General features: G+C 46.5%; 1 protein-coding gene and 2 non-coding genes across 3 annotated transcripts; 2 read left to right on the top strand and 1 right to left on the bottom strand.

Annotated features, from left to right (window-relative positions):
* The first annotated feature begins 33,975 nt into the window (after window positions 1-33,975).
* On the top strand, window positions 33,976-34,082 carry LOC120653030. Its single transcript, XR_005666726.1, has one exon. It is a non-coding gene; the product is annotated as a small nucleolar RNA R71 (small nucleolar RNA).
* Window positions 34,083-47,561: 13,479 nt separating this feature from the next.
* Window positions 47,562-47,668, top strand: LOC120653028. The gene has a single exon (XR_005666725.1). It is a non-coding gene; the product is annotated as a small nucleolar RNA R71 (small nucleolar RNA).
* A 9,904-nt stretch (window positions 47,669-57,572) lies between these two features.
* Window positions 57,573-60,712, bottom strand: LOC120651311. The gene is made up of 5 exons (XM_039928779.1): window positions 60,158-60,712; window positions 58,821-59,120; window positions 58,457-58,675; window positions 58,228-58,356; window positions 57,573-58,061 (listed from the first exon to the last, which is right to left on the bottom strand). Exons 1-5 carry the CDS (start codon window positions 60,413-60,415, stop codon window positions 57,810-57,812), a joined length of 1,158 nt encoding a protein of 385 aa, XP_039784713.1. The 5' UTR covers window positions 60,416-60,712; the 3' UTR covers window positions 57,573-57,809.
* Between the last annotated feature and the right edge of the window lie 11,377 nt (window positions 60,713-72,089).

Here is a 72,089-nt window from a genome sequence, read left to right as displayed (position 1 = left end):
TAAGTCAGATACAGAGATAAGATAAATGGCTAGTCTATGACAGAGTGACACACGGATACTCAACTCCTTAGAGAGGTAGCAGCTGGGAGGACAACGAGCGAGATAAGACACCTGATACACTTCTGAACTATCGAGCTAGCCTTTCTAGATCAGACTAGCTATCTAACTAATCTTCGGGAAGGTAGAGCTTACTTCGGCAGCCTCAGGGAAGGACTCAGACTGGGATGAGAAGGGAGTCCAACGGTAGTCGGCACTACTGCTATGAAAGCACCCGAACGTGGTGGACTATGGGGGACTGACAGGGCTGTCACCACCTGCCGCCTACAGCAATGGTACCGTGGGGTGGAACACACTTTTTAGCTAACACTAAGCTCAGACACCACGTCTGCACTCGGTGTTATGATTTCTCTCGAGGCCTTCGAGAGAAATCCCCCTCAACCTACAGCACTAACTTGAGATACTCTAGTCCGGGCGAGAAAACCCATAAGATAGATTCCCGAATATCAGAAAGATAACTTAGCCTAAGCTAAAGGATACAATTTCCACGCTCAAGCTGAACACTCAGACTCGAGAAGATAAAAGAAAGCAAAAAGTAAAGCTGACTCAGAAAGTAAAGAAGATAACTTATATTAATAAATTCGAAAGAAGGATACAAGAGCTATACCAGACTTCCGAGGACTCTGGAATCCCGAGCAAGCTCGACTCAACTCTAACTCCTAAACTACTAATCCTACTCTAGAAAGTTAAGAGAGAATGAGCTCCAAGAGTGTGTGTTACAAGTGATGGATGGGGGTTCTATTTATAGCCTTCCAAGGTCGGTTCTGAGCAGGTGAAGCACGTGATGTCGGTTGAAGGCGGTTGTGGCAGTTGTGCTTAGCTTCCACGCGAAGCCGGGGCTTGAGAGGCTGCAGAGTGGGGCCAGCCGGCCTACCCTTTGTGTGGAGGTCCCTGATCTTCCCCTGGAGTTGGTGTAGCTTGCGTAGCTGAAACGCAGACAAGACCAGGCCGGCCGGCCTAGGGGAGGCCGGCCAGCCTCCGTCTGGCTCTCCTCGGCCCTCCATTGCACCGACGTTGCGAGTGTACGCTTGTGATCTTCCAGGGAAGTGGATTGCTGACTTTGATATGTCTTTACACTGAATTGTGAGTCCATTGATCCTTATGCAATCCTTTCGGTCCATTCGATCAAACCAACATCCAATCCTCGGCTCAGATGTACTTGAACATGTCACATTGCCTCTGGATCGAAGATGTGGCAGTGTTTGTGGGGTTGCCAGGCGGCTGGCCCAGGAGAGGCCGGTCGGCCTGGGTTTTCACCCAAATTCGTACATTTTTGGTACATGTTCACCTGAAATCACAACTCATCCAAAACTTGTGAAACTTATTAGAATTAAATAAAATATGAATGGAACATAGTATAAATCTCAAATTATTCCCGAGAAGTTGACGTTCAGAATGTGAAATAATGGCCGTCAACAGGCGGCCTGAACCTGTCTAACCTCTGAGAACCCGCCGGTAAAACACCAACAATACCGTTGTAGCATTTTACCCGGGAGTATATGTTGATGGTCACTAACGACCAATTTTGACCGTCAACTCCTGCACAAAAAGGAACCAAAATGTGGAATAAATGCTAGAATAGATTTATTTACTAACAAATTCCACATATGATGTTCTAGAATGTGTGCAGGTGATTTCTAGCCGATTTTGCAGTACAATGGTGTGGTTTGATCCAAGACACAACGTTCCAGTGAATCAGGACGCGGCACGTGTCAGAATATGGAGTAGAGGGCCCACCAGAGCAAGAAACCAATAGTATAAAAGCCAAAACCCGTGCCCATGACAAGTGGGCCCAGCAAGGAACCCATGGACCAAAAGGGAAGGTCGGTGGGCCCACTGGGAGGCCGGCCGACCTGCCCGTGGGCCCCACCGACTTAAACTGGACACGTGGAGAAAGCTGATTGGATGCTTAAGTCGGCTCACCAAGGATTAGCTGCATAAGATGCCTCCCTCAGCCGTGGCTCCCTCCTATAAATACAAAGGGGGGAGAGAAATGAACACACACACATCACATCCTCTCAACTCACCTTCCTCCCTTAGAGCTTGAGGCCTTCATCCTAGATGCTTAGGTAGACTAGGAGGTATAGAAGAAGAGGAGGAGAGTGAGGAGGAGTCGGGGGAAGTGCCGGGTTTGTCGGCACTCTTCTCCGCTTGTACCTCAACGGATGCTTATTCGGTTGTAAGTGTTCGAGACTTTCTTTGTTTGTTTATTTGGAATTAGAGTTTAGATCGCAAGTTATCATCTCTGCCTTATATTAGTTGATGTGTATGCTAGCGAGTAGCATTTGATCTTAGCTTAAGACCCCGGATAGAAAAGGGTAGTATTGGCCAGGGCTAAGGTTAGTAGGGAAAGGCGTAGATGTGGTGTCTAGGCTGGACTATACCACTCAGTTGTCCAATAGTCCCACGGTTTGTAGAGGTAGCCGGCAGGTGGTGACAGCCCTGTTCGAGCCCTAGTAATCCTCCACATTCGGATATTGGGTAGAGCACTGTTACTGGAGCTATCGGCTTGTATAAGCCGGTCGAAACCAGTAGCTCAAAGTATAACGACGATGTGATCTCTTCTTCTAGGCATAGATTCTAGATATAGAAAGTCCTATCTTCTGTCTTCTCCACACCGGTGTGTATGTCCTTGGATGAGCCTGAACTCGTAGATAGCGTACTCACATTCCTCAGTGGATACGATACCCTGGAATACTCTTGGGTGAAAGCTACAGCGGTATCCGTGCACTTGTGGATTTTATTTGTGATGTTGCAAAATACCAACAGTGTACCGGGGTGTGATTTATATTTTCGCAGGGAAGGCGGCAAATGGTGATACATAGGCTAGTTAATGTACTTGATCTAGATTGGATATTCAATTGCATAAATAGTGGTAAGATAGATAACATGGTAGGAGGTAGTGTGACACACACACAAACTACCTTCAAGATAAATAAACAAAAGAATGCTATAGGTATGCTATCTTATGGTTAGATTGTCAGAGATTAAACTACACAACCGGGAGACCACTTCTCTAGTTGACGGGAGAAGCCTGTTCACCTAGGTAGCTTTATGTACCTCCTATCCCCAATCCAAACGTGGAGGATTACTAGGGCTCGAACAGGGCTGTCACCACCTGCCGGCTACCTCTACAAACCGTGGGAAAGGTTAACATCCAGCAACACTTATCTACGTCTACATTAGTAAGTGATACTCTATCTTGCCAATATGTTAACCATTGCAAGCACATGGCGATCATGCAATGCAAGCATCGAATGATAATGCAACCAGATCATGAAGCATATATCCAATAACTCATAACATACTTCAAGCAGATACGGTAACCATAGTTTAATTCTATTACAAGCGACCGAATATTATAAGAGAGAACTAGAGATGAACCCATACTAGAACTCCTGAGCAACTCCAAGACTCGATGACTCATAGACTTCTACTAAACTCCACTAAGCCTATAGACTAAGAAAGAATGCCTTGAGATGAATGAGAGGTGTGTTGTGTTTGTGTGTTCATTCTCTACCCCTCCCCTTGTATTTATAGGAGGGAGCCATGGTTGTGCAGCAGCTCTACCTCAGTGAACCGCCATTGGGAGCCAATGACAAGATGCCACATCGAAGGTTTGAGGTGGTGGGGCCTACTGGGCCGTCGGCCGACAAGGGTGGTCATCCGACCACCCAGTGGCTCCCACCGCCCCCAACTACCTGGGCTGGGCTGTCTTGGGCCTTCCCTTATCTGAACATCGAGGTATGGACTGTCCTAAGTCGGTCTGGGTTGGTCTTTGGACTACACTTGGTCCATTTGAGCATGAATCTGCGCTCTGATATTTTCTGTGATTTTCTTTCGGGCCAAAGTGTGCTTGCAACCTGCATATTAGCTTAAAAACATATCTTGCATATTCTAAAAGGTAAAGTGTGGTTTAGGGATTTATTTGGATAAAGATGCATGTAAAAAATGCAAACTCTCATGATTTTCTGATCAAGCTAATGCCTAGAAATGGTCGTTAGTAAGCACCAACAAGATCCCCAAGCTGTCCTTTGCTCGTCCCGAACAAAGCAGGACAAATTAGGTTGTTGATCCGAAAATCTCTTTGACTCTTACCTACCTGTCGTGTCATAGTCTGAAGCAAAGATATTCATCTATAAGTTTAAATGAGTTGGCTCTCATACCTTTGCTCTAGTACCTTACTCCTTCATGGGGATTTTTTAGCTGGCTCCTCATCTTGGGCTGTTGAGAGTTGGAACAGTTTGCAAAGCAATACTCACTTGTTCATAGATTTTCAATCCATCTGGAGATATTTTGTAGATGATTTCCGAAAACACAACTAAGTTCCCCAAAATGATTCTCTCGAAGCACCCAACTTTTATAATCCTTACCAGGGTAGTATCTGCCTTCGGTCTTCCCTAAAATAAAGCTTTTCTGGAGCTCAAGGTAGGGTAAGAATAGGGCACACTTGCATTCCATATATTGTAAAGTCAAAGAGAAGATCCATGGAGAAATAGGTCATGCAATCTCGATCAAAGTTGCAAGTGTGTGGATGGATGAAAGAATGGTGGTATGGCTTACTCCTTAAAGCATTGGTTCTCTCACTACAACATATATGACCTTCTGTGATGAATTCCTCGTGACAATAGAGCTATTCGTCGTTGAATAATTTTGTTTATGACATTTTGTAGGTGTCCATACAATTTAGTAACAAAAAGATGATGCGCGTCATTAAGTCCAATAAGAAATCGTCATAACCAATTTGATTACCGTATTTGTGACAAAGTTTACGACAATGATAGTTTGTCATAAATTTTCTATTTTGAAAAGAAATGTTGAAAGTGATCGGGTGCTCTAGCCTAAGAGGGGGACGGGGTGAATTAGGCACTCTAAAACCTTAACCTATGGCTCCAACTAGTTTGCACAAAAACTTAAACTAAAACAATCTATCTAGATGTGCAACTATGGTTCTTCTAGTGTGAAACCCTCATCCCAAAAAGAGTTTTGCAACCTATACCCAATCCTAGCAAGATACTAAACTAAGAAAGTAAAGGCACACAAGTTGCAATATGAAATGCGGAGGCTTAAAGAGGAGGGATGAGAGGAAGCAAACTCTCGACACGAGGATTTATCCCGTGGTTCGGATTGCCACAAAGGCGCCCCTACATCCACGTTGTTGAAGCACTCATGAAGAGTATCACTTCCCGGCAATGAAGTCTCTTCCGTGAACATAATCACGGTCACTTTTATCCCACTTTCCACTAAGGAAGCTTGCCCATGAAGGAGCGGTCTCCGTCCCCCGCACAATGTTGTCGACGCCGCTCCACACCAAGCCGGAGGGTCATTGACGTGCCGGCGAGCCACCAATGCTCCAAGGGGCTGGCGCACCGAGATACAATGGTTGGTTCACTCAAGAACGGCAGAACAAGGATCTCGACCTTACTTACTCACTCACTCAAGAGCTAATCTAGCACTCACACTAACAAAGCTAGTGCTAAACCTAAGGATTTGATCAATATGCACTTGGGTTGGCTTGGAGGTGTTCTTCCATGTGTATGAGGTCTCTCTAGTCTCCAACAAACTCACAATGGCCGGGGTGAAGCGTATATATAGGCCACCAACTCAGAGAGCCGTTACTAGCTGTTAGCCAGTTTTCTGCGCATGCATCAGAACTTCCGATGCATAGGGCATCAGTTCTTCCGGTCACTCTGCACTCTGAAGTAGCCATTGGCATCTCTGACACTTCTGCAGCAGCTTCTGGGATCATTGGTTAAACCGATGCTTGGGGCGTCAGTTAAACCGGTGACACTAGATCTTCATATAGCCGTTGCACCTGCTGACGTCATTGCACCGATACATTGCTCCGGTGGGCATCGGTTCTTCCGGAGCTGAAGGCCTGGCTGCTGCGCACTTGACATCATCTCTAGACAATAGTACATTGATTGCACCGATGCCTGAGTGACCCACCAGTTAAACCGGTGCTACTGAGTTTTCCTCACATGGCTCAGTATGCATGCCCAATTACACCGATGCAGTGGTGTCGATTCTTCCGACAACCATCGGATGTTCCGATGGTGGGGCATCAGTTAAACCGGTGCAGCAGAAACTGCATCTTCTCGTCCAATTCGTCGCGGCGATCATTTGGATCCTTGAAATATATTCTATCTCTGGATTTCCACTATACTTTGGCACCTCTATGACTGATTGGACTTGTCATCTTGATGGTGGTTTGGACATGGCGTCTCGACGATAGATTGGACATTGTGTCTTGACGATGAATTAGACGTGTTGAAATCCATGGGACCTAAAGACTCCTACAAATGTGATCTCACAAACTTATTAGTCCCATTGATTATGTTGTCACTCAATCACCAAAATCACAAACAATGGCTTAGATGGGGCCATGTTCCTTACAATGTCCCTCTTTTTGGTGATTGATGACAACACAATCAAAGCAAGCATAAAATTGCAAAAATTAACAAATTGAACCACTTACACTTGCTAGGATGCTTACCACCATCCAATGTCGACTTAGGCCTCCCCCTAAAACCATGATTTCCCCCTTTGTTCCTCCCCCTATTTTACTAATTCTCCCTCATGAGTTGACTTGATTCACTTGGCATTTCTTCCTCTTTGGAATATACCTCTCCTCTTTGGAAAAAATACCTTGCTTTGATCCACATTTCTCCCCCTTTGGAGTCAAATCACCTAAAAGGTCTCTTGCAAAACAATATAGCTCAAGAGAAGATTAGTAGCCTAGGGAGTTAGTTCCAAGACTCATGATTCAATTGTATGATATCGATGAAGATACCAATTGAAAAATTACTAAAATGGATCACAAAATCATGAAACTAGCATGACATGAGCTAAACTTCCCGTAAGGTGTGTGCACAACATGATAATGTGAAAATCAAGTGCACAACTAGATGTTTGAATCAAGAAGACTTAGACCATATCATGCTCGGAGGTCGCTCTAAAATAATAAGGAATTGACAATGATACCAATTGAATGAGTTTAGAACCTTGCATACCACTGGGGAAAAGAGTTACCTTGCATGTAACAATTTGAAAGTGACTTGCAACAATTGAAGTCTTTTAAAAGATGAGCACTTGGTACACCAAGGTTAAGCAAATGTATGAGCACATAGCCTATAAAATTAGATATGAGCATTTAAGTTCAATAGAGCATGGCTCAATATGCATGAAAGCACAATAATTTATCTAATCACTCTTATAGATTTGTTTGTTCACATTGAACGTGAATAACATTCTCTTAGAGTGTTAACTCCATTGTGAGACTATAAAAGATAAACTTGCAAATATGTTAGTCTCAAAATCACAAACCATAGGATGAACTCCCCCTAAATGTGTGCATTTAGTGTTTGAATCACCAAGCAAATGTATGCACATTGATTTTGGCACAACTAGGAAGTTTATCCTATAGCTTGTGTTCATGGTACACATATGAAATACATACCTCATGAAGTTCATGTACCATGAAGGGTAATTTTGTGTAGCTTTCTACATACTTATCAAACCATGTAGGTTGCTCATGGGCTAGAATCATGACACAAGCAACGCACCATATATAACACTAGGAGATGCAATGTATGCAAACAACCTAGCAAAAGTAATGGAGCTACATGATGCTTGAACAGAAATCTAGCTACCATTACCTTATGGGGGACTTGGGCAACAAATGTCCAAGTTTTGATCTTAGCTTCTTTGGCTTGAATATTCACTTCAACTTGTGAGCTAAGCCTCCAAATCCCCCGTAGCCATTCTTGGGCTTCAAATCTCCTTTGGAACCCACACCATTTGAGGCACCTTCATATTGGTGATGATTTCCTTGGGCACACAAATGGGGCGGTTCCAACTTCTTTCCTTCTTCCCAACCTTGTGAGCAACCACCTTGCCATTGGTCTTCTTTTTGATCACATAGGAGGTGCTATTGCTTTTGTTCCTCCGGTTGGGCTTGGTGTAGATGAGAGAACTCTTGATTTGAGCTTCTTCTTGTTCTTCTCATCCAGAAGCTTCTTCCTTGGTTGAGGACACTTGTTGGACTTGTGGCCTTCTTTGTGGCACTTTGAGCAAGTCACGGTGGACCCCTTCTCAAGCTTTTTCACCATGTCTTCACGGTTATCTTGAGAAGGTTGGACATTGCTCTCTATGCTTTTGCCCTTCAATCTATACAAGTCATTCATGAGCCTCTCTACTTCTTGCTTGAGCTCATCATTCTCCTTGGCAATGAGATCATCACATGATTCTACAACAACATTCTCATAGCATTTCTCATTGCAAGGGTTAGAGCAAGATTCATCAATTAAATCAATGCAAGAAGTTGAAGCATCTACCATAGAGATTGGAAATGTACAAGGGATAGTTTGCTCCATTTCAAAAAAGTCATTAGTATTATTAATGCCTTCAAATTTTAATTTGAGCTCTTCATGCTCCTTGCTAAGCAATTTGAATTTGCACATCAAATCTTCAAAATTTGTAGCAAGAGAAGTATTTAGATCATTGAGAGCATTAAGGTTTTTTATTTCCTTTGATTGCTTCTTAATGACTTTTTGGTGCTCATGAACTAAGTCTAGAAGTTCATCAATTGAAGGAGAGTCAGAGTCATCATCACTTACATTGCTTTCCATACCTTTAGCCTTGAAACAAGTGTTGGATGATGATCCCAAGCGGGTGGTGCATTTCTTGTTTGATTCATCACTTGAACTTGCGCTTGATTCTTCACCACCGCTTACCTATTCACCAAATGTGGCAAATGATTCATGCTTGGGCATTTTCTCCTTCTTTTCCTTGTTCTTCTTGAACTTCTTCTCAACCTTCATCAGTTGATGTGAGGCCCATCCTTGAGGAAGACAATATACCCCATTGAATTGATTTTCTTCAAGCATTTGTTCATCTTCTTCACTTGCTTGTAGAGGTTGGGGTTCATTGGTTCTTTTTCATCATTTGAGGAGCTTCTTGCATCCTCTTCTTCCTCATCACTTGAGCTACCTTTGATGGCCATCTTCTTCAACTTCTTGAGTTGCTTGCATGCAAGTGCGCTATGTGTTGGTGAAGAAGATGGCGCTTTTGTCTTGATGTCATTGCGTAGCTCATGGGCAACTATGGTTCTTCTAGTGTGAAACCCTCATCCCAAAAAGAGTTTTGCAACCTATACCCAATCCTAGCAAGATACTACACTAAGAAAGTAAAGGCACACAAGTTGCAATATGAAATGCGGAAGCGTAAAGAGAAGGGATGAGAGGAAGCAAACTCTCGACACGAGGATTTATCCCGTGGTTCGGATTGCCACAAAGGCGCCCCTACATCCACATTGTTGAAGGACTCACGAAGAGTATCGCTTCCCGGCAATCAAGTCTCTTCTGTGAACACAATCACGATCACCTTGATCCTGCTTTCCACTAAGGGAGCTTGCCCACGAAGGAGCGGTCTCCGTCCCCCACACAATGTTATCGACGCCGCTCCACACCAAGCCACAGGGTCTTTGACGTGCTGGCGAGCCACCATTGCTCCAAGGGACCGGTGCACCGAGATACAATGGTTGGTTCACTCAAGAACCATAGCACAAGGATCTCAACCTTACTCACTCACTCACACTCACAAAGCTAGTGCTAAACCTAAGGATTTGATCAATATGCACTTGGGTTGGCTTGAAGGTGTTCTTCCATGTGTATGAGGTCTCTCTAGTCTCCAGCAAACTCACAATGGCCGGGGTGAAGCGTATATATAGGCCACCGACTCAAGAGAGCCGTTACTAGCCGTTAGCCAGTTTTCTGCATAGGCATCGGAACTTCCGGTGCATAGGGCATCGGTTCTTTTGGTCACTCTACGCTCTGAAGTAGCCATTGGGATCTCTGACACTTCTGCAGCAGCTTCTGGGATCATCGGTTAAACTGATGCTTGGGGCATCAGTTAAACCGGTGACACTGGATCTTCATATAGCCGTTGCACCTGTTGATGTCATTGCACCGATGCATTGCTCCAATGGGCATCGGTTCTTGCGGAGCTGAAGGCCTGGCTGCTGCGGACTTGACATCATCTCTGGACAATAGTATGTTGATTGCACCGATGCCTCTAAGTGACCCGTCGGTTAAACCGGTGCTACTGAGTTTTCCTCACTTGGCTCAGTATGCACGCCTAATTACACTGATGCAGTGGCGTCGATTCTTCCGACAACCATCGGATGTTCCGATGGTGGGGCAACGGTTAAACCGATGCAGCAAAAACAGCATCTTCTCGTCCAATTCATCGCGGCGATCATCTGGATCCTTGAAATATATTCTATCTCTGGATTTCCACTATACATTGGCACCTCTACGACTGATTGGACTTGTCATCTTGATGGAGGATTGGACATGGCGTCTCGACGATAGATTGGACATTGCGTCTTGACGATGAATTAGACTTGTTGAAATCCATGGGACCTAAAGACTCTTACAAATGTGATCTCATAAACTTGTTAGTCCCTTTGATTATGTTGTCACTCAATCACCAAAATCACAAACAATGGCCTAGATGGGGCCATGTTCCTTACAAATGTTTATATTATTGCTGTTAGCAAGGGTGGCTATGGCAGAACCACCTGAATTATCCCGGCTCAAGTGCGCTGGCCATCACCCTAAAGGCAACACCGGCTCAAACGCACTTCAAACAGAACAATTCTTTGTCTGTTGGGTAACGTCCCGATACAACCACAGGTTCTCGGATCGAACAAGCATACCCCGCACGAAGGCGAGTCCAGAGATATTACAACCATACATATTTTACAACATAGGCATAGCAGTTATTACACAAGTTCAAAGTAATATTACAGGTCCAAACTTAGTAAAACAGTTAAACAAGCCATAAGTTTAAAGTTCAGAGTTTAAAAAGCAGCGGTAAGAAAACACGACGGATACAACACGTCGCAAAAGTATACCAAGCTAGCCCAAGAAAGGTATCACTCGTCAGGGTCATTGCCGGTCGAAGACGGATCCCATTCTACAGACCAGCCAGGAGGCAAAGAGCAGGGCCAAGACAGACTAGAGATCTGGTCCTCAAAACTCATACCTAAAAAAGGTTTCAACAGCAAGGCTGAGTATTCTAATACTTAGCAAGACTTAACCGTCAACGGGTATACTTAGCCCACCTAACTAGACTATGCAGGGTTCTGTGAGGCTCTGGTTTTCCTTTTGCTAAAAAGCAATAAAGAGTAGGTCCTTACTTCACATTTTAGCTTTCCATATTCTAGTTGATTAACCATTCTATGTAAGCAACTAATCCTATCCAACAATGGTAGAACTTTAGTAAAACATCAAGATTGATCATAGTAATGTTGCTCTTATTACTCTGTGTGGCAAAGGGATCAAGCAGTCCCAAACCGTGAGAAGCGGACTGATTCGAATCGAAATTTGTTAACCTGGCCAGGCAGACCTAACACACACGTTTGGAACACCGTCGGGTTGTTCCCAAACAATTGTTTACCTTTCATTCCGACCTGTGGATAGGGTCACTCTCCCCGACTACAGGGCAACATCTTCCTCCATGTAGCCGCGGTGTTGCACAACATAAACATAAATAAAAACATATCTCTAAGAGAGAGTGAAAAGTATATCCACTCACCGGTCCGATCGGCTACTAGGCTTACCGCGTACCATATTTACGGCATGTGGCTAGTACGTTCAAAAACTTAACCACCGGTACCACACACCGCGACCTTAGCAAGTTCATCAACACAGACGGGGTCTCAAACAAGGTCATGATATCGAACATGACCCCATCCGTTGTCCTTATATTGATAGCAGAAAGTAAACAAGCAATTACTATAGAGCTCGCGAGTGACAGGCAATCACTCGACTTTTTCCGGTCCTATAAGCTTAGCAATTATTCGAACTCAGGTCTAGTGTTCAGTACATAGGTTCCTAGGATCATGCATCTTGGGTTTCAATTCAAATCCTAAGAACTGTAAATGCACAAGTAAGTAATAACGATAAATTGTAATAATTTGAAATATGGGTTATGTCCAGGGCTTGCCTTCGCTGTAGTCGCTAGCTAAAACAGCCTTGGGCTCTTCCGAACTTTGGTCCGGGGCTTCAGTCAGTATAGTGGCGTTCAGCTGGGCCTCTTGATCACCTTCTTCGGACTCCGGGATCAGCTCGTACGTCCCGTCCGATAAAACAGTCGTATCTATATGTGATGCAAGAAATGATATTATAAACACATGCTTCACAATAAAGTTGCAATTTAAAAGATAACAAACATCACTAAGCATATGGGCAATTGTTTATAGAGTAGTTATTTAACATCTATGACTACACAAAACAACATGGTTAACATCACAAGACAATTTGATTAAACTTACAAAGTAAGTTTCAAATAGTTTATATAACATGTCAAACATGATTTGCAAAGAAATGAGTAACTCAGTACACAAATAGTATTTAAATTCAGCAAAAATTACTTCAAACAGGATGTACAAAGAGTAATCTACCCTGTAAAATTCATGCCATTTCATGCAGACATTTAATCAGAATAAAACAATTATTCAGATAGTACTTAGAGCTAGATTGAATTCTATAGGACAAACTACAATACTTATGAAGCTCAAAATTTGTCAGAACAGACTTCATATAATTATGAACACCTCATAAATTTTCTAGAATTTATCTAGGCATAAAACTGAAGTAATAAATTAGACAAAAATAAACCACATATGGTAAAACTAATTAATACAGAAAGTTCTATAGAGATTCTGGATCCTAAATTTTACAGACATGAACACACGACCAAAATAGAGTTCTACAAAACTTCTCAGAATTTTCTCACTAAGGAAACTATTTATCACAATTAAAGTTTACTTAACAAGCATTAAATCAAAGATATAGCTAAATAGATCGAAAATTTCCTAAACTTGGGCAACAACAAGGTTTTAGAAACATATGATCATGGAAAAAGTTTCACACACAGAACTTTAGTATTTCAACCAGCACAAATAAATTAGCAAAACTAGTATATTCAAGAATCTTGAACTTTGACCTAACTAATGATGTCAAAAAGGTTTCAAATTTTTACCAGCTGCTAACAACACTGCAAGACACATCCTAGCCAAAACCATATACTGTTACTGAGTAGAACTCATGGAACAAATAAAGTCTATTTATTCTATTCTTTTTCTTGGATTAAAATACAGACCAAAACTGAAGATGTGCATGTAACAAAACTTGTAGTTCTTGTAACAAGGATTCCAAAACATTTGGGTCTATATTTTTCTAATTTTTCTATGAATTTCTAGGTATTTTCAAAGTTCAGCCTAGAAACAAATGAGAAAGGATTGAAAACTTTCATCCAGGACCCTAGAATTCTAAAAGTATTTGCAGGGGAGTCCCTGGCCGGAGTCAGAGCAGGGGGAGGAGGGGTTGACTGCCGATCCCGGCGAGGCTCATTGCCGGCGGCGAAGGTGAAGGGGCTGGGGAGGTTCACCAGGTCAAGGCACACCTGTGGGTGGGCTTGGATGGTTCTGGGGTGGTCGGAGCGAGGTGGTCCGCTGCGAGCAGGGCGGCGGCGGCGGAGATCTACGGCGACCCTGCTGCGGCGGTGGATTGGGGGTGTGGAGAAGTCTGGGAGCTGCGCGAGGCTCGGGCGGTGCTAATGGCGGTGTCAGCGTGGGTGGAACGGCTGTGGAGGTGCGGGGCGACGGTGAGCTTCGAGCTCGCCGGCATTCGGGTGGCGGTGGCGGTGTTCTGGGGTTTAGGTGCGGGGAACCGGAGAGAGAGCGAGCGGAATAGAATGTGGGGGTCTTCCTGGTGCTGTTGCACGCGAGAGGAGAAGAGCTGGGGCGCTGCGTCGGGCTGGCCACGGCGGCGGTGAGGTGGCGGCTGCGGAGCTCAGCTGGGGCGGCGTGGCGAGGGGAGGGGGCTCCAGCGCGAGGGGAGGTGGGTCCAAGGGTCAAGGGGGTGATGCGTGGGGCGGTGGAGCAGCAGGAGGTGGCCTCCCGGCCATCCCTCGGCGGCGGTGGCGCCGCTCTGCGCCGGCGGCGCTGAAGCAGAGAGGGAGAGAGGTGGGAGATGAAAGGTGGATCTTTCTGCAATTTCAGAAAATTCTAGGGACCCTACTATAAAACAACAATAACTTTTAAACTAGGGCTCAAATGAAAAAGTACCCAACATGAAAGTTATTCAATTTTTCAATATCTACAACTTTGATGTTGTGCAAAAATTTATTTGACCAATGGTTAAAGAGTTATTTTGAAAACAAAGGAAGGATTTTCAATTTAATGGACTTTTGTCTTTTCCATTGCAAATTCAGTTTAATTTCAAACTAAAAAGCAAAATTTTCTGCCAAGCAATGATTACACTAAATTTTACAAATAAACCCTCCACAAAAGCAATATTTGCTCTCCCTACTCAAATTAAACTATAGAAAGGACCTTGCATTAAATCATATTTACACAACTACTCTTAGATTTTTACAATAAGATCCTCTTTCAAGCAAATTAAGCACATGATGCACAAAATAAATGCAATTCTACTGTGCAGACACCTAGGGTGTCACAGTGACCCACCTGCAAGGTGGGTCCCCACTACCACTTGATTATGTGGGACCCCATTGTTGGGTATTTTAACGATGCGAATAAATCTGCAAGCGCACGGATACCGTCGTAGCTTTCACCCCTGAGTATTCTAGGGTATCGTATCCATAGGGAACGTGTGTGCACTAACTCCTAACTTAGTCGGTCCAAGGACACACCAAGGATAGGTGGCAAGACTAGAGATGATTCTTGCGGTAGCACTAAGGATGAGTTAAAGGTCGATCTCTTGGGTATGAATACTCACTTCGAGCACTGGCTTACCCCTGAAATGGTCGGGAGGCTCCGGCCAACGGCTCTACACTATATCCGAATGTGGAGGACTATAAGGGACCAATAGGCTGTCACCACCTGCGGCCTACCTCTACAAACCATGGGATATAAGGCAAACAAAGGTAAACCATAGCCTAGACACCACATCTACGCTACTGATTACTACGGTAGCCTGACTACGTCTGAATTCCCGTAGCAACCTATGACACTCTATATAAATATAGAGCGATGAACCCGCGAGTAAGAGAACTGATCTCACTCAAATAAAAGTACTATGCAAGATAGGAATCACAAATACTAACTTACTCATACTGAAGGAAGCCGATATCCGTAGAGGTACATGTTGGAGAAGTGCACCGACAGGCCGGCGCCCCTCCGAACTACTCCTCACCCTCCTGCTACTCTAAGAACTAGCCTAGGCAGCGCCTCGCCTTTGAAATGGAGCACAAGTTCTACATGATGGTGGTGTGTAGAATGAGAGGGAGGAGGTCCCCCTTTTATAGTGTTGGAGGTCGGTTCCCACCGTATGCACATATGGAAAGTATCAAGGTTGAGTAGGCGCTACTCCACCCCAAGATGCACCTGGATGGGCTTCAGGCTTGGTTCGGGCGACCCTGTGGGTCGGCCGACCCTTGGGTACCACATCTTGCGCCGTCTTTCGTCCGAGACACTGCTAGGTGGGTCCCCAAGTGGGTACATGGTGGTTGGCTATAAGTTTAGACGGTTTCCTTGTGTTTGTGGGCCCTTGAATCCGTGTACTTTGGTCTAATTTGTTGAAGTTGTGTTTTCTCCCTTTCTCACTTGTGTTTCTTGCCCCTTTATGTGCGATTGCAGACATGGCTTCTTGAAATCAACAGTTCACCAAAACCTGTTGAAATGGTTAGAATTAATACTCCTATTTCTAGTTTTGGTATTTATTGTGCCATTATCATACACAAGAGTTGTCGCTCAGGTTTGATTTAAGAGCTGTCAACACCCATGCACCACTGGGTTCTACATGTGCAATATATTAGGTAAAAGGCACTATACCACAACCTCATTCTACCGTCAGACCAGGGTCGATATAAATATAAAAGTACCATCGCACAGTTGGTCGGTATAGTTTCTCATCTGACGATTGGTCTGTATTTTAAATTTTTCCGATGAAACATCTATCGATATATTTGTTTAGATGTACCAAACAACTATCAAACAGTAAATCCAATTATTTGACTCAAACCATGGGTCAGTATATGTAAACCAGGCCCACCTGCCTCCTGGCCCGCTGCCGGCCCATCTATCTCCCTCAGAATTTAGCCCATGAATCAGTCTATTATCAAATCCTATGTTCCTTCATCCTCCAGTTTCCTTCCTTCTTCTGCAGCCCCACCCCCGTCGCCCCTTGCTTATCCTGCCAGCCCTCCCCTGTCGCGACGTGAGGGGCCTTGGCGAGTGGGCGGAGGTGAGCGGGCCATGCCGCGTGGAGCAGAGTCGCGCGGGCCGAGGCGGACGGAGCAGCAGCGTCTGGGCGGGGGCGCACGGGTGGAGGGGACCGAGCTACGCCGCGCGGGGGGGGGGGAGGCGAGCGGTGTGGCAAAACCGCCCGAATTAATCCGGCTCAAGTGCGCTAACCATCACCTTAAAGGCCATATGAGTTAACACGCACTTCAAACGAAGTAATCTGGCAGCTCAGTTGGGTAAAGTCCCGATGAAACCACCTACGCTTCGATCGAACCCAAAGCTTGCAGAATACTCACACAGAGGCGAGTCCAGAGATTACAACATTTCATCATTTCTTACATCATAGAGTACATCATAAATTTATTAAAAACTGAGTTTAAAATCAGAAAATGCTTTTGCATCATAAAAGAGATCATCAGAGTTCTTGATTGCAGCGGAAAACAAATGATAGTCTATCGACGAAACATGATGTCATGATAAAGCCCGTACATGACATCAACCCAAACCCCAATTGTACACCTGAAGACAAAGCCACAAGCAAGGCTGAGTATACTAATACTCAGTAAGACTTACCCGTCAACGGATATAACTTAGTCCACTTATCTAGAAATGCAAGGCTTTTTGGCTGGAGGGGTTTGTTTTGCCAAAAAAGCAACTAATAGTAGATCCTTACTTTCAGATTTTAGCTTTCATAACTCTAGTTCAATTAACCATTCTAAGTAAGCATCTATACCTAAACAAGCATGTTGGAATAAGCATTCAAAAAAAACATCCATATTATCATCATCATCAGCTTCCACGTGTTACTCTATATGGCAAAAGTGTTAAGCAGTCTCATTGTCCATGAGAGGCGGAACGATTCGAATCGAGTTTCTTAACCTTGCAAGGAAAACCTAACACACACGCATGGGGAGCGAAGTCACCCACACAACATTTTCCCTTTCTTTCCGGCTCGTGGATCAAGGCCACCCCCCCTCGACTACAGAGTACGGTAACTCTACACCCGCATGTTTGCCGCACGAGAACGATGTGCAATGTTCAAAGGGGGTGAGGGTAAAGGCCCTGTTTGGGACCGCGATGGCGTCGCGTATGAGCAAGAAAAGCGAAAAAAGCCCGCCGAACGCCTCGCGGCAGACGCGCGTCTGCTGGCCGCGTGCGAAGGCAAAACGCGGGATTTGAACTGGGCGGCCAAAAATCGCAGAAGCGAGCTCGCGGCCGCTTATCGCTTATTCGTCTCGCGCTTATCACCCACGCAGTCCCAAACAGGCCCAAAGTCCACTCCCCGGTCCAATCAGGTACTCAGCTTACCGATTACCATATTTCTCGGCATGTGGCTAGTACATTCAAACGCTTAACAAAGCTACCACACACTGCACCTTAGTACCTTTTTACTAAACCGACGGGGTCCCATGATCCCGCCACAAGCCTTATGATTGCAGTATGTGATAAAACAGTCAGAACCTATTATCTCGCGAGTAGCAGGAAACCACTCGACTTTTACCGGTCCTAATTAGCAAAGTATCTAGTCGAGCTTAACCTCTAGTATTCAAAACATGGGTATCTAGGATCATGCATCTATGGATTTAATCAACTCCTAAAAACTTAAATGCACAGATAAATAAATTACAACATAGATTGCATATAATTGAAAATAATAGGCATTAGATGCACCGGGGCTTGCCTTCATGGGCAAATATTAGCCTTGAGCTCTTCCGAACATTGGTCCGGGTCTTCGGCAACTTAGTTAGATTAGCTTGATCTGCATGTAGTTCATTCTTGGACTTTGGCACCAACTCGTTCGTTCCGTCGATGAGAGTAGTCGCGTCTATATGAATGCAAAGTATTCATGTTACGTAAATGACAACAAATTACATTTCTTTCCTTCACTATAGAGTTGTAGCACAAGTTTTATTATGAAATTTTTTTCATTACATTTTCTTGGGCAATTGTTTGACGAGTAGTAATTAACTTGACTTAAACTCATTAAGCAAATTGGGTCTGTGATATTTTTCATTTGTCATTTTTCACATAAAAACTTAGTTTATTTCCTACCATTATTAGGAAGAGTTTCTGGTGTTGAAATTTTTATACATGATGCATCTCTGAGTGGTCTGCTGACTGTATAAATTTCTGCTAATTTGATGCAACAGATTAAATATGAAAAATAAATTAAACAGCTACTGCTAGGATCAAGATTCATTTTTATAGATCAAAGTATTCAAGTTATGGTTCTTAATTTTTACTGAGTAATCCTAATATTATATCTAGCAATCTGTAAATTATTCACATTTTTACTATGCAAATTCGAGAGGCTATAAATTATACCAAGTAAAGCTATATTTAACAAGATCTAATTATCCACAGTGTTCCATGATGTTTATGAGTACCAAACTTTTACCACAACCTATTATAAATATGAGAATGCTGTAGTAAAAATTTCAGAATTTTTTGAGTGGTAGAACTATTTATCTTGAATTAGTGCTATTATTCATGGATTAAACCAAGAGCTAGTGAAACATATAGTTACAATGGGTTGCTGGTCATGAAAATTTTATGTGATACTCTACTCAGTGATGTAAGCCTACCATACAAAAATCTCCTATAGTTCATGAGTAAACCTCCTAGAACAAATATGAGCTATTATTTCTACTCTTTATTCTAGATTAAAATGTAAGCAGAAACTGAGTATATGACTGTAACAAAAGTTGTAGATTTCGTTCTAAGGATTCCAGAACATTTGAGTTTCCATTTTTAAGATTTTTATACAAATTTTTATTGATTTTACAAGTTCACAGATTAAAGTTCATGTATATTTTGCCGTTTCCCCCCTGGAATCAAGTTTTATATTTACGCAGGGGTCCCTGGCTGGAGTTTCAGTGCAGGGGAGGTGACGGCCGGCCCTTTTTCGGCAAGGGAGATCGCAGGCGGCATGGGCTAGGAGGGGAAAAGGGGGAGGCAAGTTGTCCATGGGCGCCGGTGACCGGCGGCGGCTCCGTTTGTCGGTGGCGATGTTCCGGCGAGGTAGGGAGGGGGATGACAGGATGAGGAGGTTCAGGAGGACGAAGGGAATCCGTTCCAGGGGCTAGATCGTGCTTGGGATGGCTGGAGGTAGGGTCTCAGCGTGGACCTCGGTGGGCGGCGTCAATGGTGTTCGGCGACTGCGGTTCGTGCATGCAGGAGGAACTTGAGCTCTGCCTTTTCTAGGCCAAGGGAGAAGGGAAGGGCAAGCTGGGCGTGCCCGAGTTGGGGAGGACACGGGGCTAGGGGAGGGCACGACCTCGGCGCGTGGCTCGGCCATGGTGATGGTGTGGCGAGCAGGGACGCGTCCAAGTGCGTGCAACGCTAGGGGTGCCGGTTTGGGGCGAAACCGGGGGCGCCGGGGTGGTTTCGGCCGAGGGCGCTACGCGTGTGTCGGCCAGGTGGCCAGCATCGGTGTACGGGCGCCGCCCGTAGGCAGGGCGCAAGGAGGGAGGTGGGAGATGAAGGTGAGGGCAATTTCGTAAATAGAGGAAAGTTCAAGGTCTCACTGTAAACTAAAGTTTTCTCTTTGATCCTCTGGTCAAATGAAAAACCTTTGAATACCAAACTTGTTCAAAATTTCAAGATATACAACTTTTGTTTCAGGCACTTTTTCATTTGAGCAACGGTTTGAAAGTTATTTAAAAAAACTCTGAGATGACTTAACAATTAAGGCACTTGTTATTTCATTTGATTTTATTCATTTTTTTCCTAATGTCCAACTAAACTTTTATTACTCTTGTCATGGTGAATGTGCCTATTTATTTTCATCAACATTTTTTAATTTATTTAAAAGTGATAAAACATTTAGTTACTATTAGTACCATATTGCCCATATTCACTTGCACATTCACACATATAGAGAAAATGATTTTAAAACATATGCACGACTTTAATGATTCTTACTTGTTAAGCATGATTCTAGATTTATTAGGCATGATATCATGTTTAAAATTTCTTGTTTAGCATTTTAAAAACCTGGGATGTCACAAGCGGGCAGCGGTGTAGAGCTGCGGCGCGGCGAGCGGGCGGAGGGGCACGACAAGTGGGCAGAGGGACGCAGAGCTGCAGAGTGGTGAGTGAGCAGACCCTCGACCTCCAACAGATAGAGGCGGCCCCAACTTTCCTGTGTATTTATCACAAACTATTATTTTGTCTTGGAAAAATTCCCAGTTTCTTATTTTAAGTAACATCCTAACTAGTTTGATTCATAATTTCTTTACTTTTAATTTATTTCTTTTATAACATAATTACTAAGTACATGCTTGTTTGAATGTAGAATCTATGTACTGAAAAATTCTTGCTCCTCATTTTGAAGTGCAGAGATGCAATTAAGCATGCTTTTCTATCATTATATAAACAAACAGTCATGTGTCTTCTTGATAGCAGCCTAGAGAAATTTTACTTACTATAGTGCTATTTATGCAGGAAGTTTTGCAGGAAGCTGTGCTTCATTAATGGAAAAGTACCAGCTCCATATTCTTTAGAAGATGTTGAGTTCTGATGAAAGCAGCAATAAGGGTTCAGATCTTGTTGTTTTCTTGAGAAATGAACTTGTGTATGCAAAACGTTGCTCTGCATAGCTATTTTCTCTCAAGTGGATGCTAGAAAATTTGGTTTCGAAGATTCTATACATCCATTTGTATTATCAAGTTTAAATGTGTGAATGATTATTGTTATAATTGTTAATATATTGTAATAGGAGTTATTACATGGAAGTAATGTGTATTATTTTGTGACAATCTAATTGCTAAAAATGAGCGGAATGTAATGTTGGCTCAAATTAACCCACCTTATGGGCCTGCTGGGTCATCAAATATTTGGTGACAAACATCGTGAAAATGTTGCCACGTCAGATCCAAATCGTCACGAAAGTGCTGCCACATCACTGCCACATCATCCGTGTACAAGGATTTGTGACGTTTTTGAGATCTTTAACAATGAAAAACTGTCGTCATAAATTAGTGATGATGCAAGAATCGTCCTAAAATTTAGGACCAAAAAATATGTTTTCGTCGCAGAAGACCTTTTATGACATGGTATAGGTGACGAACCGAATTTCGTCACGCAAGCGTCACAGATTATGAAAGATGACAAAAATACCACTTTCAGTGACATAAATGAAATGTCGTAGAAGCCCATATGTGTTGTAGTGTCTCTCTTGTATCATCCCCTTTTTTTCTGACATGGTTACTGTTGGCGTTTCTTATGCCCCAAAAAAATATTAATTCTGCAAGTGCACAGAATCACCGCTGTAGCACTTCACCATGGAGTATTCCAGGGTATCACATTTTTCCTCAGGGAAGCACTATGGTAAAGAGTATCGTAAATTGAATGATAACCGTACTAGCTTAATCAACCGACTAACTCGACGAGGGTAAGCCAGATATAGAGATAAGATAAATGGCCAGTCTATGACCGAGTGACACACGGAGGCTCAATTCCTTAGAGAGGTAGCAGCTGGGAGGACAACGAGCGAGATAAGATACATGATACACTTCTGAACTATCTAGCTAGCCTCTCTAGATCAGACTAACTATCTAACTAATCTTCGGGAAGGTAGAGCTTACTTCGGTAGCCTCAGGGAAGGACTCAGAATGGAATGAGAAGGGAGTCCAATGGTAGTCGGCACTACTACTATGAAAGCACCCGAACGTGATGAACTACGAGGGACGGACAGGGCTGTCACCACCTGCCGCCTACCACAACAGTACCATGGGGTGGAACACACTTTCTAGCTAACACTAAGCTAAGACACCACATCTGCACTTGGTGTTAGGATTTCTCTCGAGGCCTTCGAGAGAAATCCCCCTCAACCTAGAGCACTAATTTGATATACTCTAGTCCAGGCGAGAAAACCCGTAAGATAAGTTTCCGACTATCAAAGAGATAACTTAGTCTAAACTAAAGGATACAACTTCCGCGCTCGAGCTGAACACTCAGACTCGAGAGGATAAAAGAAAGTGGAAAGTAAAGCTGACTCAGAATGTAGAGAAGATAACTTATATTGATAAATTCAAAAGAAGGATACAAGAGCCAAATCCCGAGTAAGCTCGACTCGACTCTAACTCCAAAACTACTAATCCTACTCTAGAAAGTGAAGAGAGAAATGAGCTCCAAGGTGTGTGTTACAAGTGATGGATGGGGGTTCTATTTATACCCTTTCAAGGTCGGTTCTGGGCAAGTGAAGCACGTGGCGTCAGTTGTAAGCGGTTGAAGTCGGTGTGCTTGTCTTCCACGTGAAGCCAAAGCCTGAGTGGCTGCCAAGTGTGGCCGGCCGGCCTCCCCTAGGCCGGCCGGCCTGGGGATTTGGCCACGTGGCCACCGACCTTTGGACAGTGGCTCTGATTTGCTTCTGAAGGCGGTTGACAGTTGCTTGAGGTGTACGCGGGCACGTGCAAGGCTGGCCGGCCTAGGGGAGGCCGGCCAGCCTCCCTCTGGCTTCTCTCGGCCCTTCGTTGCACCGACGTTACACTTGTATGCTTGTGATCTTCCAGGGAGGTGGATTGCTGACTTGGATGTGGCTTTGCGCTGAATTGTGGGTCCTTTGATCCTTGTGCAAGCCTTTCGGTGTAAGGATCACCGGGGTGTCCGACCCTGGAGGGGGAGGGGGTGAATAGGGTCGCTAATCGCTTTCTATCCTAGGGCTCAATCTATTTGTATGAGATAAACCTAACACGCCTACACATGCTAGTTATGACTATGGTTTATCTATGCTGCTCTCTACTTACCCCTAAAAGACTTGCAACCTATAGCCAATCCTAATCAAACTAACTAGGAAAGTAATGGTACGCAAGATAGAGTAAATGTGGAAATGTAATACGGTAAGTAAAGAGGTAAGGGAGAGAATATGCAAACTCCCGTGAAGACACCAAGACACATGATTTAACGTGGTTCGGTTAGGACACCAAGTCCCTCCCAACGTCCACGGCCACTTGTCCAACAAGAATAAGTGTGATGCCAAGTCTCTTCGCTTGATCACCGTCTTGCGTTCGCCACCAAGGCTTCCGGAAAGCAAAGGCTAAGTGGCGCTGTAACATCCGGTTTATAAAAGGACATAAACCGAGCAATCATATACGTGCCAGGATCAAGTCACATGTATATACAACAGAATGAACATTATATCACAACACATATCACGTAAAAAGATATATTAAAGTGAATACGAATGTTATTTATTACAATAATGACAAAAGTCTGATAGAGAGTATGCGGAAGCGTAATACATATACGAAGTCTCTCGAAAGCTGGGCACCACAGGGACGTCGACTGGGAGACGAACACCTAGAAGTCCTCGTACTCCTGGTAGCTCCGGGTGAACTCCCTCGCATCGGCAGGAACTGAGCAGCAGTAGAGTACCCCCAAGAGGAAAAAGAGTAGAGTAGGCAAGAGTGAGTACACAACTTGTACTCAACAAGTATAACACAAACTATGAGGCTCTAAGGTTGACTGACTCAACTGCATTAGCTTTTAATCTTGGCAAAATTTTATTAAAGCTATTTACTACAAGTGGATGAATTACCATAAACCCAGTTACATAGTAATTAATCAAAATTAATCATGTTACTACTGTGAACCAAACCAAACCAAGCCACCCGGGGAAATCTGCCTCGTCAAAGGAAGATAACCCCACTAATCAAAAGGAGGATCTGGGCCGCTCATGACCGTGAGCTCGGCTAGTATACTAGTTTTACACTCTGTAGAGGTTGCACATCTTTACCCACAAGTCGTGAGCTACGCTAGTTGTTCATCACACTTCCTTAGGTGAGATGACTAGCAAACTCACTACGAGGCCTTTACAAAGAATCTTGTTGGTAAGGAGTAACCGCGAGGGTGGATCGGCGACTATGGAGTAGGTCTAGTGGGCGTCAAGACATAGGTACGCAGACCAAGCACAGACGAGGCCACTCATTACGAGGGCCATAGAAGCTTACCTCCCTTGCCCCACAGGTAAGTTACTCCAAACCAAAAAGACCTAATTATTACGCCAAGACCGTCCCATTCCAGTCTTGTGGTAGCTCTGTTGTCCCAGGTTATCGCTCTATGAACCGGTCCTTATGGAGAGTGGCCAGCCAAGCACTAAGCACTGTGCTGGCCCCCTAAACCATGTTTCTACAAAAAAACCAATTTTTAACGAGACGTGAGCCACTCAAGCACAACACAGAGGGTCACTCTCAGAATTAAGTTGCAATAAACCATTAATCAACTTAATTAAAAGGACCAAGTGTGTTATAGCGCGGCACCTAGCACAACTAACCAAAATGCAACCAAGGTAATTATATAAAGGATAAATGTGGCTAGGAAATCCTTATAGGCATACAGCATTAAAATGCAGTATGAAAATGTATTTATAAGTGATAGGTGTTGTTCATGTTATACTTGCCTTCCTCAAACTACTCCTGCTGCTGCTCAAACTGATCTGAAGATGGCTGCTCCGGGTACTGGTACTGGGGCTCCTCAGATGGATCAACGTCTACTCACGAACACATGACCAAAAATAACACACAACATAAACATACAAGCAAATAAGTGCAAACACTAAGAAACAGTACAACAATACATACAAACAGCAAACAAAACTAGGCTAGAACTAATCTATGCGTTACAACGATCGTGTGGACATAAAGAACGCCTAAAACAGAGCTAGAACGCGAAAACTAGAGCAAAAACAAGGTCTAGGGCCTTTTCTGCAAGAAAAACTAAGTTTCTGGGGTTTTTCTGCAAAAACTAGGGACTAAAATGTAATTAAACATTAACTCTGGGGTCTAACTCACAAAAACAGCAGGTCTGGATGGCGGGTTCAATTTCCAAAAAGGTCAGGGGCTTAAACGATAAAATCTGGGCTAAACTGTAAATACTTTTGAACAGGTGTGGACTGTGGGTTGATACTGCAAAAGCTCAGGGGCTCTTTAGAAAGATTGCCAGGCGAAGGGGTATGTTTGAATCTGGGCGCTTCGATCTGGATCGGATGGCTCAGGAAAGACTAGATCCAGATCTAATCTTGGGCGTCGATTTTGGATTGGATGGGTCAGATCTAACAAGGCGCGGGGCGGCGGCACTGACGCCGGAGCTGGAGCTCTCGCGGTGGCGCGCGGCTGGAAGCTCGCTGGCGTTGGCCGATTTGGCAATTCCGAGCTGGGTTTGGCCTGGGATTTGGCCATGGAGCATGCCCGTGGCACGCGTAGTCCACCTGGAGCGCTGGTTGGGTTCGGGGAGGCTCGGAGCTTGGAGCTCGGCGACGATGGCGGCTCTAGGCGGCGAGGTCTTGCCGAAGCAGGCCATTCGGGGGTTTCCAGGGGGCTACGTCCTACCAAAACTAGCGCATAGGGGCAGGAGGAGGTGCTGAAGCTCACCGGGGCTCGGGCTCGAGCAGGGAGGCCGTGAAGGGTGTCGGCGTCGTGGACCGGCAGCGAGTCGCGGGCGGCGCTCGGGGAGGAGGTTGTTGCAGTGGAGCTCCGGGCATCAGGATCCCGCGGCTCGACTCGTGGTACTCCTGCGAAGAAGCTACGGGGTTCAGGGCGGCCGGAGCACCAGTGGCGGCGAGAAATTGAGACGGCAGCCCGTTCTCACTGGAGTTGAAGTCCGGCGCGATTTCGGCGCGGCGCGGGTAGAGCTCGGGGAAGGCCGGTTTGGGGAGGTCCCTGGCGGCACTGCGGAGCTTCTGTGCGACTCGAGGAAGGCTGCGGTGCGGCGGAGAGGTGAGGCCACGGCGGCGCAGGGCTCGGCACGGCGGAGCAGGGCGAGCGGGCGTGCTAGGGTTCTCGGGTGGCGGCGGAGATGGGAAGAGGGCGAAGGGGGTCGCGGGTGGTTTAAAGGGGAGGCCAGAGATCTCGGTGTGCGCGCCTAGGATAGGAATCCCGGCGAGAATCACAGCCTGGAGGGCGTGCGGCCGTTGCAGCGTGTCACGGCGGGGAAGACGGGACTAGCGTGTGGGCCAAGGCTGTCAGCGGTGGGGAACGGGGACGCGGGCGACTGCGCTGTTCTGGGCTGAGCGGCGCGCGGTGAGCTGGGCCACGCGGTGTGGGAGGGGAAGGCCGCGGGCGCGCGCATGTGGGGTGCTAGGCCGCGTGCGGATGTGGACCGTGCGGGGAGAAGGAGAGGGGTGAGCGGGCTGGGCTGATGCGGGAGCTGGGCCGCGGGGTTGGAAGCAGGCCTGGGAGGGAAAGGGGCGAGCGGGAGGCGGGCTGGGCTCAGGGAAAAGAAACGGGCCATGAGGAGAGGGAGAACTGGGCCGGGGTTTTGGGACTGGGCTGGGATGCTGGGTTTTGCTATGGGTTTTCCTTTTTCAAACACACTCAAAACTATTTGAATTCAAACACAAGTTTGAATTCAAAACCCTAGTACTCAACCAAAAAGAACAATGCACCAGCATGAATGCAACAACAAATTTTAAACTTTGACAAAATTTTAATTACTTGTGAAACAAAATTAGATTAAATGCAAGACTAATCATAATAAACCTTAGAAAATTAAATTAAATCCAATTAAATTTATGATTAAAGCTGAAAATTAAATTAGGGTGTTACAGGCGCCAAGTCACCAAGACAAGGCCACCGCCACGGTCTCTCTCAAAGCGTCACCAACGGCACCGTCTTCACTATTGGAGCTTCTCACTAATAGGGGTCTCCTTCCCTGCACAAAGTGTCGTTGCCTCTCCACACCAAGTCGGAGGGTCACACGACGAGTACATGGTTGCTTGCCGCAGCAAGACTTTGCTCAAGGTTGATCTCGCAAGATCAAGTCCTCCCAAGCACTAAGCTTTTCAAGCTCACACTTGCACTAAGCTATTCTAAGCTTGAATGTGGCACTAAGCTCAATATGGTGGATAAAGTTGATGTTGATCTTCAATAGAACTTCCAGAGTCTCCAACAACCTCAAATGACCCGGCCTTGGGGGTATATATAGGTAGCACAAGCAAATATAGCCGTTGGAGAAAAGCTGCCAGAAAAATACTTAACGCCGGTTAATCCGACGCACCTCCAATAGCCATCGTCGGTTCAACCGGTGATACTAAACTGCCCGCCTCAAAAACTAGCCGTTACGTGTACGGGCAATCAACCGATGCTACATCGGTTTAACCGGTGAGTGTAGTTGTCCTGTGAACTCTGAAAAACAACTCTCTGGACAACTGCACCGACGTTCACCAAGACCCAACCATCGGTTCATCTGGTGTATAGACATTGCCTCAGCTTCTGGGTCCATTGCACCGACGTACTCAACTTCCCTAACGTCGGTTCAACTGGTGAAACCAAACTTCTTGGTGTGCTCCAAGTCAATGCACCGATGTACGTGATTTTCTCAGCGTCGGTTCAACCGGTGATACTAAAGTATCTCTGTCTTGATTTCTTTGACTTGGATTTCTTCCAGTCTCTTCAATTCTTGTCCTTTGGACCGAAGAGGTTTCAGGGCATGGAGGGGCGGCCCTTCGGACCTAGCTACGCCTATCTTCTCTTTGTCATCACTTGAACCTAAAAGCCTGAGAATGGTCATCTTAACAATCATATTAGTCCAAGTGTTGTGTTGTCTATATCAATCACCAAAACATTATATTGAAATATGGCATGAGAGGCCATTTTCGCTACATTGACCATACAATCAAACCGACATCCAATCCTCAGCTCAGATGCACTTGGACTTGTTACATTGCTCCTAGATCAAAGATGTGGCAGTGTACGTGGATGTGCCAGCCGGCCGGCCTAGGAGAGGCCAGTCGGCCAGGGATCTTGCCCAATTTTTTCCACTTTTGTCATGTATTCTTCTGAAATTAGAACTCATCCAAAACTTGTGGAACTTATTAGAATTAAATAAAATATGAATGGAACATAGTGTAAAGCTCGATTTATTCCCAAGAAGTTGAAGGTCAGAACATGAAATAATGGCCGTCAACACCCCCCTAAGCTTAAACTTTTGCTCGTCCTCGAGCAAAGCTCAACCTGAGGCTCGGTGGATCAAGAGTTGCATTAATGTTCACACCCTACAGGTACCTTGTGCACAGCATATTACTCGTTCCGTATGTACTATGAGTAAGTTGGCTCATACCCAAGGTTCTGGAGGATGGGGCGTATTCGTTTTCATTCCTTGGTCTTGAGCGGTTGAAGGACTGAACAACCTTCACCGGAATGTTTTCTGCTGCTCATTCAGGTTCCTGGCTCAAAGTTTTGCAAGAATTTTGAAAAGAAGTTCAGGTTTCCCAATGGTACTCTCGAGTCACTCATGGTGTATGATCCTCACATGGGGTCGGAGTTTTGACTCTCTTTTCCCTACTTCTAAGGCTGATATGAGGAGTTTATAGGTAGGGAGAGTGCTGCATACCTTGGTTACCTATATTACCGAGCCGAATGGTGATCCATGAAGGATTGGAACTTAACCAAATTTCGATCTTGTGGGATGTCAAAGAGATGGAGGGAGATGGACTCATGCTTGGAAAGGGAATTTGGTCTTTTATTTGAACTCCTTGTTTGCAACTCTTTGGGAGAGTGGGATTTTCTTTTCTCATTTTCAACTCTTTTTTTAGAGAATAATCCCCTCTCTCTTTTGCTGAAATGATTCTAATAACTTTGGAGTTTCATGATGAGAAGACCTGGTATGGGATGATTGGGTATATGATGGAGACTTAGGGGTGTATGACAGCAGGAGGATGGCGCCTGGCGGTGGCCGTCAATCTCGGAATGGGTGGTTGACAGGCCAGACATTTGAGGCTAGCAAACGATGGGTATATGAAGGAAATCGATCGGCAGATGGCAAGTTCCATTTCCTTGATGGACACACCATTCGGCAAAGCTCATGATTACACAAGATATTTCATTTCGGTTTATATAACATGAAAGACTCTGGATGGGTCATTATAACCATGTGGGAAACCTTCACCATAATTTTAATTTTCAAAAGATTCCGAGAGGTTCCCTACTAGAGCAAGCAGTTTTAAATCCGGTTTGGGCTATCTTGAATCCCGCAACAACTTAGACATCGGAGATTAAACTCGTGCCTCCACTCAACCATTTTTCAGCGGAACTAAAATGTGCCAACTAGCTCATGTACTAGGAGACTAAAAAGTTGTAAACGAGGCACATACGAGGCATGAACAGAGCAACTATTCATCATTTCCAAAGCAAGAGCTTACACGGATTTCCACTCATATGAGATTATTATTATTATTATTCATATTTTTTATATATGCGTAATTATTATGGCATGGCTACTGAAAAATGGTCGAGATGCGGTGACTTACCTAGCAGTACAACCCCTCCCCCCCCCAAGCTTCGAAGAAGCTCAGTCCTCCTCATCGGAGTCCTGATCCTCCTCGTCTGGGTCCTCCTCTTCCTCCTCCTCCTCGTCATTGTCCTCTTATTCGGGCTGCTGATACTGATAGTACGGCCGTGATGGTTGATGGTCCAGCTACATGTGGATGAATATGTTGGAGACGTCGTAATGCATGGCCGAAGTTAGCCCCCAGCTTTGCTGAGTCAGCTCGGTGTTGTGTGCCATGGTGTCCTGCATCTGCTGCTGCTGTGTGCCGAGTGTGGTGATCTAGCTCGAGAGGTCGGAGATGCTCCGCATGATCGGGTCCTCATAGTTGAAGCGTGCTGATGCCGAAGGACCCATCTGTGGACCATAAGACGAATGCATACCTGGGGGTAGTAGGGTCCCTGATCACCGGCATACCCACTACTGCCGGCCTGGAACGAGCTCGGGTCGCCATAGGCGTAGTATCCATATGCTTGCTTGAAGCACGTGTTCTGAGTAGACAGTTCGGGCTGCGCAGTAGTGGGGGCCGGGGGTGCTTGACGTGATGGTCCTACTCCAGCTTATTGGTCCAGCCCGGTTCTGCTTCTCGTCTGTGGACCTGCAACACTCCATCGCGCGGGCTCTTTCTTCTCCATCTGCAAAGTTAGGCTTTTCACCGCATAGAGAGAGAGAGAGTCTCGGGCATGGAAGCTCGATCTCTCTAACATACCTGGGGTAACACATAAAGATAGAGTTCCCGGGCCCTTCGCGCATCATGTGTCCCTACACGAAGTGCTCGAGGCCAACCTCATACCTGAATGCCTCAATCTCTGGCATGAAGTTGACCTCAGCATTATCCATCACACCAATGTACCTCACAATGCGAGTGACCAGAGAGGTCATATCGATGGGGCTTTTGCCTGAGATCATCTTCTGCCAGTGAGCGAGCATGGTTCTAATTGGAGAGCAGCGGATTTGCTTTGCCATGGTGTACAGGTACTGCAACTCGGGCAAGCTGTAGAGGCGAAGGTCTGCACGAGGGTGCACGACCATGGCGAGCCACTTGGCTAGGAACCTCAGGGTAGGATTATGGATGGAGACTATGCTGTTTTTGCTACTCACAAGTTCATTTGATATTGCACTCCACCATGAGTTTCAGTCATAACGATGTTTCTTAGCAAGCTCGTTGGGGTCAAGGATGCATCTTTTATGAAAGCCCAATGCGATGCTAAAGTCTTTTAGTTTCATTTCAAATTGTTCATTGAAGAGACAGAAGTAAACTTTTGTTTCAGCACTGGTTTCTTCAACGGCAAGAGAAATCAGAAACTCCATGGTTAAGAGTTGCGAACCTGGCTCAACAATGTCGGCGAAGTTCTCCCATCCTACGGCAGTGAGGTCGCTGTTCATGTCCTACTTGAGTCCTGTCTTCATGAGGAAGTGAGATTCGAACCTCTTGGCATGGCCAAAATTCTGCTTCTTCAGCAGCTCTAGGGCCTCCCATTCGTAGTCGTTCTTGACGGCGATCTGCTCGACCATCGTCAGGACCCTGATGTGGAGATAGGGTCTCGGGACTACTGGAGGTTCTTCTTCCTCCCGGGACACATTTGTATGGCGACCGGAATCGACCGACATAGTATCCTGCGAGGAAGATGAACTCCGTGAGCTCCTCGAGCTCTTCGAGAACGTCCTCTTGATCTTTTCCTTGGCCTTCTCGAACATGGTTCCTGCAAAATGTTAGCCCACAGCACCTGAAGAATATTACAATTAAGAGGAAGGTTAGTCGTTCTTGCGGGGCGTTAAGCGTTCCATGACTTTATTTGAGGTAAATATTTCTGGTGTTTTTCAAATTTATGAATTTCACTAAACACTACTGAATTTATTTGTTTTTGGTTGAGCCAGCACTTGATTTCTCCACTTGATTAGCTCAAAAGAGCTTAATTAAGCAAAGGAACTCAAGAAAGGGAGAGGAGAAGCTCGTGATCAGGCTGGAGCAAGCAAACCTGAGCATGTTGTGTGTCGAGGAATGTTGCCATCGTCGGAATTTATAGCAGCACATAGAGGCCAGGCCGGCCAGCCTAGGTGAGGCTGGCCAGCCTCCCACGGTGGCGAACGTGCCACGGCAAAGGTCTACGGCGTAGCTCTATAGGTGCTGGTGCTCCCTTTCGGTGGTGACGGGACGTGAACGGGGGAGGAGTGCCGGCCGGCCTGCACCTGTACGTTTTGCACCTCGTCTTTTTCACCTTCCTCCATACGCACTCTAGCATCCTGTCCCCTGCTGCTCCTGGCCAAAGCAAGAAAGAGTGGGGATGGCCGGCATATCCTTTGGCCGAAACTTTTTGAAAATTTTTGTGAAGTTCTTTTGAATGTAGATTTTCGAAAATCAAACGTGCTTTGGTTGAAAACAAAAATGCTTATGCAGAGATAGAATAAAGTTTATGCAAGAAATTAAACTATCCTATATGCAATGTGATGATGGATACGTACCATGAACCTTATGGTGCGGGCTCGGGTTTTGAGTCCGGAGCTGGACTCTCCTTCTCTTTGGTTCGTTTGTCGTCGCTGGGTGTAGTTCCTGACGACGACCCTTTCTTCCGCCACTCCTTCTTGGGTGTGGGGTTTGGTTCAACCTCTTTCTTTTCTGATTTCAGAAATTTCTTACGTTGGATCCTTCGTCTCGCATTTCCATAGTTGTGAAGCTTGATTTGCTTCACCTCCTCTTGAATCCGTAGACTTTCTATGTACTCAATGAGGGCTTCGATAGGTGGGATGGACGGCTTCTCCGGCTCATTCTCGGATTTGTTTTTCCGGTTGATTGCCTTGACTTGAGAGCATTGTTCGACCTTCGGTTTGAAGGCGAACGTCTCCTTCTGACCATTGATGTTGAGCTGAATTTCTCCGGCTCCCACATCAATACTTGTGTTTGCGGTACTCAAAAACGGCCTCCCAAGAATGAGAGGTGTCTTGGTGTCAACTTCCATGTTGAGGATGACGAAGTCTATGAGAATAAGGAAATTCTGGATTTTCACCAGAATGTTCTCCGCTACTCCTGCGGGGTAGCGCACCGACTGGTCCGCTAGCTGCATACACATGGCAGTAGGGGCAAGTGCATGATGATTAAGGCGGTCATAGACTTCCTTGGGCATGACGCCGACACTTGCTCCCAAGTCGCATAGAGCGTTTGAGAAATGCTAAGTCCCGATTGAGCATGTGATGGTTGGGCAGCTTGGGTCCTTCTTCACCAGGAGAGGATTGAGTTTAGTAGCGCTACACTCCTCTGTTAACTGTATGACCTCGGTGGTGGGCAGCGCTCTCTTGTTTCCAAGAATATCTTTGATATACTTGGCATATGTAGGCACCTGTATAGCATCAAGAAGTGGTATATTGACATATAGCTTCTTTATTACCTCGACGAACTTGCCGAATTGTTCTCGGCCACCAGCTTCCTTATCCATTCCAAAAATGGTAAGGCAGTTGTGTTGGGGTAATCCCATGAAGTTCTAGGGGGTTCAACGGGGTCTTCCTGGGCTGCAATTGTGTTGGTGTCGATAGCCTCCTCCTGCTCTTCTTCTTTAGCATCGGCATGTCTTGCGGATACGGCTTTCCGCCGGGTTCCTGCATCATGTGGGAAATGTGGCTCCTGTGGGGACTTACCACCACGCGTAGTCACCGCATTGACGTTCTCTTTGGAGGGAACTTCTGGTTGCCCGGGCAGTTTCTCCATGTTAGCGTTAGGACAGGATGAGGCTAGCTGAGCTACCTGAGTTTCTATCATTTTGTTAAAGCTCAACTGGTTTTTAATAACAGAGCTAAAGCCCTCTAGTTGTGAGGCCAAGGATTCCAAAACCTTGTCGTTAGCAAGAAACTTCTTGCTAATGTTGTCATTTATTTGCTTCTGGCCATAAACTTGGTCTTTTAATGAAGGCTGAAAATTGTTAAAGTTCATACCTTGCTAATTTCCGAAGGGGAGGTTGGGCTTTGAGTTCCAACCTTGCTGAGGACGGAATCCCGAGTTGGGATTGTTGTTGTTGGTGACAACGAAGTTCGCGTCCTCTTGAGTTAAGGGACACGATGTGCCCGAGTGCCCAGTCTCGCCACATGTTTCACATGTCATCCGAGACTCCGAAACCTGGTTCACCTCCTTGTGCGGAGATTTCAGTTTCTTCATGAGAAGGTCCATCTTGGCAGCCATCATATCGACACTGTCGATCTGATGCATGCCTCTTGGACGGGTTGGCTGCTTGTCACCTCTCCAACTCTGATTGGAGGCTATCTTGTCGATCAGCATTTTCGCTCCCGCAATATCGAGAGAGAGAAAGGAACCTCCTGCTGCTGCATCTATGTGGTCCTTGGCTTGCTGATTCAAGCCGTGGAAGAAGTTCTGAATGATCAGCCATTCCTCCATGCCGTGGTGCGGGCATGCTTGAATGTATTCCTGTAGACGCTCCCAGGCCTCTGGGATGGTCTCATCCGGTAATTGCTGGGTACCGGAGATTCTATTCCGGAGGGCATTGGTCTTGCCCACCAGGAAGTACTTGGCCAGGAATGCATTTGAACAAGCTTCCTATGTGTTGAAAGCCTCTTTGTTGGAGTAAAACCACGTCTTGGCCTTCCCGAGCAGTGAGAATGGGAATAGCCAAAGGCGGACGACATCCATCGTAGTACCCTTGGGGTTGATGGTGTTACTCACCTCGTAGAAGTTCTGGAGATGGGCATTGGCATCCTCGGATGCCTTTCGATAGAACGGACTTGCTTGAACCATGTTCACCAGTCCAGTTTTCAGCTCAAAGCTGTAACACCCTAATTTAAACTTCAGCATTTATTAATAAATTTAATTGGCTTTATTTAAATTTCTAAGGTTTATTGTGTTTAGTATGGCATTTAATTCAATTTTGTTCCTTAATGATTAAAAATTTATCATAGGTTTAATTTTTGTGTTGCATTCATGCTGGTGCATACTTTTATTTGAGTGTGGTTTGAATTCAAATCCATATTTGAATTCAAACTTTGTTTGAATTAGATTTAGAAATGAGAAGAATAGGAAATAGAAAAGGAAAATAGAAAGCCCAACGCCCAGAAAACCCAAAACCCTCTCAGCCCGACCCAGCTCCCCGCGGCCCAGTTCGCTCGGCCCAAGCACGCGGCCCAGCGCTCCGCCCGCACCCCGCTCGGCCCGCGTCGCCCGCTCTCACTCGGCCCGGTTCCATCCCGGCCTGCGCCCGCTTCGCCCCGCGCGCGCTCAGCAGCTCCGGCCCAGTTCGCTCGCCTGAGTCCAAGCCCGCGCCCATCACCTGCCTGCCACCGGGCCCCGCTCGTCAGGCCCCCTCCCACTCCCGGCTCGCCCGCGTCGCCCGCTCAGCCGCTCGCAGCACGCCCCGCCGCTGACCCGTGGGCCCAGCCTGCCAGCATCGTCTTCCCCGCGACGCGCTCGCGCAACAGAATCCGCTGACCTCGCCGTGATCCCCGCAGCCCTTCCTCCCTATCCCGCATGCCGAGATTCTCGGTCCGGGCTCTTTAAACCACCCCGCGGACCCGCCCTCCCCTTCACAACCGCCGCACAAAGCCCTAGCTCTGCCCGCTCGCACAGCTCCGCCACGCCGAGCCCCTGCACCCCCTGCGCCGCCGTGGTCCCAAAGCCCCGCCGCGCCCCCGCCACCGAGATCCGCCGCCGAAGCTTCGTCTTGGGTCCAGGTTCGCCCCCGGACTCGCTGCCCCGACCGCCGTTCGCGCCTGCGTCATTTTGGTCACCGGAGCGCCGCCGCTCAACTCCCCCGCTGCCGGAGATCGCCGCCGCGGAACTCTGTTCCGGCGAGAACCCGCCGCCGCCCGCACCACAACCGCCCGTGGCCGCCCGATCCCGAATCAACGCGCCAGATTAGATCCAAGCCCGAGCCATCCTGAGCCGCTAGATCGCGATCCAACGGCCCATATCCAAAGATACCGGTTCGGCTTGGTAAAATTGTTAAAGAGACCCTCGGTTTACTAGATATCAACCCGCAGTCCTAGCGCGTTGAAAAATAATTATATCCAGGTCCAGTTTTTAACACTTTAGCCCCTGAGCTTTGTAGTTTTTGAACCCACGATCCAGACCTGTCCTTTTTGCGAGTTAGACCCCAGGAATAAGGTTTAATTACGTCTAGGCCCTCGGTTTTAGCAGAAAAGCCCCTGAAACTTCAGTTTTCTTTCAAATAAGCCCCTAGAACTTGTTTTTAGCCTAGAAAATGCGTCTTAGCTCCGTTTTTAGCGTTCTTTATGTCCACGCGATCGTTGTAACGCGTAGAATAGTTCTAGAGTAGTTTTGTGCGCTGTTTTTATGTATTGATGTACTGTTTCTTAGTTTTTGTTAATGTTTGTTTGTATGCTTATTATCGTGCATTGTTTTGGCCATGTGTTCGTGAGTAGACGCTGATCCAGTTGAGGAGCCCCAGTACCAGTACCCGGAGCAGCCATCTTTGGAGCAGTTTGAGCAGCAGCCAGAGCAGTACGAGGAAGGCAAGTATAATATGAACCACCTATCACCTTTAATTACCATTTTATACTGCATTTTAATATTGTATGCCTTTAAGGATTTCCTAGCTAGTTTATATCCTTTAAATATACCTTTGGGTTGCATTTTGGTTAGTTGTGCTAGGTTGCTGCGCTATAACACACTTTGGTCCTTTTTAATTAAATTGATTAATGGTTTACTTGAACTTAATTCTGAGAGTGGCACTCTGTGTGGCTTGAGTGGCTCACGTCTCGTTAAAAGATGGTCTTTGTAGAAACATGGTTTAGGGGGCCAGCACGGTGCTTACTGCCTGGTTGGCCACTCTCCATAAGGACCGGTTCATAGAGCGACAACCTGGGACAACAGCGCTACCACAAGGCTAGAATGGGATAGACTTGGCTTATTAATTAGGTCTTTTTGGTTTGGAGTAACTTACCTGCGGGGCAAGAGTAGTAAGCTTCAATGGTCCCTGCTCCTCCGGCTTGTCTGTGCTTGGTTTGCGTACCTGTGCTTGTACCCCCGTGAGGTGGGCCCCATCGTCGCTGACCTATCTCTCGCGGTTACGCCTTACCAACGAGATTCTTTGTAACGGCCTCGTAGTGAGTCGCTAGTCATCTCACCTAAGGAAGTGTGATGAACCTCTAGCGTAGCTCACGACTTGTGGGTAAAGATGTGTAACCTCTGCAGAGTGTAAAACTGGTATACTAGCCGTGCTCACGGTTATGAGCGGCCCAGATCCTCCTTTTGATTAGTGGAGTTATCTCCTTCCGACGAGGGAGGTGCTTCTCGGGGTTTACCTTGGTGGCTTGGTTTCGGTTGGGTTCTCAGTAGTAACATGTTTAATCTTGATTAATTACTATGTAACTGGGTTAATGGTAATTCATCAACTCGTAGTAAATAGCTTTAATAAAATTTTGCCAAGATTAAAAGCTAATGCAGTTGAGTCAGCCAACCTTAGAGCCTCATAGTTTGTGTTATACTTGTTGAGTACAAGTTGTGTACTCACTCTTGCCTCTTCTCTATTTTTTTTCCTCTTGGATACGCTACTGCTGCTCAGTTCCTGCCGACACGAGGGAGTTCGTCCAGCGCTACCAGGACTACGAGGACTTCTAGGTGTTCGTCTCCCAGTCGACGTCCCTGTGGCGCCCTGCTTCAGCTTCAGAGAGCTTTATCGTGTTTTTGTATTTCGCTTCCGCTGTATCAGACATTTTGTCATTATTGTAATAAATAACATTCGTATTCGCTTTATTATATCTTTTTACGTGATATGTGCTATGATATACTGTTCATTCTGTTGTATATACGTGTGACTTGATCCTGGCACGTATATGATTGCTCGGTTTACGTTCTTTTATAAACCGGGTGTTACAAAAGCCGTCGATGGCTTGGTCTTGGTTCAATCCAGTAGGAATGTGGCTGCTGGATGGGGCCGAGAACTGACGAATTGTCTTCTGGGCCATGGGTGATGAGGCTGAAGTGGATGGCAAACTGATAGGCCAAGTGAGTCTTTTCTGAGGTGGGACGACGCGGCGTCTCACGTTTCTCCTGATTCTTTATGGATTCGGATTGAAGTTACTTGGTAGGTCAAAACCGGTCATGCACTGCTCTGCAACAATCAAAAAGATAGAGAGAGCAATGGTAAGCCTGCTAAGATTAGCGGTGACAAACTAGTAAGTCTATCAAACTATTTATGATATCTTTAGACAATTGCTTCCCCGGCAATAGAATATTAATTCCGCAAGCACACAGAATCACCGCTGTAGCACTTCAGCATGGAGTATTCCAGGGTATCGTATTTTTCCTTAGGGAAGCACTATAGTAAAGAGTATCGTAAATTGAATGATAACCGTACTAGCTTAATCAACCGACTAACTCGACGGGGTAAGCCAGATACAGAGATAAGATATATGGCCAGTCTATGACCAAGTGACACACGGAGGCTCAATTCCTTAGAGAGGTAGCAGCTGGGAGGACAACGAGTGAGATAAGATACCTGACACACTTCTAAACTATCGAGCTAGCCTCTCTAGATTAGACTAACTATCTAACTAATCTTCGGGAAGGTAGAGCTTACTTCGGCGGCCTCAGGGAAGGACTCAGAATGGGATGAGAAGGGAGTCCAACGGCAGTCGGCACTACTGCTATGAAAGCACCCGAACGTGGTGGACTACGAGGGACAGACAGGGCTGTCACCACCTGCTGGCCTCTGATGCTCAGCCTTGACACGCTGACATGTGTCACAAATAGCCACGTACTCTGCCACTGAACGCTTCATCCCATACCACCAGAAACGTTCCTTCAGATCATAATACATCTTCGTGCTGCCCGGATGAATAGAATATGCTGTATCATGGGCCTCACTCAGAATCAACTTCCGGAGATCCTTCACATCTGGCACACAGATCCGGTTCTTGTACCACAAAGTACCTTGATCATCCTCTCTGAAATGAGGAGCCTTGCCCTTCTTGAGCAACTCACGAATCTCCTGCATCTTCTCATCATCTTTCTGATGCTGCCTGATCTCTGACTCTAGAGTCGGTACTGCCTCAAATGCTGCACTGGAGGTATGATGCAAGAAGCCCAGACTCAACTGCTCGAACTCCTCGCATAACTCTGGAGGCATTTGGAAAGCCACGGCCATGTTGACATAACTTCTCCTGCGCAAAGCATCTGCTACAACATTGGCCTTGCCCGGATGATAGTGAATCTCCAGGTCATAATCCTTGACCAACTCTAGCCATCTTCTCTGCCGCATGTTCAGCTCATTCTGCGTGAAAATGTACTTGAGGCTCTTGTGATCAGTGTAGATATCACACCGCTGCCCATACAAGTAATGCCTCCAAATCTTCAGAGCATGCACGACTGCGGCTAACTCAAGATCATGAGTAGGATAGTTCAGCTCATGCCGGCGTAGCTGCCGTGAAGCATAAGCAATCACTCTGCCCTCCTGCATCAGGACACACCCAAGACCATCCTTCGAAGCATCACAATACACCGTGAACCTCTTCGTCTGGTCTGGCAGAGTCAGGACTGGCAATGTGGTCAACCTTTTCTTCAGCTCATCAAAGGCTCTCTGACGCTCATCAGTCCAAACGGAAGCCACATTTTTCTCTAGCAAAGAAGTCAAAGGCTTCGCGATCTTGGAGAAATTCTCAATGAACCTCCGATAATATCCAGCTAAGCTCAAGAATGACCTGACTTCCTTTACTGTCTGCGGTGTCTCCCACTCTAGCACATCCTTCACCTTACTCGGATCAACAGCAATGCCTCCCTGAGAGATAACGTGACCGAGGAATGGAACCTCGTCAATCCAGAACTCGCACTTGCTGAACTTGGCATACAACTGATGCTCTCTCAATCTCTGCAACACGAGTCTCAGATGCTCCTCATGCTCTTCTTCTGTCTTGGAGAAGATCAGAATATCATCAATGAAAATCACCACGAAGACATCCAGATAATCCATGAAGACCATGTTCATCAGATGCATGAAGAAAGCCGGGGCATTAGTCAAGCCGAAGGACATGACTGTATACTCATATAGCCCGTACTTGCAGGTGAATGCCGTCTTCGGAATATCCCCAGGACGGATCCTCAGCTGAAAATAACCCGAACGAAGATCGATCTTCGAGAATATACGAGCACCTCGAAGCAAATCGAAGAGATCCTCAATACAGGGCAGTGGATGCTTGTTCTTGATAGTGACTGCATTCTGCTCCCGATAATCCACACACATCCTCTTCGAGCCATCTTCTTATCTACCAGCAATAATGGAAAAGCCCAAGGAGAGAAGCTGCGACGGATATAGCCCTTGGCAAGCAACTCATCAATAGTCTTCTTGACTTCTTCATGCTCTATAGGTGCCATACGGTAGGGCCGCTTTGCAATAGGAGCTGTGCCAGGCAAGAGATCAATACAAAACTCAATGGCGCGTTCAGGCGGCATACTTGGCAGGTCATCCGGAAAGACATCCGGGAATTCAGACACCACGCGAATACCGTCCGTGGGTCTAGCCTCCATCTGATGAAGAAATCCAGAAGGCTCTGAAGCACTGACTGTCACCTCTTGGCCATCAGATGCCGATAAGTGAACTGTCTGCTGAGCACAATCAATACGGACTCCCCATCTGGTAAGGGTCTCCATGCCCAAGATCACATCTATCCCCGAGGAGTCAATAACTATCAAGCCAGTGCAGAATTCTACCCCCTTTATGACAATACTAACTCTGGAGCATATAGAACATGTACGTATCTGACCTCCAGGTGAGGTAACTACCATAGCTGTCCTCATACAAGAAACTGGTATACCATGCTGCTCGGCAAATGACTTGGAAATGAAAGAATGGGTAGCACCGGTATCGAAAAGCACTGTAGCGGGGTGAGAGTTGACCATGAACATACCAATAACCACGTTAGGAGCCTCGGCCGCTGACTCGGCCGTCACGTGGTTCACCCGACCCTGTGCTGGCGCCCTGGCCTGAGTTGGGCGCCCCTGCTGTCCCGCCTGCGCCTTCCGGGGGCAAGTGTTGGCGTAGTGCCCCGGCTGGCCGCAGTGATAGCAGACGCGTGCAAGTGTCGAAGCTTGCTGTCCGGTAGGAGCTGCCGGACGTGGAGCCTGAGGTGCTGGTGGAACTGGTAGAGCAGTACGAGCCGGAGGTGCCGGTAACCTCGGGCCCTGACCTGTCTGCTGCTGCTGTCGAGGCGGGTACTGCTGCGGCCTCTGCTGGTACTGCTGGGGAGGTCGGTACTGCTACTGGTACTGCTGGGGCGGCTGGAGGCGAGGACGAGTGTTGCTGCCGGAAGCAACGGGGACAATCTTCCTCTTCTTGTCCATCTCCAGGTGCTTGCGCTCAGTGTTGAGCGCGCTGTCAACCAGATGGTTGAAGTCGTCGAAGTGGAGGTTGAGCAGTGCGTACTGGAGGTAGTCCTCAAGACCCTCCATGAAGTGCTCCTGCTTCTTGCGGTCATCCGCAACATCGGCAGGGGCGTAGCGAGCAAGCTGTAGAAAGCGATCACGATACTCCGTGACCGACATAGTCCCCTGAAGTGACAAAGACAGATAGATATCGAAATATTAACTCAAGATTTCATAAGGATGGAACAAGGGGCATTAGCTTAAAAGAAACCGCTGAATGATTATATTCAAGGTTACCTGCTTCAGTGCAAGGAACTCCTTCTGCTTCATCTTCATAACGCCCGCGGGGACGTTGTGGCTACGGAAACGCTCCCTGAACTGGAGCCAAGTGAGAGCCTCGCGGTCGTGAACTGGGTGGGACTCCCACCAGTCCAAAGCTGCCCCTCGCAGCTGTCCTGCTGCGTACAAGACGCGCTCACGATCATCGCACTGGGCGATGTCCAGCTGACACTCCACTGCATGGAGCCAGTCGTCAGCCTGAAGAGGGTCGGACGTGTGAGAAAACATCGGCGGGTGACCCCTCAGGAACTCAGCACGCCTGTCGCGAGGCTGCGGCGGTGGAGGAGGTGGAGGTTGAGTGTGAGCCTGCTGAAGAGCCTGAACAGTGTTGTTCAGGGTGGCCATCATCTGCATCTGGAGCTGGAAGTACTGCTCCGGAGTCAAAGGCGGCGGCATCGGGATCCCGGTCCCCTGGGTGTTCTGACCCTGGTTGTTCTGCCCCTGCTGGTCAGAACCACGCCTGGTGTTCACCATCTGATTTTGGACAAAAGATGTCACAAGTAAGGATATTGCAGGAATAAATTCAGATAGATATGATAACTCTTTGCGGAAAAAGACTCAGCCATGATAAAGAAGACAGGATAGAGTGGACTGTTTTACCCCCAATGACCTAACTCATTTTATTAATTAATTAACTTTAGCATGAGAGTGATTTTCTCTAAACAATTTTAAACTACTAAGCTATACAATCATTCAAAAATCCAAATCAAACATGTAGCATAATAACAAGCAGACAATTCTCACGACTTAGCCGAGTTTAACATCCGACTCGACTAACACAACGCGTCGCGGAACGTGCTATCGTATTATTATATAAGGGTCACCTAGCTTACTCATGGTGGTCAGATGACTGATTCAGGCCAAAGTCTATGAAAACTATTCTCCAGAGAGAGAAATCAAGGCAAGAAGGGTAAAAGTCATAGAAGTCAAGGGGTATATTAGTAAAATAGTTTCAGCAGGCAAGGATTGGAGAGAAGAAGTCCTAAAACTCGACCAGTTCTATCTAGGCTTCGTCCTACAGTTGATACGGCTTTGATACCACTCTGTAACACCCGGTTTATAAAAGGACATAAACCGAGCAATCATATACGTGCCAGGATCAAGTCACACGTATATACAACAGAATGAACAGTATATCACAGCACATATCACGAATAAGATATAATAAATGGAAATACGAATGTTATTTATTACATTAGTGACAAAATGTCTGATACAGCGGAAGCGAAGTACAAAATACGATAAAAGCTCTCCGAAGCTGAAACAGGGCGCCACAGGGACGTCGACTGGGAGACGAACGCCTAGAAGTCCTCGTAGTCCTGGTAGCGCTGAGCAAACTCCCTCGTGTCGGCAGGAACTGAGCAGCAGTAGCGTAGCCAAGAGGAAAAAGTAGAGAAGAGGCAAGAGTGAGTACACAACTTGTACTCAACAAGTATAACACAAACTATGAGGCTCTAAGGTTGGCTGACCCAACTGCATTAGCTTTTAAGTGTTGGCAAAATTTTATTAAAGCTATTTACTACGAGTTGATGAATTATCATTAACCTAGTTACATAGTAATTAGTCAAATTTAAACATGTTACTACTGAGAACCAAACCAAAACCAAGCCACCAAGGTAACCCCGAGAGGCACCTCCCTCGTCGGAAGGAGACAACCCCACTAATCAAAAGGAGGATCTGGGCCGCTCATAACTGTGAGCACGGCTAGTATACCAGTTTTAAACTCTGTAGAGGTTGCACATCTTTACCCACAAGTCCTGAGCTACGCCAGTTGTTCATCACACTTCCTTAGGTGAGATGACTAGCGACTCACTACGAGGCCTTTACAAAGAATCTCGTTGGTAGGGAGTAACCGCGAGGGTGGATCGGCGACTATGGAGCAGGTCTAGTGGGTGTCAAGACACGAAGCACAGACGAGGCCACTCAGCATGAGGGCCATAGAAGCTTACCGCCCCTGCCCCGCAGGTAAGTTACTCCAAACCAAAAAGATCTAATTATTATGCCAAGTCTATCCCATTCTAGCCTTGTGGTAGCGCTGTTGTCCCAGGTTGTCGCTCTATGAACCGGTCCTTATGGAGAGTGGCCAACCAAGCACTAAGCACCATGCTGGCCCCCTAAACCATGTTTCTACAAAAACCATATTTTAACGAGACGTGAGCCACTCAAGCACGAAGCACAGAGGGCCACTCTCAGAATTAAGTTCAAGTAAACCATTAATCAAATTAATTAAAAAGGACCAGAAAGTGTTATAGCGCAGCAACCTAGCACAACTAACCAAAATGCAACCCAAGGATATATATAAAGGATATTAAGTGGCTAGGAAAGTCCTTATAGGCATACAGTATTAAATACAGTATGAAAATGTAATTAAAAGTGATAGGTTGTTCATGTTATACTTGCCTTCCTCGTACTGCTCCTGCTGCTTCTCAAAGTGCTCGAAAGACGGCTGCTCCGGGTACTGGTACTGGGGATCCTCCGGTAGCTCGACGTCTACTCACGAACACATGGCCAAAACAATGCACAATAATAAGCATACAAGCAAACACTAATAAAACTAAGAAACAGTACATCAATACATAAAAACAGCACACTAAACTAGTCTAAAGCTATTCTACGCGTTACAACGATCGCGTGGGCATAAAGAACGCTTAAAACGGAGCTAAAACGCATTTTCTAGGCTAAAAACAAGGTTCAGGAGCTTATTTGTAATAAAAACAGGGTTCCAGGGACTTTTCTGCTAAAACCGAGGACTAAAACGTAAATAAACATTAACTCTAGGGTCTAACTCATAAAAGGACCAGGGACTAAAATGCAATAACCAGAAAGATCCGAGGGCTAACGAGCAAAAAGGCCCTAACTGGACGGCGGGTGCTAATTTGGGAAAGCTCGGGGGCTTAAGTGAATAAAACAGGCCTACTCTGTAAATACTTTCGAACAGGCTAGGACGGCGGGTTAAATAGGGAAAAATCGAGGGCCTCTTTAGAAAATGAGCCAGGCCGAACCGGTATGATCTATTATGTGCCGTTGATCTCAGATCTAATGGTCTGGAGCTCCACCATGAGTTTCAGTCATAACGATGTTTCTTAGCAAGCTCGTTGGGGTCAAGGATGCATCTTTTATGAAAGCCCAATGCGATGCTAAAGTCTTTTAGTTTCATTTCAAATTGTTCATTGAAGAGACAGAAGTAAACTTTTGTTTCAGCACTGGTTTCTTCAACGGCAAGAGAAATCAGAAACTCCATGGTTAAGAGTTGCGAACCTGGCTCAACAATGTCGGCGAAGTTCTCCCATCCTACGGCAGTGAGGGCGCTGTTCATGTCCTACTTGAGTCCTGTCTTCATGAGGAAGTGAGATTCGAACCTCTTGGCATGGCCAAAATTCTGCTTCTTCAGCAGCTCTAGGGCCTCCCATTCGTAGTCGTTCTTGACGGCGATCTGCTCGACCATCGTCAGGACCCTGATGTGGAGATAGGGTCTCGGGACTACTGGAGGTTCTTCTTCCTCCCGGGACACATTTGTATGGCGACCGGAATCGACCGACATAGTATCCTGCGAGGAAGATGAACTACGTGAGCTCCTCGAGCTCTTCGAGAACGTCCTCTTGATCTTTTCCTTGGCCTTCTCGAACATGGTTCCTGCAAAATGTTAGCCCACAGCACCCGAAGAATATTACAATTAAGAGGAAGGTTAGTCGTTCTTGCGGGGCGTTAAGCGTTCCATGACTTTATTTGAGGTAAATATTTCTGGTGTTTTTCAAATTTATGAATTTCACTAAACACTACTGAATTTATTTGTTTTTGGTTGAGCCAGCACTTGATTTCTCCACTTGATTAGCTCAAAAGAGCTTAATTAAGCAAAGGAACTCAAGAAAGGGAGAGGAGAAGCTCGTGATCAGGCTGGAGCAAGCAAACCTGAGCATGTTGTGTGTCGAGGAATGTTGCCATCATCGGAATTTATAGCAGCACATAGAGGCCAGGCCGTCCAGCCTAGGTGAGGCTGGCCAGCCTCCCACGGTGGCGAACGTGCCACGGCAAAGGTCTACGGCGTAGCTCTACAGGTGCTGGTGCTCCCTTTCGGTGGTGACGGGACGTGAACGGGGGAGGAGTGCCGGGCGGCCTGCACCTGCACGTTTTGCACCTCGTCTTTTTCACCTTCCTCCATACGCACTCTAGCATCCTGTCCCCTGCTGCTCCTGGCCAAAGCAAGAAAGAGTGGGGCTGGCCGGCATAACCTTTGGCCGAAACTTTTTGAAATTTTTTGTGAAGTTCTTTTGAATGTAGATTTTCGAAAATCAAATGTGCTTTGGTTGAAAACAAAAATGCTTATGCAGAGATAGAATAAAGTTTATGCAAGAAATTAAACTATCCTATATGCAATGTGATGATGGATACGTACCATGAACCTTATGGTGCGGGCTCGGGTTTTGAGTCCGGAGCTGGACTCTCCTTCTCTTTGGTTCGTTTGTCGTCGCTGGGTGTAGTTCCTGACGACGACCCTTTCTTCCGCCACTCCTTCGTGGGTGTGGGTTTTGATTCAACCTCTTTCTTTTCTGATTTCAGAAATTTCTTACGTTGGATCCTTCGTCTCGCATTTCTATAGTTGTGAAGCTTGATTTGCTTCACCTCCTCTTGAATTCGTAGACTTTCGATGTACTCAATGAGGGCTTCGATAGGTGGGATGGACGGCTTCTCCGGCTCTTTCTCGGATTTGTTTTCCCGGTTGATTGCCTTGACTTGAGAGCATTGTTCGACCTTCGGTTTGAAGGCGAACGTCTCCTTCTGACCATTGATGTTGAGCTGAATTTCTCCGGCTCCCACATCAATACTTGTGTTTGCGGTACTCAAAAACGGCCTCCCAAGAATGAGAGGTGTCTTGGTGTCAACTTCCATGTTGAGGATGACGAATTCTATGAGAATAAGGAAATTCTGGATTTTCACCAGAATGTTCTCCGCTACTCCTGCGGGGTAGCGCACCGACTGGTCCGCTAGCTGCATACACATGGCAGTAGGGGCAAGTGCATGATGATTAAGGCGGTCATAGACTTCCTTGGGCATGACGCCGACACTTGCTCCCAAGTCGCATAGAGCGTTTGAGAAATGCTAAGTCCCGATTGAGCATGTGATGGTTGGGCAGCTTGGGTCCTTCTTCTTCACCAGGAGAGGATTGAGTTTAGTAGCGCTACACTCCTCTGTTAACTGTACGACCTCGGTGGTGGGCAGCGCTCTCTTGTTTCCAAGAATATCTTTGATATACTTGGCATATGTAGGCACCTGTATAGCATCAAGAAGTGGTATATTGACATACAGCTTCTTTATTACCTCGACGAACTTGCCGAATTGTTCTCGGCCACCAGCTTCCTTATCCATTCCGAAAATGGTAAGGCAGTTGTGTTGGGGTAATCCCATGAAGTTCTAGGGGGTTCAACGGGGTCTTCCTGGGCTGCAATTGTGTTGGTGTCGATAGCCTCCTCCTGCTCTTCTTCTTCAGCATCGGCATGTCTTGCGGATACGGCTTTCCGCCGGGTTCCTGCATCATGTGGGAAAGGTGGCTCCTGTGGGGACTTACCACCACGCGTAGTCACCGCATTGACGTTCTCTTTGGAGGGAACTTCTGGTTGCCCGGGTAGTTTCTCCATGTTAGCGTTAGGACAGGATGAGGCTAGCTGAGCTACCTGAGTTTCTATCATTTTGTTAAAGCTCAACTGGTTTTTAATAACAGAGCTAAAGCCCTCTAGTTGTGAGGCCAAGGATTCCAAAACCTTGTCGTTAGCAAGAAACTTCTTGCTAATGTTGTCATTTATTTGCTTCTGGCCATAAACTTGGTCTTTTAATGAAGGCTGAAAATTGTTAAAGTTCATACCTTGCTAATTTCCGAAGGGGAGGTTGGGCTTTGAGTTCCAACCTTGCTGAGGACGGAATCCCGAGTTGGGATTGTTGTTGTTGGTGACAACGAAGTTCGCGTCCTCTTGAGTTAAGGGACACGATGTGCCCGAGTGCCCAGTCTCGCCACATGTTTCACATGTCATCCGAGACTCCGAAACCTGGTTCACCTCCTTGTGCGGAGATTTCAGTTTCTTCATGAGAAGGTCCATCTTGGCAGCCATCATATCGACACTGTCGATCTGATGCATGCCCCTTGGACGGGTTGGCTGCTTGTCACCTCTCCAACTCTGATTGGAGGCTATCTTGTCGATCAGCATTTTCGCTCCCGCAATATCGAGAGAGAGAAAGGAACCTCCTGCTGCTGCATCTATGTGGTCCTTGGCTTGCTGATTCAAGCCGTGGAAGAAGTTCTGAATGATCAGCCATTCCTCCATGCCGTGGTGCGGGCATGCTTGAATGTATTCCTGTAGACGCTCCCAGGCCTCTGGGATGGTCTCATCCGGTAATTGCTGGGTACCGGAGATTCTATTCCGGAGGGCATTGGTCTTGCCCACCAGGAAGTACTTGGCCAGGAATGCATTTGAACAAGCTTCCTATGTGTTGAAAGCCTCTTTGTTGGAGTAAAACCACGTCTTGGCCTTCCCGAGCAGTGAGAATGGGAATAGCCAAAGGCGGACGACATCCATCGTAGTACCCTTGGGGTTGATGGTGTTACTCACCTCGTAGAAGTTCTGGAGATGGGCATTGGCATCCTCGGATGCCTTTCGATAGAACGGACTTGCTTGAACCATGTTCACCAGTCCAGTTTTCAGCTCAAAGCTGTAACACCCTAATTTAAACTTCAGCATTTATTAATAAATTTAATTGGCTTTATTTAAATTTCTAAGGTTTATTGTGTTTAGTATGGCATTTAATTCAATTTTGTTCCTTAATGATTAAAAATTTATCATAGGTTTAATTTTTGTGTTGCATTCATGCTGGTGCATACTTTTATTTGAGTGTGGTTTGAATTCAAATCCATATTTGAATTCAAACTTTGTTTGAATTAGATTTAGAAATGAGAAGAATAGGAAATAGAAAAGGAAAATAGAAAGCCCAACGCCCAGAAAACCCAAAACCCTCTCAGCCCGACCCAGCCCCCCGCGGCCCAGTTCGCTCGGCCCAAGCACGCGGCCCAGCGCTCCGCCCGCACCCCGCTCGGCCCGCGTCGCCCGCTCTCACTCGGCCCGGTTCCATCCCGGCCTGCGCCCGCGTCGCCCCGCGCGCGCTCAGCAGCTCCGGCCCAGTCCGCTCGCCTGAGTCCAAGCCAGCGCCCATCACCCGCCTGCCACCGGGCCCCGCTCGTCAGGCCCCCTCCCACTCCCGGCTCACCCGCGTCGCCCGCTCAGCCGCTCGCAGCACGCCCCGCCGCTGACCCGTGGGCCCAGCCTGCCAGCATCGTCTTCCCCGCGACGCGCTCGCGCAACAGAATCCGCTGACCTCGCCGTGATCCCCGCAGCCCTTCCTCCCTATCCCGCACACCGAGATTCTCGGTCTGGGCTCTTTAAACCACCCCGCGGACCCGCCCTCCCCTTCACAGCCGCCGCACGAAGCCCTAGCTCCGCCCGCTCGCACAGCTCCGCCGCGCCGAGCCCCTGCACCCCCTGCGCCGCCGTGGTCCCAAAGCCCCGCCGCGCCCCCGCCACCGAGATCCGCCGCCGAAGCTTCGTCTTGGGTCCAGGTTCGCCCCCGGACTTGCTGCCCCGACCGCCGTTCGCGCCTGCGTCATTTTGGTCACCGGAGCGCCGCCGCTCAACTCCCCCGCCGCCGGAGATCGCCGCCGCGGAACTCTGTTCCGGCGAGAACCCGCCGCCGCCCGCACCCCAACCGCCCGTGGCCGCCCGATCCCGAATCAACGCGCTAGATTAGATCCAAGCCCGAGCCATCCTGAGCCGCTAGATCGCGATCCAACGGCCCATATCCAAAGATACCGGTTCGGCTTGGTAAAATTGTTAAAGAGACCCTCGGTTTACTAGATATCAACCCGCAGTCCTAGCGCGTTGAAAAATAATTATATCCAGGTCCAGTTTTTAACACTTTAGCCCCTGAGCTTTGTAGTTTTTGAACCCGTGATCCAGACCTGTCCTTTTTGTGAGTTAGACCCCAGGAATAAGGTTTAATTACGTCTAGGCCCTCGGTTTTAGCAGAAAAGCCCCTGAAACTTCAGTTTTCTTTCAAATAAGCCCCTAGAACTTGTTTTTAGCCTAGAAAATGCGTCTTAGCTCCGTTTTTAGCGTTCTTTATGTCCACGCGATCGTTGTAACGCGTAGAATAGTTCTAGAGTAGTTTTGTGCGCTGTTTTTATGTATTGATGTACTGTTTCTTAGTTTTTGTTAATGTTTGTTTGTATGCTTATTATCGTGCATTGTTTTGGCCATGTGTTCGTGAGTAGACGCTGATCTAGTTGAGGAGCCCCAGTACCAGTACCCGGAGCAGCCATCTTTGGAGCAGTTTGAGCAGCAGCCAGAGCAGTACGAGGAAGGCAAGTATAATATGAACCACCTATCACCTTTAATTACCATTTTATACTGCATTTTAATACTGTATGCCTTTAAGGATTTCCTAGCCAGTTTATATCCTTTAAATATACCTTTGGGTTGCATTTTGGTTAGTTGTGCTAGGTTGCTGCGCTATAACACACTTTGGTCCTTTTTAATTAAATTGATTAATGGTTTACTTGAACTTAATTCTGAGAGTGGCACTCTGTGTGGCTTGAGTGGCTCACGTCTCGTTAAAAGATGGTCTTTGTAGAAACATGGTTTAGGGGGCCAGCACGGTGCTTACTGCCTGGTTGGCCACTCTCCATAAGGACCGGTTCATAGAGCGACAACCTGGGACAACAGCGCTACCACAAGGCTAGAATGGGATAGACTTGGCTTATTAATTAGGTCTTTTTGGTTTGGTGTAACTTACCTGCGGGGCAAGAGTAGTAAGCTTCAATGGTCCCTGCTCCTCCGGCTGGTCTGTGCTTGGTTTGCGTACCTGTGCTTGTACCCCCGTGAGATGGGCCCCATCGTCGCTGACCTATCTCTCGCGGTTACGCCTTACCAACGAGATTCTTTGTAACGGCCTCGTAGTGAGTCGCTAGTCATCTCACCTAAGGAAGTGTGATGAACCTCTAGCGTAGCTCACGACTTGTGGGTAAAGATGTGCAACCTCTGCAGAGTGTAAAACTGGTATACTAGCCGTGCTCACGGTTATGAGCGGCCCAGATCCTCCTTTTGATTAGTGGAGTTATCTCCTTCCGACGAGGGAGGTGCTTCTCGGGGTTTACCTTGGTGGCTTGGTTTCGGTTGGGTTCTCAGTAGTAACATGTTTAATCTTGATTAATTACTATGTAACTGGGTTAATGGTAATTCATCAACTCGTAGTAAATAGCTTTAATAAAATTTTGCCAAGATTAAAAGCTAATGCAGTTGAGTCAGCCAACCTTAGAGCCTCATAGTTTGTGTTATACTTGTTGAGTACAAGTTGTGTACTCACTCTTGCCTCTTCTCTATTTTTTTTCCTCTTGGATACGCTACTGCTGCTCAGTTCCTGCCGACACGAGGGAGTTCGTCCAGCGCTACCAGGACTACGAGGACTTCTAGGTGTTCGTCTCCCAGTCGACGTCCCTGTGGCGCCCTGCTTCAGCTTCAGAGAGCTTTATCGTGTTTTTGTATTTCGCTTCCGCTGTATCAGACATTTTGTCATTATTGTAATAAATAACATTCGTATTCGCTTTATTATATCTTTTTACGTGATATGTGCTATGATATACTGTTCATCCTGTTGTATATACGTGTGACTTGATCCTGGCACGTATATGATTGCTCGGTTTATGTTCTTTTATAAACCGGGTGTTACAAAAGCCGTCATTGCCGGCTTGGTCTTGGTTCAATCCAGTAGGAATGTGGCTGCTGGATGGGGCCGAGAACTGACGAATTGTCTTCTGGGCCATGGGTGATGAGGCTGAAGTGGATGGCAAACTGATAGGCCAAGTGAGTCTTTTCTGAGGTGGGACGACGCGGCGTCTCACGTTTCTCCTGATTCTTTATGGATTCGGATTGAAGTTACTTGGTAGGTCAAAACCGGTCATGCACTGCTCTACAACAATCAAAAAGATAGAGAGAGCAATGGTAAGCCTGCTAAGATTAGCGGTGACAAACTAGTAAGTCTATCAAACTATTTATGATATCTTTAGACAATTGCTTCCCCGGCAACAGAATATTAATTCCGCAAGCACACAGAATCACCGCTGTAGCACTTCACCATGGAGTATTCCAGGGTATCGTATTTTTCCTTAGGGAAGCACTATAGTAAAGAGTATCGTAAATTGAATGATAACCGTACTAGCTTAATCAACCGACTAACTCGACGGGGTAAGCCAGATACAGAGATAAGATATATGACCAGTCTATGACCAAGTGACACACGGAGGCTCAATTCCTTAGAGAGGTAGCAGCTGGGAGGACAACGAGTGAGATAAGATACCTGACACACTTCTAAACTATCGAGCTAGCCTCTCTAGATTAGACTAACTATCTAACTAATCTTTGGGAAGGTAGAGCTTACTTCGGCGGCCTCAGGGAAGGACTCAGAATGGGATGAGAAGGGAGTCCAACGGCAGTCGGCACTACTGCTATGAAAGCACACGAACGTGGTGGACTACGAGGGACGGATAGGGCTGTCACCACCTGCCGCCTACCACAACGGTACCGTGGGGTGGAACACACTTTCTAGCCAACACTAAGCTCAGACATCACGTCTGCACTCGGTGTTAGGACTTCTCTCGAGGCCTTTGAGAGAAATCCCCCTCAACCTAGAGCACTAACTTGAGATACTCTGGTCCAGGCGAGAAAACCCGTAAGATAAGTTCCTGACTATCAGAGAGATAACTTAGTCTAAACTAAAGGATACAACTTCCGCGCTCGAGATGGACACTCAGACTCGAGAGGATAAAAGAAAGCGGAAAGTAAAGCTGACTCAGAAAGTAGAGAAGATAACTTATATTGATAAATTCGAAAGAAGGATACAAGAGCTATACCAGACTTCCGAGGACTTCGGAATCCCGAGCAAGCTCGACTCGACTCTAACTCCCAAACTACTAATCCTACTCTAGAAAGTGAAGAGAGAAATGAGCTCCAAGGTGTGTGTTACAAGTGATGGATGGGGGTTCAATTTATAGCCTTTCAAGGTCGGTTCTGGGCAGGTGAAGCACGTGGTGTCAGTTGTAAGTGGTTGAAGTCGGTGTGCTTGTCTTCCACACGAAGCTAGAGCCTGAGTGGCTGCCAAGTGTGGCCGGCCGGCCGGCCTGGGGATGTGGCCACGTGGCCACCGACCTTTGGATAGTGGCTCTGATTTGCTTCTGAAGGAGGTTGACAGTGGCTTGAGGTGTATGGGGGCACGTGCAAGGCCGACCGGCCTAGGGGAGGCCAGCCGGCCTCCCTCTGGCTCCTCTCGGCCCTCCGTTGCGCCGACGTTACACTTGTATGCTTGTGATCTTCCAGTGAGGTGGATTGCTGACTTGGATGTGGCTTTATGTTGAATTGTGGGTCCTTTGATCCTTGTGCAAGCCTTTCGGTCCATACGATCAAACCGACATCCAATCCTCGGCTCAGATGCACTTGGACTTGTTACATTGCTCCTGGATCAAAGACGTGGCAGTGTACGTGGAGGTGCCAAGCCGGCCGGCCTAGGAGAGGCCGGTCGGCCTGGGATCTTGCCCAATTTTGTCCACTTTTGTCATGTATTTTTCTGAAATCGGAACTGATCCAAAACTTGTGGAACTTATTAGAATTAAATAAAATATGAATGGAACATAGTGTAAAGCTCGATTTATTCCCGAGAAGTTGACGGTCAGAACGTGAAATAATGGCCGTCAACAGTTACCCCTCTCTTTCTTTCTCTTTTTTTCTTTTTTTTGGGTCATGCTTCTTTGGCATGCCATTTTTTCTCTTTTTTGGGGCAACCATATTCTAACACCATATCTTATTTCAGGGATGTTCTAAGAGAGAATCTACCAAAGCATGGTGCATTTAGTTTGTGGATGATGGTGATGCTAATTCCCGATGTAGGAATGTCGCAAGTCGATGGCGATGTGTACGTGCTTATGATCGAGAAAGCATGAAAAGATTCTCACTAGGGTCACAAAATTTGACAAAACTCAACAGAACGTCAAGTAGCATATGTATAAGGTTTTCTCATGGTGTATGACATATGGCTCTGGTAGGACTTGCTTATCTTTGAGGATCTTGCTGTTGACGCCTACCAACGTCAACACCAGAAAATAGCGATGGCGTCCGCAGACGTCAATGGGGTGGCATGTATTTCATGAGCCACGAATAAATCCACAAGCGCACAGAGTATCATCGTAGCATTTTACCTGAGAGTACCCGAGGTGTCATTTATATTTTCGCAGGGAAGACGGCGTTGTGTAGAATTTAATTAAGCTAGGGGAACCACTATGGACTAGTGTCAATGATCGAACAGGGGAATAATGTTCATGATAAAGGGGGGTAGTGAAACACACAAACATGACCAGATAACACTGTCTAGGATATCGAACAGGTGAGAGCAAGATCAAGGGTAAATAGAGCCATAATCTATCGTACTCTCATGAGCAAGCTGGAATGAGTCGTTCATACACATAGAAGAGCCTACGAACATGGACTAGGAAGACCGCAACCGGATGAACAGGAGGAGCCTGAACACCCGACGGATTTATATACCTCCTACCCCTCTATCCAAATGTGGAGGATTACTATGGCTCGAACAGGGCTGTAACCACCTGCCGGCTACCTCTACAAACCGTGGGATAGAGTTGCATTCAAACGTGGTTATCAACCCAGGCACCACGCCTGCGCTAACAAGCACCACTCTAGCCTTGCGCAAGGTTACCCTTCTCTATCCGGGGCCTTTAGTTCTAGAGTGCCCAATTAAGCAAGATGAAACAAAGCCAAGAAACAAGAACTAGTCTACGCATATGAATCACATAAGGCAATCATAACTCATGAGAAGGATCATACACACAAACATGATCATATGAACCAAAGTACTGAATAAATAAACAGACTCTAGTACAAACTCAGAACATTACATAAAGAGAAGGTAAAAGACATATCAGACTCTTCGCGAAGACTCTAAGACATCGAACTACGACTCGTACCCAAACTCCTCTAGTCCTAAGACTTCTACAAGTTGAGATGAACTACATCTTGAGAGATTGGCTAGTGTAGCTTGTAGTGATGAGGGAAATCTTCCATCTCCTCCATGTCTTCAATTGGAGCCCCTCCCCTCATGTTTATAGAGGGGAGCCACCCTCTCCACGGCCGGGATTTGAGCATGAGACTCCTTGAACCGACGTTGTGAGCCAATGAGGGAGTGACACATTGAAGCCTAAAGGCGGTGGGGCCCACTGGACTGTCGGCCGACTAGGGTGGTCGGCCGGCAATCTAGTGGGCCTACCACCCAGGCTGGCCGGCCTATCCTAGGCTGGCTAGCCTAGCACCTCTACACATCGTGCCTTGTCTTCGATCCAGGGGCAATGTGACACACTCACAATGACTCTAAGCCATGGATTGGGTGTCGGTTTGATCAAATGGACCAAAAGGCTTGCACAAGGATCAAAGGACCCACAACTCAGTGAGAACTCGCGTCCAAGTCAGTGATCCAACACCCTAAAGTAATCACAAGCGTGGAGTGCAACGTCGGCATAATGGAGGGCCGAGATGTGCCAGAGGGTGGCCGGCCGGCCTCCCCTAGGTCGGCCTACCTAGCACGTGCAGGCGTTGAAGCTACGCAATCTACACCGACATCAGGAGGAGATCAAAGATGTCCAGGAGAAGGCGATGGCCAGATGTCCACACCCCCAGGCCAGCCCCACCTGGAAGCCTCTGAAGCTGGGTCTTGGCGTGGAAGTTAAGCTCAACCGCCACACTAGCTTACCACTAACGCCAACTGTTTTACCGGCCAAGATCCGACGCTGGAAGCCTATAAATAAAACCCCCATCCATCACTTGTAACACACACCATTTTGGAGCTCAATCTCACATGCTTTCTAGAGTAGGTTATTAGTAGTTTGGGAGTTAGAGTCGAGTTGAGCTTGCTCAGGATTCCAGAGTCATCGGAAGTCTAGTATAGCTCTTGTATCTTTCTTTTGACTTTATTAATATAAGTTATCATCTATAGTTTTCTGAGTCAGCTTTACTTTTCGCATTCTTTTATCCTCTCAAGCTCGAGCATGGAAGTTGTATCCTTTAGCTTAGGCTAAGTTATCTTCCTAGTTTTCGGGATCTTACCTTACGGGTTTTCTTGCCCAGACTAGAGTAACTCAAGTTTGTTCTCTAGGTTGAGGGGGATTTCTCTCAAAGACCTCGAGAGAAATCCTAATATTGATCGCGGACGTGGTGTCCGAATTCGGTGTTAGCTAGAAAGTGTGTTCCACCCCACGGAACTATTGTGGTAGGCGGCAGGTGGTGACTGCTCTGTCTGTCCCTTGTAGTCCACCACGTTCGGATATTTTCATAACAGTAGTGCAGGTTGCTGTTGGACTCCCCTCTCATCCCTTTCTGGACTCCCTTCTCATCCCTTTCTGGACTCCCTTCTCATCCCTTTCTGAAGTTCTTCCTCTTCTAGCCGCAGAAGTAAGCTCTGCTGTACTGAAGATTAGTTAGGTAGTTGGTCTGATCTAGAGTGGCTAGCTCGATAGTTTAGAAGTGTATCAGGTATCTTATCTCGCTCATTGTCCTCCCAGCTACTACCACTCTAAGGAGTTGAGCCTCCGTGTGTCATTGATTGGCCATTTATCTTATCCTTATATTTGGCTTACCCCCATCTAGTTAGTCGGTTGATTAAGCTAGTATGGTTATCATTCGATTTACGATACTCTTTACCATAGTGCTTCCCAAGGAACAATACGATACCCTAGAATACTCCAAGGTGAAGTGCTCCAACAGTGATTCTGTGCGCTTACGGAATTTATATTCAATTGGGCATAAGAAACGCCAACAATCATTTCTGGCGCCGTTGTCGGGGAAGCAATTGGCTAAAGACATCGTAAATATTTTGATAAACTTTACTAGTTTGTCACCGCTAATCTTAGCGGGCTAACCATTGCTCTCTCTATCTTGTGATTGATGCAGAGCAGTGCATGACTGGCTTCGACCTACCAAATAACTTAAACCCGAATCCAGAAAGAATTGGGAGGATTATAGTGGTGCATAATTCAGATTTAATAGCCCACTAAAAAATATATTGAACCTACAAAACACAAAGATTAAGTATAAGTTTTCATGCAAGAAAACTCATAATGTATATAGGTTACAATAAAATATAAAGATTCAGGGGGCTACACAGTTTGCTACAATAATGAACACAACTAAATAGCACAATACAAGTTGTCACCCAAGAAAACTTAAAATATAATGTAGATAAGTTGCAGTCCGAGGAAACTCATAACATATATAAGTTGCCACAATAATGAAGACAAAATTTCTTTGCAATCCACACAATTTGCTAGCAGTTTTTTGGGATGGAGAAGATAAATTACATCCAATTCGAAGAGCATAGGGAAGATTTGCGCCGATTTGGGGGGATTAGATCGAGCAGATAGGAAGGAAAGAGCATGAAAAGGAGTTGCAAACCCGCAAGTAAGGAGTTGCAAACCGGGGAAGGAGGAGCATGCAGATCACAAGGGTCCTGCGGCAGTTGCGGCTGCTACGCGCGGCTCCGCCCTCCCGTGCGCATCGGCGGGCCTAGTGGGATGCGGCGGTGGGAGCTCCGCCCTCCCATGCGCGTTGGCGGGACCAGGTGCCGATGCAGGTCGTGGCGGGCCTGGCGCGGGCCTCCCTCCTCGAGCACGTGGGCCAGTGGGTGCGGTGGCGGGGCGGGTATGTCGGGATGATAAACCAGAAAAGAAAATGTCCTTTCACATGCTGGTGGAAAGGAGGTGTCGCGCACTGACCTATCACGCGATAGGTCGTGCGTTAACCTGCTCCTTCCACGAAGGTTCAGCGAACTACGTTCCTCATCCTCGTCCCTCGTCCTCGTCCCAAGAAATTTGGTGACTAAGGCTGCGATATCTGGAAGTAGCATGCCCGTAGACCTTGGAGATGGAGGTTGAATCACGTGAATAAAGATCGTGTCTCCCGTGATTTTTGTAACCTTATAAGTTTACTTCAATCGATTCCGCTGGTGGAGATTAAGAAACAGCCCGTCGCTATAAGAGCTAATTTCTTGTTATATATAACCTTATAATTTTGCTTCGGTAGATCCAACAATCGATTCCGCTGGTGGAGATTGAGAAGCAGCTCGTCGCCTTAAGAGCTAATTTTCTATACTAAGCCGACTCGACTCCGAGTTGCCGCGGCGGCACAGGCTTGTGGCATGAGAAGAAAGCCATTCGAAAGAGGATAGAAGAGCGGGTCTTTGAAAGGTATGCAGATTGAAATTCTGTGTCAACCATCGTTACAAGCCTGGCTTGAAGAAGCCTTATTTGAGCAGTAAACACGCACTCAAGTTACAAGCCACATATGCATCTTCTTGGTTATCAGTGATCTAACATGTTATCGCAGTGAGCAGAAGAAAACCATCATTACAGCAAGTGCACAATGGAGATATATAGATATTCTTCTCCATCGTTGTATGAGTCGCTACTCGTTATCATGGTTCTCTATTCACTGGGGGTGGGGGGGACACCAATGGAGACAGCGACATCGGCGACAAGAGGGAGGAGGGGGCGGACATCGGCTCATGGACGACGGTGTTGGTCGATACAGCGATCGGGTTGCCGTCCAGTTGCAGCATGATCGCTCCTAGGATCTCAGTCAGAAGTTTCTTGAACTCGTCTTCGTCCACCACCTTCCCATCATCGGCTTTCGCCATCTTGAATGCTTCGTTCACCATAGCATCCACCTGTTGCATGTTCGGAAATCGTTAGAGCTCACTTAAAAACACTGAACAATTCAAACTTAAAAACTGATGGCTAGAGGCGCAAGATAAAGCCGTTCCCTGTTGGTTCTGAAATTGAGGATTTAATCATTAAATTTGAATTGTGGGTTAACGAATAACATATGTTTACCTGATCAACAGCTCCATAAGGTGGTAGGCTCGCTGAGTCGGCAATCCTATCAAGGGCAACTCGGAGGTACCCTTTCGATGTTTTATCTTTGTGTTCTTTCGGCACACCTCTCCAAACCGAATCCAACAGCTATAAGAAGTTCAGTGATATGTTTGTTGTTGATGAGTGTCATGTGATGTGACCTACCGCGCGATTATGAAACTGAACTACTGAAGCTAGTTTCCCATACCTTGTCGAATTCAAACTTGTTCAACAGCAGCCTCCTGATACCACTCCCGTCAAAGGTGTTCTCCGTATGTGCCACAATCACAGGGTGCTGTTGCAGTCGCCGGGTGATGATGCTCAGCAACTTCTTGAATTCATGGAAGAAGGCTTCTTGGGAAACAGGCTGATCCAGCTGATTAGTGCCAAGCTCTTGCATTGCAGGCTCTACAATATTTTCCACAACCTGTCACAAGTACCCAATAAGGATTAATAACCCCTAAACCCTAAACCCTGTCAGAAGGCTCTACGATGGGGAGTAAAATGAAGTAACGAGAATGCCAAAGGCACAACTACGTGCTACTTCGTAAAGGAAGTAGCATATTAGTTACCCAAAAGTCAGACGCAGGTGGCATGCCGTGGTCCACCGTCAGTTGTTGAAGAGCAGCCAACAAGCACTGGCGCAGCGACGCATTGTCTCCAGATTTCAGTTGTGAAAATATGGCTGCCGCTTCAGGTTCGTACCTTGGACTGTCAACAAATTCGTTCAGGTCCTCCCCGTTTATTCTGAGGATCACGATGGGGTCTCTCTTCAGCCCAGCCGCCATTCCAAGAAGTATGTCTGACAGCACGTGCTGGAACTCAGATTTACTCACGGAGTCTTGCTTGCCGTGGGTGAACTCGTTCAGAACCTAATTGTTTCAGTCGCAAAAAAAAAATCATAAATTGTTTGGCTTCATCAGTCGTGGTACAGATTGTTCTGGATCTATCTGAGGTATGATGACATCTAATATATACATTCAGATTTTCCTAGGAAAGTTGAATGCAAAAGGATGCTACATAAATCATGTTCGCCACAGAGGTGTGATCACTTTCAAGAAGAACTTCTAGCTGATTTTATCAGTCCCGCTAAAGTGCGACAGAGACACTCGAAAGAGACACTGGCATTCGGGCTCTAATGGCGACTTATGGTGTGTTCTGTTATCAAGGGGCGAAGCCACCTTATGTTTGCCTGGTGCACATGCACCATTGTAGAAAAGAAAATTCCTACTAGTTAGCCAAATTCTACCATGCAAATTACATTAGTTTTCTTCTATCCAATGGAGAGTGCACCAGAGTTAATTCTATTCTAGCTTCGCCTCTGCTGTTATCGTTTAGTCGCGTAGATGAGTATCGCCTCTGCCTCAACCAATAAACTATCAGTAAAAACGAAATAGCCATGTGGCCGTTCATACGCACAGTTGGTCGCTGAAAACTTTACTTTTTCATTCGTATATGCTAAAACAAAAACATATGGTACATATATACATACCGTCATTAACTCATTATTATATTATTTTTGACAAACGTTTTCTAAAGCAAAAGAAACATATGGTAGATTCTTGTATAATTTTTTTCTAGTCAAACTAATAACCATATTATATTCATAAGCTAATTGTGATAGCCAATATTCAAATATTTGAAATGTTACGGAGGGAATTTGTATCGCCATGATATATATTAGCAATAAAACTTTTCCATTCTAACTATAAGTGTTACAGTTTTGTTCTGTATAACAAAATTCCTTAAATTTTATTAAGTTTATAGAAAAATACAGGCTTATAATATATTATTTATACTTAGACGACTATATTAACTACAAAGCGCGATTAGCTAGTGCACATACCAACTCTCCTATCTGAAGCTCTCGCCAGAAAAAGGAAAAGAGCGAGAAATTACGAAACCATACCTCCCCGTAGATGTGGTCGGCCTGCCGCGACGACCCCCTCGCCGGCAGCCCGATGGCGGCGCCGATGTCTGCGACAGCCGGCTGCAGCTCTTTAACCGACAGCCTCCCGTCGCCGTCGGCGTCGAGCTTCCGGAACCGGTCGTCGACGAACCTGGCGAACGCGTCCCTGTTTTCCACCAGCGCCCGGATCTCTGAGCCGTCCAGCACCTGCACCACGCCGTCCCTCTTCCTACTCAATTGCTGTTGCTGCTGCTCCATCGCGGCGGCGTGATCCTTTTATACCAGGAGAAGATAAGGAAGGGAAAAAAAAGAAGGGCTGCAAGTTGCGGCAATGGCGACGGCCGTGGGTTCCTCGTGACACGGGGGGCGAGCGAGATGGGCCGGCCGGTGGCCGCTGGTGGCAAAGTGGCCAGAAAGATGAGGAATTCACGAGCCGAAAGCCTGAAACTGGCGAGGAGATGGAGCTTTCCGCTGTGCCCTGGCCTTTTTTCTTGCGTGATGACGGTGGGATGAGACGGATTCTTGCGGGGACGGATGGATGGATGGATTGGGCTTATTGCGTGGTTGGTTGGGGCGTTTTATAGCTAGATGGTCAGCCTAATGGAGTAGGGTATAGGAGAGAGGCTCCGGCCGGCGAACTGGGGAGCCTGCCAGCAGTGGAGTGTATTACCGTGCAACTGGGGAAGGAGCGTGCAGTGGCTCATGCAACGGACACGTGTAGAAGGTGCGTGGCGCTTCGAGACGCGACGAACTCCCTCTTGCGTCTCTATTTGTCCTTTCCCCCCTTCGGATTTTACAGGTGTATCGCAGTCAGACTACGGTCCACGTTGCGTGATGGGGTTTATTTGTGATGCCGAGCACTAGAGCATTCTCTACGCGAATATGTGCCGTATGGGTGGACCCTGGACACGTCCCAGATTCGGAGACATTGAGCACTGTTTCCTACTGTACTTTGTTTACATGAATCCTGTTTGGTTGCTAGGCAGATATCAAATAGATGGTCTAAATATGAATTATCTAGAAGAATGCCTGTGCATTGCCACGGAAAAAATTTATAAACAAACATAGCAGCGATTGAGATAACTATGAGTGTTTAAATATACTTGATACACAATAGACAAAACATTATCCAGAGATGAAATAAGACTGCTTGAACATATAGTAAAAGTTGCAACAATACCAAAGGGCACAAATGAGTTTGTTGTTGAGGAATTTAGAAGTATTTCTATTCAGAGTTTAGCAATACATAGTTACATACTGATGCATTCACAACACTTCTTTTCTCTGTAGCTAAATCTTTTCTGTTATACAATACTATTTCCTTATTTACAATGATTTTTTAAAATACTCCATCCATTTCAAATAAGTAGATAGAGGATTGTGTGATTAACCACGATGCTATTAAAATACTCCATCCATTTCAAATTAGTAGACATATTAGTATTTTAAAAGTCAAACTTCAAGCTGCCATTCTCTGTTTCAGAAAAAATAAAAATTGAACAGCAGAATTAGTTCAAGCCAAGTTATTAAAGAGAAAGACAGCTAGCACTGGCAAGAAATTTTTAGATAGCCTATACAAAATTTCCAGATTGCTCGAACCAACTCGATTTGTAATCTCGAAGTGCTGAGAATTGTTTGACTACTTGTTTGAGCTACGAAAAACAAATGTTCAAAAACCTTAAATGTCTGAGAGATGAGAACCTAGCTCCTACTATACCTTGTTTCCTTTTTTTTTTTTGCCTCACTACACCAGCAAATTACATAGTAATCATTTTAGTACTTATCCAAATTGGCAGCAAATGGATGCCAATAAGCCCAATATACACATATTAGGTCATCTCTCTACAAAGAATGGAAGACAGATAGGCACCTCCTCACGTCAAGCGCAGGCTGTTCGGTCACTCATGCAATCAGTTTGACCCAATATTTGGGCCACAATATACGTGACTGCTATTGTTCAACTTGAATATGCAGCCTGGCAACCACTGAGACCACAGTAATATGTTCATTCTTCAATAAACCAAAATGTTCAGTAAATGGGGGAAAGTGTTAACATATCTTGATAAAAAGAGCTGCTAACAGTATCAGCTAAACCACACTCAATTCTCAAATCTGCCTGCAAAAGCTTTACTGTTGCCCAAATTATTGATGCTAATCCAGAGATGCCACTGAATGAACTATTTTCAGATTAGACAACTAACTAACCAAATTTTCTAACCAAATGATATGGCAACTGATCACATATCATTGTTGCAAGTGGTGAAATTTAAGCTCAGTAGAGGTTCGGTATGCCTTAAACCAATATTTTTTTGAAATAAAAGATAGGAGCACTGCTACATCATATAAGATGAGAAAATATTTATACATAACGCGCCGAAGCGTACACCAACACCACACAAACAAACGCACACAATGCAACACTACACCACCACCACCCGGGAGAGGAGCTGAAAGCAAGCCGACAAACGGCGCCATTGTCACCAACGCTGTGCCACGCCAAAAGTCGCAGCCCGCTGCAATCCCGATCAGCTACCTGGACTCCTCCACCATGGGACTATCACCCTCAAGCCGCGCACCCACGATCGTCGATCCTCCTGCTCCAGCATTGCGTCAGCAGAAATTCCCATCGCGGCACCATCGAAAATCACTGATCTCGGCCACCTGCGTGGGGGCCTCGCCTCTCCCACCTCCTCACACTCCTCTGCCGAAGACTGAGATATCTAAAACCGCTTTGAGAGCATCGCTTCCGCCTTGCTGTCACCAAGGTTACCACTGCACCATGTGCGCCAACTCAAGGCCTATAGAACCCATGGGTCCTCTGCACCGTGCCGCCAACACATTGACCTTGCGCACCTCCATTGCTGCTGCACACGGGCCATCTAGGCCACCTTCCACACTGCCACAAGCCGAGACGAGTCTCCATAAGAGATGCCTCCAGGAAGGGCACGACGCCGATGGCGCCATCGTCGCTCGTCCAGCAAGCTGGACCAGTTTTCACCCTTAGACCCATGCTTCAGGACATGGTGCCCCATAGTGGTGCCCCCCAACGGCAAGAACAACGCCCCAAGGGTGCCGCCGCCACCACCACCCGCAAGAGTGCCGGTGAAGGCTTTCGCCCGGATCAACACCGCACCATACACACGCTCTCAAACAAGAAGCAGCAAACAAGCTCCCCGCCGCCTCCACAACTCCTCTGCCGGAGGGATGGCCCGGAACATCCCAACGATGCCGCCACGGCACCATGAGAACATACCTGAGCTGGGAGCACCCAGCACAAGCCACCCGGCCCCGCCACCGATTCGACGCCGAATCCGCACAGCCGTCGAGGAGAGGAGAAAGGGACCACCACCGTCTCACCTCCGTCCCCACAGCCCGCATGCAGCAGTCCGCTGGCACCGCCTCCCGACCACCATGGCTGAGAGCGGCCAGCCACTCAGGTGCTGCCCAAACAGATCCTCCCGCGGCCTTGAACCGCCGCACCCTGCACCTCGCAAGGCGCCGCCGTCGCCGCCACCGCCGTCCTTGGGCAGGGCTGCACCGGTGCGCCCCAGCCCCTGCGTGACCGCCGTCCAAGTCCCGCGTCGGCCTCAGGCACTACCAGACCGCCATGACGGCCGCCACCCACCACCAGCGCCGCTCACGCCAGCCAAGGATGCTGCCGCAGCCATCATCCAGCACCCTCTACCGCCACCGGATGCCCGCACAACTCCCTTCCATGGAATTGCGCGCCTCCGCCGTGCAGCCACCAGATCTGGTCGGGACGACGCCGAATTTGGGGGCCCCTTCCTCCGCCATCGCAAGCATGCCGGCATTGACGGCAGGAGCTCCAAGGGAGCCGGGCGGCCGCGCCCGCCCCTAGCTGCCGGAGAAAAGAGGGAGGGCCACGCCGCCGCCTTCCCTGGGGGCCACGCGGGCTTCCGGCAGCCCACTCTGGCGGCGGCACGGCGGGAGGAGGCCGTGGAGAGGGTGGCGGCGGCTAGGGTTCGGGGAGCCGCTCAGTTGCCCGCACAGCTGGCAACACGAGCGACGAAACATTTTTTGCAGGCCCTTAAACCAATTATAGTTAGAGGCCTATACACATCATTGTCGCAAGCAAAGTACAAGATTAAATTTTGAAACATCCTTCTGGTTGATGAACTTGCCTTACAGTAGCATTTATCAGAGCCTTCTTCACCATAGGGCAGAGAAATTGGTTTGGACCCAAACACAAGCACCTTGTGTTCATGGGATGAAATTGGTTTAGACCCAAACAAAAGCTCGACGCGCTCATAACCATTGCTGCCGGTGGATCCAGCTTGCCAGCCAGCGTTCCGGGGAGGGGGCAAAGGAGATGAGGATGAGGGGAACTCACGGGGGTGCTCACCAAAGGCATAGAAGAATAGGCATGGCTGGTGGCCGATGGCGGCCAGTTAGGGCAGTGCTCGCGGCGGCGGCGTTCCAGTGGAAGGCAGGAGATGGGGAGCGACAAAATTGAGTCGTCTCATCAAGGGGATCATCATAATGGTGATAGATTGATGTGGTGGACAACCATCATCACGAATCGAAGGATGGAACTCCGGTGGTTGGGGTCTATTCGGCAGCCACGCGGTGCTTTGTTCGGCAGCGGCGGTCCATGCAGCACCGCAAGGATGGCGTCACAAAGTCGGCGGCCGTGCAGACAGTGGCATCGGTCCGAGGCGGCAGCGATGGTGCAGGATCCCCGGGGATCAGACATTGAAAAGGGAGCTAGCGGTAGGACGAAAGATCAGACAGGGAAGAGGGAGCGAGCAGTAGGACGACAAAGCCGAGTGACATACCGTTGCCCTCTTGGATTCCATTAGCCATACTTAGAATATAATTAGCGCATGTTTGACACACCATAACTAATCTTTAGTCCCTACCATTTAATTCATCCACAAGGCTCACAAGTACAGGTTAAAATCTAAAACACATATCAGACTACTCCAGCTCTATTTGGGATTCACAGCAATCAGACCCTCCATCTACCTACCGAAGAACTGTTTTTCTAATTTCTACTAGATCCAGAACTAGGTTCTCCGGTTACCAGACTGGATCCTCTAGTTTTCTTAGATGATGCTAGTCAATTTTGATCATCAACAGCATGTTCATAAAGGTAACGATGCTCCCATGAATTTGAACGTGTTAGGAGGTTGAGGACACAAACATTGCCTTTGTACTTCTTTCATCCTAAAATATAAGGTATTTAGATTATTGTCCTAAAGTAGACAAAGTAGTCAGATTAGATACACTGCATGACATGTAGCGCCGGTACTGGATGTATGATGTGGAATTGGACCGACGAGGACATCAAATCCTTTGAGGTGGCAGTGCACATGACATCCGATCCAATTTGGATCTGGCCTAGTGGCCCATGAGTGCTGCATGCACATATTTAGTACCACCTTAGCTTGCTAGTTGAGCAATAGTGAAGCCAACTTATAAGTCTTTGTGCTCCAGCCATAGCACCTTCAGGTTGCCCTTTCACAAGGAGAACATGAAAATATAAGCAGGGTGCCATGTGTATGCTACCCTGTCTCTTGAAAGGGCTGGGTTATAAGCATCGGATCAATGTCGAGGACCAGAGGCTGAAATCCCTTCAGTACCGGATAAACTGATTGTTAACGGTCTTTAATGGTGTCAAAATGGGTTTGGCTGCACCCCCACTGAGCTAAATCAGTCCCATCTTTCTTGTGGTCTCACCTACTACCTTTCTAAAGAAGGTTCTAAAGGGAGGCCACCACTTGGGGTCAGCCGAACCCCAGGTTTGGCCAAACCTAGACATCTTCATGGCAAGCTCAATCTTACCAGGAAAATCATCCTTATCCTTTAGAAGTCGGTGCCTAAGGTTTCCTTGTATATCACTAGCTAAAAACAACCTATCCAAACTATAAAAAGAGGAGAGGAAACCCCCTGCAACACACAACAACAAAAAGAACAGAAGAGCTCCACTCCAAGGCGAAGCCCTACCTCTATAGTGCTTAGAAAATAGGGAGAGAGTGAGGGATAGTTCAAGGGAGGTGTGGGCCTGACGGCACTCTTCCTCATCCTTGTATCTTGACAGATGCTTCCATTCTGAAGTATTCATGATCTCCTATAGTAGTGAGACTCTTATTTAAATGTCACACCTTGTTTTGGAAAGAAACCAGATGCACCTCATATGTGCGCTAGGAGATACATATGTTGATGAAATAAGTGAACAAAGACAATGTTCAAAATGTAAACAAAGTATTAAATATCATTATTGCACTCTGATATTTAGACATGATGGTTTTTAATTGTTTCACCAATAACGTATTTGAACATTGCAGCAGTGACATCTTCCATAGGAACTTGACTGGTGAATGCGCACCTAGAACTCAAAGTCGTTGAAGTTCTCCACTTCCACATTCTCTTCTAAACAGCAGTTTAGGCAAGGGTGAGTACTCTTATAGTTGACACTCAACAAGTGGGGGAAGTATGCAAGGCCATCAAGGGAGGCTAAAAGCTTAAAGTGGTTAGCATTTTTAGTTGGTCATATTTTATTAGCAAGCACCTATTAACTTGATATAAGTTTATACCAACCCAATTAAGCATAAAGGAAACAACATTGTGACCAAAACCAAGGAACCACGACTTAAATTATTATTTAAGTTTGATTATCATGTGAGGGTCCAAACCGCTCGTAACCATGAGAATAGCTGATATACTAGTTTACACTCTGTAGTGGTTGTATAATTTATCCACAATTTGTGTCTCCTAATTTGCCTGAGGTAGCTAGCCTCCTAAACACTCCCAGGGTGTCAGTGTTTTTTACCACCGCCGGCTAGTGATTCTCATGGATTGAGCCTTTGGTAGCGGATGGTATGCACAAAGAGAGAAGGTTTCTACTAGTTTGGGCCAATCGGAAGCGTAATACTCTACGTTCAGTTCACTGCAGTTTGTGTATCATGCATCAGTTTGTAGTAGCAGCATACAAACGGGCGAGAGAAGGATCGGCGTCCCAAGTCTTTGGTGTGATCATGAATATTGTGGTCTATCTTGTGTCTGGTCGGGACAGCACAGGGGCTCTGATCGGGCAGAGACCCACGGAGTCTAGGCCAGAGGAGCCTATTTTTGTGTGTGTGCGTGTTTGTGGAGAAATCTAAGAGAGAGTCTCCTTTTCTCTCTTCCTCCTGCCCCCTGTGAGGGCTCGTCTCCTCCCTTTTATACCTAGAGGATACAGAGTACATTATATATATATATATATATATATATATAGAGAGAGAGAGAGAGAGAGAGAGTCTTGCTTCTTTTGTCACTATGGGACCCTCCCGGACCTGTCGTCGTTGTCCTCCTCCCCCGTAGGTGGACTCATCCCATCGCACGGTCTCCGGGATGGAGATCGTGGAGTCATCCTTGTGCACACCCCTACCCTATACCTACCACATCATAGGTCATGACAGGGGCGCACGCACTGTTTACTGCGTCAAGGCACGTCTCGTTGTCTGGTGCCCCACACCGCTTGCTAGTCCCCGTGCCGCATGGGTTATGGTGAGCCCGTCTCTTGGTCATTCACACTCGCTTCCGTGGAGTGTCCATCGTGCGAGGCGGGGTCTCCTCCTCTGGTTGGGTGAGGCAGAACCCCTACCTTTGGTCGGGCAAGACAGACTTCTTCCGCAGAGGCTAAGCCGCTTGGTCGGGGCTTGAGCACCCAGCTTTAACTGTTAACCCCCGGTCTTTGGGTATCCCTAATATTGATACCCGACGGAAGGTGAGTGGCAAGAGATTCACTATGAAGCCTTTACAAAGACACGCAGAAAACTAATAGCCCTCTAGAGTTTTAGTAGCGGAGTGGACCATAACCCCCCCCTAATGATCAGTACCTTAGCAATGGCCACTACCCCAAGTGGACCAGGCTATATCCCAACACCAACCCCCTCCTTGCCCTTTCGGTAAGGCCATCGGCTAACCACATGCCTAATTATTCTGCTAAAGTCAGAGCTTTTCTTCGACCCAAGGTTCCACTCCATTTCCATTTCATCAACGGAAATACCAAGAGTACATAGTAACATAGAATAGGGCTCCAGAAAGTAGACAGTCTAAAAAAGAACCAAGAAGAAAATAAGGGGGGGCATAGGCGAGGGGGAAGAGGGAGATCAACCTGGTCAGCTTTAGGCTAGATCATGCTACAAAGTCTAACCTAGGATTCCGAGGTCGCAACCCCCAACAACATTAGAGAAATAGTTCAGATAGACCAAACGAAGAACCAAAGAGTAGCCGGAGATCACAACACAAACTCCACATCACTTTTTCTTTAATTTTCCTTGTCCATTTCCTGCTTGTCTTCTTGGGGACGAGGATGAAGCCTTGCCATGGACGAAGTGTTGACGGCTCCTAAAGACCAATCTTAGGCCATCAATTCCTACATAAGCGCATAAAATATGAGCATCAACCTAGTGGTAGGGGTTTATTACTAACCATTTCCACAAGAGTTGGTGCATATTTGTATGCAGGTGTAATATGGAAGAAAACACACCTCAAGAGCAAGGAAATACACTCCTCGATCCAAGGCAAAAGGTGTCGACCAATCAAAGCATGACATTCCCACTACAACAGGAAGGGTTATTAACGACAGGATATGTGGTCGTTAAAAGTGCAGATGTTGTCATTAAAAGTTATTAACGACCACAAAAGTGTGGTCGTCCATGGTCGTTAAAAGTTCCATCGTTAATACTATTAACGACCACATACAATTTCCGATCGTTAACTTTACAACGACGGCACAATATGTGGTTGTTGAAACTCTACTATCAACGACCACATTTTAATTGATAACAACCACAATTTTGATCGTTAATACTATTTTGACATGTTGCATAAGGCATTCAACGACCATTTCTTTCTTTTTTAACGACCACAATTTTTCTATCAGCAACAACTTTCTACTATGGTAAATAGCTTTAACAACCACGTCAAAAAGATTAACAACCAGACTGTTATTGATAATATTTTCAGATCAGCTACTTGTGGGGAGTTAACAACCGCTTTGCACCATGTAGGGAAACCATATATTTTTTAATAGGAAAAACATGCATGCTTGTTAAAAAATATATTTGCAACAAAAAATAATCCAACATCATAGTACTTCGTGTTTTTTGCAACAGATGTCCAGAACATGAATGATGAAACTAACAAAGGCTAAGGCCAATCCTGTAAAGAAGATCAAACTAGCTGTAAAAATTGGCATATGCATGCAACGTAGATCTGCTCATGAACCATTCACTTGTCTTGTTTTAATAATCTTCATCCGGATATCTTGTTCCCTACAGTATGAATGTTTCATATCAGCACTGAAAAATAGGGGGGGAAATCAGGAATAAACAATATTTTTGAGTGTCCATGCTTATAGCTGATCCTGGTGAATCATGTTGGCTATAGTTAGCACTCATATACTTCTTCATTTGTGCCCATTCTTCTTCCATTCGGCTCATACGATTGTTAACTTTTTGATTTTCTTCACGAAGGACTTCATTATCATCCTGGAGTGCTTGTCTTTCTTGCTCAGACTGTGCTAGTTTTTCTATCAGTTCAGCCTTGCTAATAGCTGGACTTCTCAAGTCTCTTGCTTTTATTCCACCACCGTAACCAACAACATGGTCATGCCTTGTGGGTGGGAAGCACTTGTCCACAAGTTCTACATTAGAAAGAGAAGGGTTCAACAACCTTTCCTTCTGAATCTGTGCCTGTAGAGCAAAACAATCTGAATTAGGGGCTTATACCAACACATATGTAACTATTATGAGGTAACACTGAACAAAAAAAAAAGGTTCATGTGGAATTATAAACTTACATGCTTGCTGGAGGTTTCAGAATCCACAAAAGTTCCACCCTTTGTGTGAGTGAGAGAAAATAATGTGTCCAAACTTGGAGGCTTGTTTTCGTTGCCACCCTATAGTAATAGAACAATGGAACATGTAATGAATTGACAAGTAAAAAAAGGGAGCAATGAAATCTATACAGTCTATACATACATTGTCCCAGATGATCTGTCTGTAAGGTTTGCTGCCACTGCGATGATGAATTTTTAATCTAGATCTATTTGTGGAGTTTCTCTTGCTTTTTTCCTACAATTTGAAGAAATTATGTTACTAAGGGCAATCACGCCATCATCTACCCTGCCCTCATTATGCCATGTACAGAAACTAGCAATTTTCCTACACATGTACAGTCGCTGAAGTCTTGGCTTGATTGGAAAATATCGCATAGTCTTCTCTGGGATCTTCTTCCCTTTGGCTGACACTATTTCTTCACCTGAATGCTTATCTTTCTTCCATCTCGATCTGTTACATACCTTGCAGAATTGTGCATCTATATCATTTTTCCAGTATAGCATGCAATCATTGTGGCAAGCATCGATTTTTATGTAGCTTAGTCCCAGTTCCTTCATCATCTTTTTGGCTTCATAATAAGAGTTTGGCAAAGTGGAATTATCTGGTAGAAAGTCCTTGCGGAGTAACTCCACTAACATAGAAAAGGACTTGTTACTCCACTTCCCCAAATTCTTTGTATTAAGCAACTTAACAGTAGCAGCTAATTTGGATATACTAGATCCTTCATAAAGAGGTTGGCTCAAGTCTTCAAGCAATCTGTAGAATTTTGTAGCTTCAACATTTGGTTCCTGTTCATATTCTTCATTGGGAGTTGGTGCCGTCATAGTGTTGCTGATTGGATTAGTTTCTTGGGGAAATAAATCCATCATCAACTCTTCCATTCCATTATAACCTTCTTCTTCAGTTATTTCATAAGAGCCACCATCCTCTTCAATTTCTGGATCTGTCTTAGGCTCACCCAAAACTTCTCCATGATGATACCAAAATCTATAGTTTCCTATGATCCCAAAGATTTTAAGATGGGAATACACTTCTCCACGAGATTTGGAGTATGTATTGCAGCCTCTGATGCATGGACATTTAATTTCATCAGAGCTACCTGTCCTATTAAAGGCATAGTCCAGAAACATTTTTACACCAGCCAAATAAATATCTTTTTTGGAGATGTTCCCATCTAAACATTCCTCACTGATACGTTCATCAACTAAATCCATCCATGCCTTACTTGGTGCCATCTAGTGTTTTATATCTGACTACCTAACTACCTATACCAATATATATGGAGTCAAAACAGAGATATCTATCATTTACCGGTATGATTTTAATTACGAGAATCTTATTTAAATGAACAAGACCAAATGTATCAGTACTCCTAATTGTTATTGATAGACAAGTAACTGGGCATGAGAGCCAAAAGGAGCGTGAATAATTGTCAGATCAAACAATGCACTTCGCCCCTTTAATTTTCTGAAGTAGGAGCCCATAAAAATTGACTAGGGAGATGGCAATCAAAACTAACAGACCTGCCGGACGGATTGATAGTCCTGGTTGGAGAAACTGATGACGTTGGTCGGAGGTGCCGGCAATGGACAGCGGGGACGGCAGGGGCGCTGGCCGAAGGTCCCGGCGACGGGTAGCAGGAACGGGAGGGGCGCCGGCCGTAGGTCCCGGCGATGGGTAGCGCGGACAGCAGGGGCGCCGGCCGAAGGTCCCGGCGACGGGTAGCGGGGACGGCAGCGACGCCTGCTAGAGGTCGATGGCAATGGAGATGCAGGAAAGGGAGCAGTAACCACACGGTCGCTTGGGATCCCTATGCCTATGATGACCCGGCGAATAGATAACTATGGAGTCAATAACTGATTCTATCAGATCAGAAATATTTGTGCCAAAAACAGAGCTGTTTCATTGAGTCAAAACATAGTATTTTTTTTGAGTCGGCCAAATCAGAGCAGGAAATTTTGGCATCCCACTTTTTTTCCCCCACGATCCAAGGTACAGCAACCCAGTTAACGACCACACAAGCAACTGGACAATGACAAGATTTAATTTCGTTATCGTGTTCACTATATAAGCCTTGGCACAAT

Source organism: Panicum virgatum, chromosome 9K (assembly GCF_016808335.1).
Source record: "Panicum virgatum strain AP13 chromosome 9K, P.virgatum_v5, whole genome shotgun sequence".
NCBI classification, from domain to species: Eukaryota; Viridiplantae; Streptophyta; class Magnoliopsida; order Poales; family Poaceae; genus Panicum; species Panicum virgatum.
This window is presented reverse-complemented; position numbering and strand designations above follow the sequence as displayed.

Excerpts from the sequence above, each read along its gene's own strand:
- LOC120651311 (XM_039928779.1), bottom strand. The coding sequence starts at position 60,415 with ATGGAGCAGCAGCAACAGCAATTGAGTAGGAAGAGGGACGGCGTGGTG. Across the intron at positions 58,676-58,820 it reads CACCTGCGTCTGACTTTTGG|GTTGTGGAAAATATTGTAGA; the intron begins GTAACTAATATG and ends TACTTGTGACAG. Across the intron at positions 58,357-58,456 it reads ACAAGTTTGAATTCGACAAG|CTGTTGGATTCGGTTTGGAG; the intron begins GTATGGGAAACT and ends AACTTCTTATAG.